This window comes from Homo sapiens, chromosome 10 (assembly GCF_000001405.40).
Source record: "Homo sapiens chromosome 10, GRCh38.p14 Primary Assembly".
Taxonomy (NCBI): domain Eukaryota; kingdom Metazoa; phylum Chordata; class Mammalia; order Primates; family Hominidae; genus Homo; species Homo sapiens.
Genome location: NC_000010.11, coordinates 83,360,987 through 83,433,075, shown reverse-complemented (window position 1 = coordinate 83,433,075; position 72,089 = coordinate 83,360,987).

The following is a 72,089-nucleotide window of genomic DNA, read 5'->3' as shown; positions in this document are numbered from 1 at the left end:
AAAACTCTTGGTGGGCTTCTGTTACATTCCAGCCTTTGTAGAAGGGCACTGGCTCTATCAGCTTTTAATATTTAACTTAACCAGTCAGTCAGTGCTGGAACAGTTGTTACGGAGGCTGGCCTTAGTGAGACCTGTCCTGCCACAATAGTAGCCCCCAAACCCCCTTGCACGACTCGCTCTTGAGTACACCACTCTCTCCTCTCGAGTTCGCCTGCTTTCCCCTCTCTTGAGTGTGTACTTTGCCCTTTGCAATAAATCTCCATGCTTGCACTATTTTCTGACTCATCCTTGAATTCTTTCTCTTGATGGTGTCAGGAGCCTGGTTACTGGTTGGGGTTGAGATCCCACTGGAGTTCAAGTACCTTTCCCAGTCCACTGGTATCACTGGGTTCACTGGACTGTGGCTTCTGGAATATCTTGCTAACTATGCCAAATCTGTAGGGGAGAAGAGAAGGCTTCCCTGTCACCCTCTGAAGGTTTGCTGAAAATGAACTGACAATCAGCAGATTAACAGAAGAAAAAGGCGTACAAATTTATTTACTATCTATAAGCACAGGGGAATAACAGGAGAATCCTTACGCAATAACTTACTGAGGTCCAGATGCTTACATACCAGCCTTCAGAGGGGAAAAGGAAATGTGGCAATTTTTCGAGGTAGTAAATTATTTTCAGGAGAATTGAATGGAGGCAGAAGGCAGATATTGTCTTGTAAACAATGTCTTTGTAACCTGAATGAGCCCTAGATACAGACAATGTCTTGTGACAAAATCCATCCAGATGTGGTTACATTCCTCAGTCTTCTTTCTTCAACAGAAATGAAATTTCATCAGATGACAGCAGAAATCATTGGGAAAAAAAGATAATGAAATTTCAGAGAGGGGATGGAAGGCAATTGTATTCTCTTTGGCAGATCCAGTGTTAAAACAGATTAGGGAATATCAGAGTAAAATTTTATCCTGTGCTGGGTGGGTAGGAGATGGGAAAGACAGGAGAGGTTAGAAAATCCTTGATTCAGAGGCAGCTTCTAAGGCCTTCCTACTTTAGTTCAAAGTGTTCACCATGCTAAAGAGCCATACTTATGGAGTATCACTTGCTGAGCCCCAGCATTCTGTAACAATTGTAACTTTTCTGTTTCAAAGCCATTTTGTTACAAACACTGACATAATTTTATATAAATTTAAAATCACAAGTAATCACATTTTGGTCAACTATAAAGAAAGAATTCTCCAGGAATAATATAAGAATAACTAGACATATTTCTGATGCATTCTAATGTTAAATAGTATTTTCATAAAAACTCAAACCAAAGGCAACATAATGCAGTAGATTAATTTTCACATAGGAATGGGTAGGGCCTATTAGAAACCTAGGACAGTTTATTTACGATAGAGCCATCCTTCATGTACTGTTGAAACTTAGTGCCAAGCCTTAGAATAGAAATAAAGACAGAAAAACCCAAGTATATTAAAGGATTGTATGCGTACAGATAAATATATCTAATTTCTTGTTTTTCCCTTTCCATTTTCCATATATGATCTCTTGGTAGCAAAAAAAAAAAAATAAGACATAGAATGTTGATGATTTAATGAAAATCATTCCCCCTGTTAGTGGAGTTATTCAGGATCTCTCCAAATGCAAGTTCAGTAGCCTTATGTCCATATGAGAGCTATTACATGACTCTAGTTACGAGAACTGTTTGAAATTAGAGTGAATGGCTGAAATTCACCTATGAGGGCTGCCCTTGAGGATGCTACAGCTTTGACAGGTACAGAGACAAGGCCAAACTAAAATAGATATTATTTGTTTATTAATTTCACAATGGGTTGCAACAGAATGGGAGGGGGAAAACAATGATTGAACAGTCTGCAAATGAAGGCAATAGATTAAAAGTTAGGAGTGTGATATCCTTGCTGGGAAGGTATTCTGTTCTAAGAGAGCACTGGAGGTGAGGCAAAATGGGAAGACCTGAGATCAAATAAGGCCTGGGTGATGTGAAAGGAAAATAAATCTCAGTACCCCAGATTCCCTAAGCCAAAGGGAAAAGTCAAGCTGGGAACTGGGTCACCCAAACCTGCATCCAGTTTTGTTCCTAATAAAATAGCTACAAAGATAAAAAAGCTACATACTTCCCTCACAATTTGCTCACAAGGAAATTCCTTGTAGGCCCCCAAGATCTTTCCCCTAAAATTGTTCTGTTAAATTTCACTCTGACAATGTAAATTGACAACTTATCTTCATAGTTATGGGGCAGAGGACAGAACTAAGTCATTCCTCCACTCACCTGAGACAAATGCATATCTAACTGCTTCCTCTACCCTATATTTATTTTATCTTACATAAAAATGCAGATTCCCTGAGCAAGAGACAATTACATAAGTGACTATTCCTCTACTCTCTTTCACATGTAAAATGTGGATTCAGCAAAGACTGAGCAGACTCAAAGAAATGCAACCACTTGCCTCTTTTATCTACTCTCCTTTTTTTTCCCTCTTTCCCTTAATACCCACTTTTTTCCTTTAAATATTAAAGTACCAGAAAACACAGATGTTTTCTGTGGTCTGTGTTCCTGTTATCCTGTGCTCATCCTTAACCTTGGCAAATAAACCTCTAACATGACTGAGACTCGCTGCAGTAATTTTCTTTGATTTACATTGGTCAGATGCTCATTCCATCAACCTTTGTTAGATTCTGAATAGTCACTTTACAAGGGTCATAAGGACATAGGCTGTATTGCTACTGATGGGGTTCAGAAAATGTTTCTCCACATATGACTGTAAGAGACCAGTATATGCACCCCCAATTCACCTCTATGGCACCTCAGACACAGAAGCACCTCTGAAAGTTTATCCATTTATAAGAAAAATTTACATCTATAAAGAGATCTCCTTTTGTAAAAAGTGTTTCCCACTTTGTACCAGGAAGAGAAGACCAACTAAATCACTAGAGACTTTAGTTAAAAGAAGGGGTATATACTTAAATCTGCATAACAGACCTTATCCTTGTTTTACAGTTAAAGGGCCTGTCCCCACGCCCCTCTTTCTTTGATTTTGAGAATGATTATATTTAAGCCTGAAGTCTGAGGACAACTTTTTGAGATCTTTAGCGATCTCAAACTTTTTGTTTGAGTTGTCAAACTTTTTGACAACTTTAGAGGTTTACTGATTTCTCTGAGTTCTCTCTCATGTATACTGTCAGTCCTCTGAGCCCAAGCCTGCATGTATACATCCAGATGGCCTGAGGCAACTGAAGAACCACAAAAGAAGTGAAAATGGCTGGTTCCTGCCTTAACTGATGACATTACCTTGTGAAATTCCTTCTCCTGGACAATGATTCTCAGAAGCTCCCCATTGGAGCACCTTGTGACCCCCGCCCCTGGCTGCCAGAGAACAACCCCCTTTGACTGCAATTTTCCGCTACCTGCCCAAATCCTATAAAACTGTCTCACCCCTATCTCCCTTAGCTGACTCCTTTTTTGGACTCAGCCTGCCTGCACCCAGGTGAGTAAAAGCTTTATTGCTCACACAAAGCCTGTTTGGTGGTCTTTTCACGTGGATGCGTGTGACATATTCAGGAGCTGTACCTGTTATTAAACTTATGTTTGCTTTTCTGCTGTTAATCTGTCTTCTGTTGCAGGAGTCCTGATACCAGTGGAGAATTCAAATGGGATCCTTGGTCCTTGATTCTTCTTGGAAGAAAGAATTCAGCTAAGAGACAAAAGTAGATTTTAAAACAGATGTGAAAGTTTTTTGAACAAAGCAAAGTACACTTGGAAAGGACCAATGGGCAACTTGAAAGATCAGGGGCCCCACCTGATCTTTGACTCAGGGCTCTTACAGATTTACTATTTCCTGTTTTTTCCCTGGTCTCCTCCTCTCATCCTCCCCCTTGAGTGGGCTGCTGGCTAATCACCATATGCACAGTGACTTGCCAGTGTCTGGGAAGGGTCACATATGCTTTCTGGTGGTTGAAGTTACACACATGTTCTCTTAGGACAATTGTTCCTTACCAGTCTAGTGCTTCTAGAGGAGGGTCATATACCAGTCAAACCCCACCATTTTTTCCCTTACTGCACATACCTATACATGTTCATTTTTAAAAATTCTTATTGGGAATTTCTTGCCCACAGGCTCAAAACATTTCTCCCTGTCATCAGCCACAACCACTTATCATTCCTGAGGACACCACTGGACAATTGCCTGACAGTTACCTCATGGTTGCCTGACATTCTTTGGGGCCCTATCCTGCCCTGCTCATATCTTCCTATCTAAGTACTCTAACAGTCACAGCTAAAAATTCATAAAGGGTGGAGAAGAAACTCATTTTTCACCTCTACGGGACTGTCTGCAGAGTTCAGAGCAATTGAAGGTGTTGGTACTGGAAGTGACAGGCCAATTCACTTCCTTGCTCTCTCATCCTTGGCTTCTTATCATTAGGCTGGTGTCAGTAATACCCGCCCAGCCTCCATCATAAGGCAAGGACCTGCTGATGAGAGACAATCTCTACATTTTGTAGGGCAGGTTCACTTTATAAGAGAAGTAGTTATTTAAATAGCTGAAAGGACAATCTGAGCTTCATTTTCCCCACATATCACAACCATATTTGTTTTATCTGCTACCTTTCAAATGGATCAACACTGTTCCAATACCCAAAATACAGCAATACCCAACATACAGCATTTTAATATGCTAAACCAAAGAAGCCTCAAGGTCTCTCTGACCTCCCCCTAAACTATCTCTCCCATAGAGGTTGAGTTCCTTTATCTGCCTAAGATCCAGACCTAGCAAAGAAAACAATTATTTTTTCTTGCCCTCCTTATTTCATTATTTACTGCAGAAAAGAAGACCAAGAATATAACCATATCTGAACAGAGTTCTTTACATGTATAATGACTTTCTCCAAGGGTCATTTAAATTCCAAAGAGAACAATTTACAAGTTAATCTCTGTTCCCTGATCCAATCAGTCTCCCTAGTAATCATTTATTGCTCCTCAATAGAATTCCTCTCCTCCCCCATCTCATATTTTCTTCTACCAGAATCCAAGCCCCATTCTTTCTGTAACCTCAAGGTGGTTACAAGCTTCTGTACCTCATTGGGATGTTGGGTCTTCATTCTAAGGGTTCCTGGGTACACACATTAAATAAATTTGTATGCTTTTTCTCCTATTAATCAATCTGCCTTATGTCAGAGATTTCCAGTGAACCTCCATGGGGCACAACAGCAAACACTTCAGGTTGAAAAGATAAAAACTTCTCTTGAAGAAAAAAGAAAACTGAAGCAAATGGGAAATTCGTTTAGGCTTATAGAACATGAGCAACCTGAAAACTGCATGTGGGTGTTATTTTGGGACAAAAGTTTACAAACATTCTCTTTGTGAACACAGTTGTCAAGAGCATTCCTTTGAGCAGGAATCAAGGTGGAGAGAGAAAAATATTAGTGTCTTGGTCATAGCCCATGCTAGTGATTATTTAGCCTTATATTCTATGTGCTTCATTTTTTTTTTTCTGTTCTCATTCCTTTGTCTTAATCATGCTTTTCTTTTTTCTTGAGATGTAGGAAGCCAGATGATGAGGATGGAGTTTAATTTTCTGGGTCAGTGGAACTGCTGGCTTAGCATGTCTTCTGTGTGTCTTCCTCATTTTCTATCTTCCTGGTATAGGGACTGGAGGAGTTCATCCTACTGGAGGCTGCATTGTTGGAAAGCTCTCAGTGGCTCCATTTGTTACCAGGAGGCTGTTAGAGATCAGCCACTGCCGTAAAAATAACAGACAGAAAGCATTTGTGATGTCCTCTGACAGCTGCTGAGTGGTTGCCTCAGGCAGCGGGGCTGTGGCTGTGCATTTCTCCAAAGTTGGACTGCACAAGCATCTGATTTGAGGTAACTAGGGAGGGGGCAGAATCCTTTCTCAAGTGCAGGCACAATTAAGTTTCCACACACCAACTACCCACGTCTCGCAGGTAAAAATTTCAGTTGTGATAATGAGGATATGTGATGATGCGATTATCCTAATGTGAAAAGTTCAATGCAGAAATGCCAAGTGCCTTGACGATTGGGCTCACCTGTGTTTATGACAGTGTTGATAAACTGAGTCAGGAAGTTCTGTTTATTTATTGTTTTCAGAGAAGCTTATCAGTCCTCTGCTTCACAAATCTCTGAGGAGTAAAGGTGGCTTAAGAACAGAAATGAAAAATTAGAAAACAGTAAAATAGGCCACATGGACTTTGAAATAGGAAGAGCTTTATGTTGGAGGACAAAGCTGTTAGAGGAAATCGCAAATTAATTAATCTGAAGTGTCAAATGCTGAATTTATTCCAACTCCTAGGTGTAGGAATTGAGAAACCTAGTGTAATAAATTGCAGTTAGTCCTTAAATAAAATGAAGGATTATTTGTGATATGGGGGAGAGTGAAATTTAGATTTTATGTAATGAAAAAAAAGATTCTAGTCCTATTCTCATTAGAAAAGCAAGTGGGTTGAATTCTGATTGTGGATGGTAAGGATTTAGTTTCTGCTTTTTCAGCTGCTTGTATACAGATGGATAGCATATTTCATGAGATAGTGGGAGTTACAGCTTTCTCCCAGGTGCAGGTGGTGTGATTTTTTTTTTTCGAAGTTAATTAAATATCTATAGCTGGAAGCATTGATGGTGTTTACATGTTCATGCACCTTATAGTTGACCTGGACCAAATATTGTTTATAATAATAGGTAAAGAAAAGGAGGTTTATCTTCAATAAACATTAAGTTAAATCTAGCCTATTAAAAGTCTTTAATAGATATGTTTCATTAAACCGTGTGAAATCATGAATAAAGTGGAAAGGACTGTGGTAGAATTTTTGAAACTGCCTTTGCAAAATTATGACAGTAAGAGAAATCTGACATAGTTGATTCCATTTTGCTTCTAGCCTCCAAGTTGTCCTTGGTCATTCCCAGGGGTAGGCCAAGCTAACTTTGGGAGAAATTTAGTTTATAGTTTAACTTGAAAGCAAGGATGATATTAGGGTTTTTTGTTTTTTGTTTTGAGATGGAATCTTGCTCTGTCACCCAGGCTGGAGTGCGGTGGTGTGATCGCAGCTCACTGCAAAATCTGCCTTCCTGGTTCAAGTGATTCTCCTGCCTCAACCTCCCGAGTAGCTGGAATCACAGGCATCTTCCACAATGCCTGGCTAATTTTTTTAATTTTTAGTAGAGACAGGGTTTCATCATGTTGGCCAGGCTGGTCTCAAACTCATGACCTCAAGTGATCTGCCTGCCTTGGCCTCCTAAAGTGCTGGAATTATAGGTGTGAGCCACCCTGACCAGCCATGGATGATAATAGTTATTCCCAAAACCACCTTTGTAAAACTAAAGAAAGGCCACAAGGTTAGAATTATGAGAGGGATCAGCCATTGTTCTGGAGGCCACAGGATTTGTAACATCACTCACAATTACTCCTGTAGATAACATCAGTATTATAGAACCTAAGATTGACCTTTTGAGATGTCTTTTCAGACTTTTGCATTTCTGAGACTAGCTAGCTCCACCTGGACTCCTGATTCATGATTCAGCTGGTCCTGTGGCCCCACCCAGAGGCCGACCTGGCACCTGTGGACCATTTTCCATACCCCTATGATGGCATCCCCAGCCAATCAGCAGCAACCATTTTCTAGTCCCCTCTGCCTACCAAACTATTCTTGAAAACTCTAACCTCGAAGCCTTCAGGGAAATTGATTTGTAATAACTCCATCTCCTACATGGCTGGCCTCTCATCAATTAAACTCCTTCTTTACTGCAATGCTGCGGTCTCAGTGAATTGATTTTGTATGTGCAGGGAGCAGGACAAACCTGTCAGGTAATTCCATTTTGAATGCTTCATTGGTTTTTGTTGAGGAACAGAGGGTGACTGGAAATGTGTAAGGGTATTTTGCTGTTTTGTTTGCTTGTTTGTTTTGGTTATTTTTGTTGTTGTTTTTTGAGACAGAGTCTTGCTCTGTTGCCCAGGCTGGTGTGCAATGGTGTGATCTTGGCTCACTGCAACCTCTGCCTCCCAGGTTCAAGCGATTCTCCTGCCTCAGCCTCCTGAGTAGCTAGGATTACAGGCACATGCCACCACACCTAGGTAATTTTTGTATTTTTAGTAGAGACGGGGTTTCACCATGTTGGCCAGGCTGGTCTCGACTTCCAACCTCAAGTGATTTGCGTTCCTTGGCCTCTCAAAGTGCTGGGACTACAGGTGTGAGCCATCAGGAACAGCCTTTTGCTGTTCTTTCTTTGTCTGTTTCGGAATGTTACAATGACTGATTTGTTATTGGCATTTAATGGGCAGCTTTTAGAGAATAAGCCTTCTATATGTTCAGGACAGCCCTACATAATGAATTTTACCACCTCAGTGTCAATAGTGCTCCACTGAGAAATACTGGGCAATTTAAGAAAAGTTCACAAGCCAAAGAAGTTCCTGAAATGCTCTTTTTGATCAGATCATAATAGATTATGGCCCAAAGACCCAAATGGAAAATTATTGGATTGAAAAGGTAAAACAGCTTTTTCATGTAGGGCTTTAAGAGCCCATGTTGAGGGAAAGGAAGAACATCTAATGAATATCCACTGGACATATGTTGGGTGCCTTCTTCACATTGGATAGTTTTACCTTTTCAACAATTTTGTGAGCAAGGGGAGTTTACCCATTTTTACAGACAAGAAAACTGAATCCAGAAAAGAGAATAACTTGCCCAAAAGCACAGAACTAGTAAGTAGCACATCCCAAGGTGATGAGAAAACATGGCCTAAGGGCAGAGTTCTAGGCACTTTCCACCCCTTTTCACCCAGGGAAGCTCACTTAACATACTACATGTCTAAGTCAGTTTCATTTAAAGAAGTAAAAAGGGAACGCCAAAGCTAAAAGCTTACTGGACCATGTTGTCTTGACTATGTGAACTAGCTTTGAAGTAGGGTTGTTTTTCCAATGGGAAAGTTATCAAAGCATTTTGACAATTTATACCCCCATGAGGGGAATCTTGTTACCATGAAATTATTCTTTGTGATTCTGTTTTCACAATAAGCCAAGGTCTTTTTAATTCTCCTTTTTTGTTAGTTTGTTAATGTTGGTCAACACCAAACACTAAGAGAACACTGTAGTTTTTATTCCAATCCTATAAACATAGTTACTGAAGAATTAGAAATGATTAGCCTCACAGCCATCAGAAAATGCACTTTTAAACAGTGAGAACTGATTCTGAAAGCCAGAAACTCTTATGAACAGCCCTTTACTATAATTGGCTTTTGTGCAACAAATGGAATATGTTCCTCAGGGGTTTGTAGAGAAATGAAATAAATTGAATATAAACTAGATTACCATTCCTTGAAGTACTATTAAGCACTTTGTGTAGTCTAGTATTTCAGAGATATTTTCCAACATCATGGCCTTTCCCATGCCTCATTCGTGTGTTGTTTTTCTTATTAAAATAAGGTAAACAGATCATCGAAGAACATCAGAGAGCCCTAACTTAAGTATTCACATTACTGATTCAACTTTACACTAAATGTAACATTACATTTGCTTCTTTAGCTGATGGATGTAAGCCATTAGTTTATATTAATGTAACTTTCAGAATGACTCTTTAATCTTACAGTTTTAAGGCATTCTAATCCATTTTTACCATATACATCATCAATAATGTTTGCATGGGTATTACTCTTTCTTATGAACAATTTATATGTACAATCTGATGATTCATAGTACCATTATTAATGACCAGGCATTCAATTGTCTTATTAACAAAAACAAAATATCACAGATGTACCAAAAAAAGAAAAAGTAGAGGATCAGGGAAGGAGACAGAAGATATAAAGGAAGGGGATATAGAAAGAGCATGTCACTCAAGTGATTTTGTAATTTTTTGTGTTATTTCAAGTGAAGTGTGTACTTTGTTATACCAATAAATATGTCCTCTGACTTGAACTTGACAGTGGTGGTCAGAGAAATTTATCTCAACACTTACCCCATTTACTCCTCAACGCCCACTCATGACAGGCATCCTTCCTGACAGGTACACCTTTACACTTCTCCCTCATAACCAGGAAAGCACTTAAGTGAGATTATACAGCACACTTTATTTTTCAACTTGGTCTGCTTTCTTGTGAAAATTTCTCTTCATATCAGTATAGGTAATTCATTTTCATCCTTTTACATTACTGTATGATATCCCTCAGGCTGTACCTGATTTTATAGAGATATTCTCTTTCCAATAAAAATTTGAGTGATTTCAGTTCTTCACAATTAAAATAATTCCACAATAGGTATCCTAGTAAATATATCTTTGTGTACATGTCAAAATTAATGAAGGATCTAATTTTTGGAAATAAGTCCCATGCCGCACTCCAGACCTTCTCTTTCAAAATCTACATCTTAACAAGAAATCCCAGTGACTCAGATTAAAGTTTAAGTAGCAATTGTCATAAAAAATTATATGTATAATTAAATACCAATATTTACTTTCAACATGAATATTATCAATCACTTTTTAATTTTGTTCAGGCTGATATTGTCTTATTTTAATGTTCACTTACTTGATTGCAAATAGGTTGAGCATCTTTCTTCATATTTGTTAGCAATTTGTTTTACTCCTTGAATAGAAGATTCATTTACTTTTCTTTTTATTTCTATTTGTTTTGTCTTTACATTTTTCTTTATGGTATAGAAATTCTGGATCGTGTCTAACAGGTTATACATATTTTTTTCCAGCTGACTGCTTAATTTTATTAATTTTGTTGAAATATCTTTTTTTCTGAAAAATTTTGAAATTAAAATTTCAAGCACAATTAATTTATCAGACTTTTTTTATGGTTTCTGGATTTTGTTTCTCAATTCAGATGGCCCATTGTGTCACAGTAATTATAAGTTTGGGTTTATTATACAACTATTTTTAATATTTCTGAAAGTTAGTTTTTTTAATTTTGTGAATTATCCCACTATATTTTTTCCAAATGTTTATCCAGTTGTTCCCAAGCATTTATTGAAAAATCTGTTCACTTATCTACGGAAAAATCCTCCTCTGTCTTGTACTGAATCCTCTTATATGGGTCTATTTCTGTATTCTGCTTCTGTTCCACTGATCAATTGCCCTTTTTATATTTTTATAATCATGTAGTAAGTTTTGATATATAATATGGAAAATCTCTATATATGTTTAATTTTTGTTTCATGGCAAAATTAAAACATTATTTACTTTCAGATAGACTTTTTAATTAGTCTAGTTTTATCAAATAATATTTTTGAAAGATTGGAATGATAATGAATATAACAATAAATTTAGAGGGATGAATTATATTCTTTTTTAATCTACATAAATATATAATAGCATTGGTTTTATTAAATCCATGCACATATCAATTTTAGTTACTATAAATGTAAAATGATAAACATAAAAATGTAAATGAATAAATAAAATCACTATGCTCTTCTTATTTAAATGTAAACTTTGTTAATATCTGCTTTTTTCTTAGAATATTGTTTTTTAAAGATGTCTATAATTTTATTTATAAATTTATGTATGATATGTTTTGGAAGCAGAGGAAAGTGTAGATAAAATTAAATATTATGTCATGCAGTACACCTCCCAGTGACTTCCAATTTTAACACTTAAAAAATATATATACACACACATATATATACATATATATATAATTACATATATACACACAAAAAACATATATATACATTCATAACCTCTAGAAATACATAAAATGAACTTCTAAAATACATAACATGAGGATAATTCATCCAATGCACAATTGCAAAGGATATGCTTATTGAAGTTCTAAAGGAAGAAACACATATTCCTAATAAAAATTTGAAAATTTATTTTATGTACTCTTGTTCAGATAATAACAAATAAAAACCAAATGGAGCTGCCAGCATTCTTTATGTTTTTTTTCTTTAGGCAGGAGCAAAGCTTATTTACTTTCATATATTTATACAATCATTATGTTGAAATGAAATATATATAAAAATAGTGCAGACCATAAGTATACAGCTTTTAATAATTATAAAGTGGACACACATGTAACTAGCCCCTAATTCAAAAAGTAGCACTCTAGAAGTCTTCTTGATAGCTGTCTTTCAGTCACAACCTTCCCTAAATTCTTTGCCAGTATTTATATTACCTTATTTGCCTTTTTTTCTCCTAGTATAGAAATTTTAAAAATAAATCATGGATATAATCCCTTTGTACTTTAAATGTGTACATCCACTTTGTAACTTGCCTTTTCATTCCCTTAATGATGTTTTTGCCAAAGTAACATTTTTGAATTTTTAAAGTAATTTTTAAGTAATAAAGTTCTTCTATTTTTTCTTAAAAGTATTATTAGATTACCTTTTATGCTTAGTTCTACAATCCAACTACAGTTTATTTGTACTTGTGGTGTAAAGTAGGGATAAAGAATTTTTTTTCTTTCTCATAAGAATGGCCAATTAACCAAACACCAGGTTTTGAAAACTGCAGCCTTGCCTCATTACAGCTAAGTTTCAGGTAACAATAGCTGAATTCTATTCTGCTCCATTGGCCTATTTGTCTTTTCTTGTCCATTTTCATGCTGTCTTTGTCACTATAGGTTTATAAGTATCTTGATATTAGTAGTAATGTACATTCTCTGAACTTCTTCTTTCAATTTGATTATTTAAACTATTTTAGAACCTTACAGATTTAAAAATCAATTGTCAATTTTGACTTTAAAAATCTGCTAAGATTTTATTCTAATTATGTTGGATTTATAAATAAAGTTGAGGAGAATTGAGACCTTTACAGTATTCGACTTTCCTACTATAAAAATGGTATATTTCTGAAGATGGCATGAGCAACATGGCAGAACAGAAGCCTCCTGACATCTACACATGGATCAGTTATCTCCAAGAGAAAGCCAGAGTGTAGTTGAAAGACTCCTACAAACTAAATGACTGAGAACATATCCACATCAAAACGGGTGGGAAAGACTGGGATTCATTCATGTACTAATGCCACACTGAGCACAGAGCCTTTCAATCAGGGAAGAATTCCCAGCTCTTTCAGCCAGAGAGAGAAGACTAGAAAAAATAACTAATCCTTTGGTGCAAAGACATAGATGCACATCCATAAGAAAAAAATAGTAAACAGGCAACCATGATCTCCCCAAACAAAACAAGAAACCAATAACTGACCCGAACAAGACAATATGTGAGTGCTCTAATCAACAATTCAAAATAGTAATTTTAAGGAAACTCAATGATCTTCAAGATAACACAGAAAAGCAATTCAGAAATTTATCATGGAAGTTTAGCAAAGAGATGGAGATAATAAACAAAATCAAACAGACATCTTAGAACTCAGAAATACATTTGCTGAAGTGAAAAATTCATTAGTGCCTCTCAAGAAGAGTATGAATCAACCAGAGAAAAGAATCACTGACCTCAAGGACAGTCTAATTGAAAATACACAGAGGAGCAAAAAAAGAAATCAAAAGCAAGAAAATTGTTTATGAGATACCAAAAATTACCTCAAAAGACCAAATCTAAGAATTACTCATGTTCAAGAGGGAGTTGAGCAAGGGCAGGGAACAGAGAGTTATTCAAATGAATAATAACGGATAATGTCTCAAAAACTGGGAAAGATATAAATGTCCAGTACAGGAAGATCAGAGAACACATGACAAATTTTATCCAAATAGGACAACATCGAGACATATAATAATCAAACCTTGTAGGTCAAAGATAAAGAGAGAATCATAAAAGCAGCAAGATAAAATAAGCAAATATCATAAGACTTCTCAATGGAAAGCACACAGGAGGGAGTAGAATAACATTTTCAAAATACTTAAAGGAAAAACAAAACAAAACCCCCAAATACCTGTCATTCAAGAATACTGTATCCAGGAAAGTTACTCTTCTAATATGAAGGAGAGATAAAGTATTTCCCAGAAAAACAAAGGCTGATACCACCAGATTGGTGTAACTAGAAATGCTAAAGGGAGTTCTTCAATCTGAAAGAAGAAAACACTCATGTGCAAAACCAAAAAAAATTGAAGGTATAAAATCCACTGGTAAATTAAGTATATGGACAAACCCAGAGTACCCTAATACTATAATTGTGATGTGCAATTCACTCATAGACTTAGTATAAAACACAAAACACAAATCTATCAAAAACAGTAACAGCTACAACAACCTGTTAAGAGATAGGTAACATAAAATATGGAAAGGAAATACTTAAAAGTCAAAATGTTGGAGGGATGGAGTTAAAGTACAGAAGTTTTCTTCTTTTGTTTGTTTCTATTCTTTTCTTTGTGACCTAAGAGAAGTTTTCATCTCTTTAAAATAACATTATATATTAATATGTTTCTTGTAAGCTTCATAGTAACCACAATACCAAAACCTGTAATAGGCTCACTGGCAACAAACAGCAATTAATTAAAACATACTACCAGATAAAATCACTTACCAACAAAGGAAGACAGTAAGAAAGGAATAAAGAAAAAGAGGAGTTGCAAAACAAACAGAAACCAGCAACGAAATGGCAGCAGTAGACCCTTACTTATTAATAACAAAACTGAATGTAAATAGCCTTCAATTAAAAGGAATAGAATACCTGAATGGATAATGAAACAAGAACTAACTATATGCTGCCTGTAAGAAATCTATGTCACTCATATAGACTGAAAGTGAAGGGGTGAAAAATGATATTCCTTGCAATTATAAACCCAAAATGATGAGGAGTAGCTATATTTATATTAGATAAAATAAACTACAAATCAAACACTTAAAGGAGTCAAAGGTCACTATGTAATGTTAAAGGAGTCAATTCGAAAGAGGATTAATAATGATAAATTTCTATGTTTTAATATCTAATAGCAGAGCTCCAAATTACATAAAGTAAACATTAATAGATTTAAAGAGAGAGAGAGCACATTATAATAATAGTAGGGGACTTTAACACCCACTCCTAGTAATTGAATCATCCAGACAGAAAATCAACAGAGAAACATAGCAGTTAAACTACACATTAGATGTAAGAGGCCTAATTGATAGTTATAGAATATTTTTCCAAACGGCTTCAGAGTACATGTTCTCTTCATCAACACATGGAACATTCTCCAGAACAAACCATATCTTAGGCCAAAATCATGTCTGACCAAATTTAAAAATTAAAATCATATCAAGTGCCTTTTCTGAACATAATAAAATAAAACTAGAAATTAATAACTGGAACCTCAGAAAAACCCATAAACACATGGAAATTAAACAATATGTTCCCAAACAACCAATGAGTCAATGAAAAAATTAAAAAGAAAATTAAAAATGGAAATACAACATACCAAAATCTGTGGGATATAGCAAAAGCAGCACTAAGAGGGACATTTATAGTAATAAACAATTATAACAAAAAAGAAGATTTCAAATAAACTAGGTAATGATACACCTGAAGAAAGTAGAAAAGCAAGAAGAAACCAAACCTAAGATTATTACAAGGAAAGATATAGTAGAGATCACAGCTGACATAAATGAAATTGAAACTAAAAATAGTACAAAAGAACAGTGAAATGAAAAGTCAGTTTTTTGGAAAAGATAAACAAAATTGACTAACCTTTGACTAGATTAAGGAAAAAAGAGAGAGGGCCCAAGTAGATAACATCAGAAATATAAAAGGAGACATAACTGAGGCCACAGAAATACAAAGAACAATTAGAGACTATTATAAACAACTTTGCATCAACAAATTGGAAATTCTAGAAGAAATTAATAAATTTGTAGACACACACAACTTACCAAGACTGAACCATGAAAAAATAGAAAACTTCAATATACTGATAGCGAAGTTAGAGATCAAAGAAAAGATGAGGACCTGACTGTTTCACTCCTGAATTCTAACAAACATGTAAGAAGAATGAATACCAATTTTACTCAAACTATTCAGATAAATTGCAGAGAAGAAGATACTTTCAAACTCACTTTATGAAGCCAGCACTATCCTGATACTAAAGCCAGATGAGGACACCACAAAAAAATGAAAACTACAGGCCAGTATTACAGATGAACATACACACAAAAATCCTCAAGAAAATACAAGCATATCAAATTCAATAACACACTAAAAATATTATGTACCATGATTAAGTGGGATTCATTTCCCAGGGATGCAAGAATAATTTGACATATAAAAGCCAATAAATGTGACATATTACATTAACAGAACCAAGAACAAAAACTATAAGATTATTTCAGGAGATGCTGAAAAAGAATTTGATAAAATTTAATATCCCTTTATGATAAAAATCCTATAAAACAGGGTGTAGAATAAAGACATCTCAAAATAAGGCAGGTTATATATGACAAACCCATAGCTAATACCATACTGAATGGGAAAAAATTGAACACCATTTTTTCTAAGACCTGGAAGAAGACAAGAATGTCCACTTCCACCTCTTGTATTCAATATAGTACTGGGAGTCTTGGCCAGAGCAATAAAGCAAGGGGAAAGAATAAAGGGCATCCATATTGGACAGGAAGAAATCAAGGATCAGATGGCATGATGTTGTACTTAGACAATCCTAAACACTCTACCAAAAAGCTGTTAGAAATAATGACAAATTTATTAACGTTCTATAATACTAAATCAACATACAAAAATTAGTAGCATTTATATATGCCAACAGTGAACCATCTGAAAAAGAAATCAAGAAAACAATCCCATTTGCAATTGTTACAGACAATATAAAATATCCAGGAATCAATTTAATGAAAGAAGTTAAAGACCTATACAAGAAAAACTATAAAACATGGATAAAAATAATTGAAGAGGATGTAAAAAATAAAAAGGTACTCCATCCTCATGAATTGGAATAATCGATACTGTGAAAATAGCAATACAACTCAAAAAGATTCTACAGAGACAATGCAATTCTCCTCAAAATACTAATTACATGCTTAGCAGAAATAGAAAAAAAAGTTAACATTTATATGGGACCACAAAAGACCCTGAATAATCTATGCAATCCTGAGCAAAAAGGACAAACTTGAGGCATCACACTACCTGACTTCAAAATTTATTACAAAGCTATAGTAACCAAATTAACCTGGTACTGTCATAAAAACAGATTCATAGAATAATAGAACAGAATAGAGAATCCAGATATAAATCCATAAATTTACAGCCAACTAATCTTTGATAAAGGTGCCAGGAACATGCAATAGGGGAAAGAATGGTCTTCAATAAATGGTGCTAGTAAAACTGGATAACTGTATGTAAAAGAATAAAACTAACCCCTCCTCTCTTTTTCACCATACACAAATATTAAATCCAAATGGATTAAAGATTTAAACCTAAGATCGGAACGATGAAACTACTAGAAGGAAAAAAAATGAGGAAATGCTCTAGGACATTGGATTGGGCAGAGATTTTTTGTTTAAGACCTCCAAAGCAAAAATAAATAAATAGGATTACATCAAGCTAAAAAACTGCATAGCAAAGGAAATAACCGAAAACGTGAAGAGACAACCCACAACATGGGAGGAAATATTTATAAATTGCCCATCTGACAAGGGATTAATAACCAGAATATAAAAGGAGCTCAAACAACACAATAGCAAATTTAATGATGTTATATATTGACCTTTCAACTTTCTGTTTCTATGAGATCTAAATTCTATTTAGATTCCACATATCAGTGATATTAAACAATATTTGTCTTTCTGTGCCGGGGTTATTTCACTTAGTATAATGTCAATTTCATAGAAACAGAAAGTGGGAAGTTTCTTGGTACAGAAAGGGATGGGGAAAGTGTAGATGCTAATCAAAGGGTTCAAATTTTCAGTTAGAATGGAAGAATAAGTTTAAGTAAGTTATTGTATTGCATGGTGACCACAGTTAATAATAGTGTATTTTATATTTCAAATTTACTAAAAGCAGATTTTTAATGTTCTCACCAGAAAAAAAATAAGTTGATGAGGTGATGAATAAATTAATTATCTTGATTTAATGTTTCTAAAATGTTAGGTCAAAACATTACACTGTGCCCCATAAATACATGCAATTATTATATGTCACTTGAAAAGATTTTTAAGAGGGGATACTTCTCCATTTATTTAGTTCTTAAACTATTGTCAATGATTTTTATATATTTTCATAGTGATATCTGACACAACTTGGTTAGATTTAATTCTAGATATTTATTTTCTTCTAAAATGCTTTTTAAAAATATAAACTTTTGAATTTTATTTCTAGTATAGAGAACACACTTCATATTTTTGTATTGATATAGAATTCATTTATTAATTCTATTAGTTTTTCTAAATATTTAAAGATTTATGATAAAATTATGCCATTTGCTAGAAAAAATAGACTTATTTTTTTCTTTCATGTTCTAATGCCTCTAATTTATTTATCTCACTGGCTGCACCACTCACGATCTCCAGTAGAGTGTTAAACAGATAGAGTTGAGCAAATAACCTTTTCTAATTTCTAATACCAAGGAAACTTCTAATAATGGAAAATTTAAAAAACTTTTTAAATTTTAAAGCTGCAATATTCACTGCAGGTGATGATATAGATAAAAAAGAACAATCTGATACAGATGGGAGTGAAAACTGGTTTAGATATAAATATTGTAGCGCATCTCAAAATTTACAAGTGTAATTTCAGACTTAATGTACACATATAGGCACTGCATAAATACTGATAATAAGCATGAATGGCAAGAGTTATTAAAAGAAGCATGTTCATATACTAAATAACATATAATTATTTAAATGAATGAAGTAGATTCGTAACTACTACATGGATGATCTTAATATATATTGACATTTATTTTTAAAAGAGAGAATTTGAAAATTGTTTCTGTCAAAAATGAGTAACACAAATTTTTTTGAATTTACTCTCTCTCTTTCTCACCCCCACCCTATTATATACAGAGTGAAAAGTTGGGGGTTACCCCCTTGGAAACTGGAAAAGTAAGAAATCACTTTTATTGTGTATACTCTAGCATAATTTAAGTGCTTTCCCAATAAACTTGAAGTAAACTTTGAAATATGGTAAGAAACTTTAAAAATCTGCACATCTGGACAGATAGGTTAAAATGTATTTACCTTCTAATTGTTAAATGTAGTTCTTCTGAGGTAAATCCTAAATACACCAGGAGGTGAAGATAATAGTTTTTCCTTAATTCATATCCATTTATCTAAATTTAGTGAAAAATTTTCCAGATTTTGACATGAGTAGTCTTAGCATTTCTCAGTTTGCTTTGATCCTTCATAATCTTTATTAACTTATTCAATGTTTTAAAGGCAAGTTGGAAAACATAATCCTTGTTTCTTTAGCCAGAAACAATTTCATACAGATTTCCTTAATACTGCATATATTGTCCAAGTATTTGTTTCAAATTTTGAAGAAGACTTTCAAATGTAAATGAAAGTTCAATCGTGTCTTACCACCAATATAATAATTAAGGCATAATGATATAATATTAAGGCATAATGATAAACTATAAATGATTAGCAAAGTACCTGCAACCAAGAGCCAATCCCCAGGCTTGTGTTTTGAAGCCTGTATTGGAGAATGTGTAGGCAGTGGGTGTATATTAACTTCACAACTTTACTTGTGTTGATTATAGCTTACAAACATTAGTATCTACCTGGAAAAGTATGGCTGAGCATATATATATATATATATATATATATATACACACACACACACACACACATATGCACAGCCATATATATATATATGCAACTTTCTTCTGTTGCTAATTTTGTAGCCACCAAAGTTTTGACAGGGTGGCTCTATACAAGAAACTCAGGTACCATTCTCTCTCTATGATTGTTATTGCTTATATTCATCTTTTACATGCAGATCAATCTGCTTATTGATCTTAGAATTTCTATGTAACATTTTCTCAATTTTAGTTGGTAAATAATATACTCATATTTCTAAATTTGATCCTTAGGCTTGGAAACCTAGCATCTTCATTTTCATTGTGTAACTTTCTACTTGCTTGCATAGCAGGCTGATAATTTGTGGGAAAATGTCAGGAAAGCTCTCTTCCTAATTCACATTAAAGTACCCATAAATATTTCCAAGAATAGAAACATCTACAGAAGGAAGTTTAGTGGATAAAAATTACTGAGATTATGCCTGATTTTGGACTTTACAGAGTTAAAAGTGAAGATAAGATACTGTGAACCACTGTGCATTCACACTAGGGGCTTTGATATAGTGCAGTAAATAGGCAGACTTTCCAAATTATATTTAATATAAAATTATTTAACAAATCATGAATATAGCATAAACAGTCTACATATCTGTCTAGAAGTAACTCTTTATTATATCCATACATATTTCTTTGGGGAAAGGACCAAAGGCCACAGAACAACAGCTATTAGGTTCAATTATCTGAAGCTGCCTAAGCCAGAAACTCAACCTTCAAGCAGTTGGAGAGCAGAGGGTAATCTGTCCTCCTGAAATGAAGCCATGAAGGCTTTTCATGGTGCAGAAGATATCCCCCTGTGATTGTTTTTTCCTCAGAAGTGTTACATCCACATCTTGTTGTGATTAGTTGTATAGAAACTGAAGAATTCTGTTATGTTTATCATATTGTGATATGTTGGCCCTTCTACCCCCACCTGACTGTACATAATATGCCAATTAAACAACTCATAAATGTTGACAGTGATAACATGGTGTTAATAGTGTTCTATGGCTATAACAGGGCCTTAATTCAAATGCCCACATTTTATATTTCCACATGGATGGGGATAAAGTGTAAACATTGTAGTAAAAGTATTAAAAAGTAGGAGGAGGATGTAGTTAGATGCAAAATATGTCAATGTCAAATCCTATCCTTGCCCTTTGTCAGGTCTTTCACTTTGGTATCAATTTGACCCACATTTTAAAATCTGTGAAATGAAGATAATATTCTTCTTTCCCAAAGGATTATATTTGTTAAAAATGTGTTTATCTTCGCTGGCGTTCACATAGTAGCTGTTAAACGAATGCTATTTTGTATCCTAAGTTGATTCCAAGTTACAAACAAAAATGGTATTACTGGATCTTATTTCTGCACTATCATTAATCATTTTGAAGCAAACCTAGAGTTAATAATTAATGAGTCTATGGAGGTAGAATAGAGAAATCCTAAAATTCCTCCAAATTCAACATTATAGTTCAAAGGAACGCCACATCACCTGAGGTTCTCAACCTATGTTGTTTCTGAAATTTATAAATGTTGGCTTATGTTTTGTTCTCAATAGAGATAGAATTAGCATACCAAGACATTCACTATAAAGTATACAATTCAGTGGTTTTTAGTATATTCACAAAATTATGAAACTATCCCAACTATCTAAATCTAAACATTTTCATTAACCCAGAAATAATCCCCATACCCATTAGCAGCCATTTCCAGCACCTGGCAACTACTAACCTACTTTTTGTCTCTATCGATTTGCTTATTCTGGACATTTCAGATAACTGGAATATGATATGTGGTTTTCAGAGATTAGATTTTCTCTTAGCATGTTTTCAAGATTAATCTATGTTATAGCATGTATCAATATATAATTCCTTTTTATGGCTGAAAAATATTCCATTGCATGGGCATACCCCATTTGTTTATCTAGTCTTCAGTTGGTGGACATTTGAGTTGCTTTCAAGTTTTGACTGTTAAGAGTAATACTGCTATTAACATTCATATACAAATTTTTGAATAGATGTATATATTCAACTCTCTTGAATATATATTTAAGGCTGAATTTGCTGATTCTTATGGTAACTCTATCTTTAACTTTTTGAAAAACTGGCAAAGTAGTTTTCATAATGCCATTTTATTTTAGGTTTCCACTATCAGCGAGGGTTTCAGTTTCTCCACTTCTTTCCCAATACATGATGCTATCTTTTTTTATAACTATTATAATTGTGTATAGTTGTATTTCAGGCAGTTTTGAGTTGTATTTTCCTAGTAACTAATAATGTTGAGCATCTGTCCATGTGATTATTGGCCTTTTGTACATCTTCTTTGGAAAAAATCTCTATTCAAGCTCTTTGCCCACTTTTAATTGGATTTATCTTGTTATTGAGTTGTAAGAGTCCTTATATATTCTAGACTCTAGACTTCTATTGGATATATGATCAGCAAATATTTTCTCTTATTCTATGGTTTGTATTTTTAATTTCTTGATAGTGTATTTTGATGTACAAAAGTTTTTAATTTTCGTGAATTTCAATTTAATTATTTTTTCCTTTGGTTACTCCTGGTTTAAGAAGTCACTGCATAATTCAAGTTCATAAATATTTACCCTTATGATGTCATCCGAGTTTTATAGTTTAGTTCTTACATATTGATCCTTGATCCATTTTGAGTTATTTTTGAATATAGTATGAGGTAGGTCTCCATCTTTATTCTTTTGCATGTGGATTTCCAGTTGTTTTGGCACCATTTGTTGAGAAGACTATTTTTCCTGTTTAATGATCTTGGAAGCCTTGTTAAAAATTCATTGGTATAGTTACATAGATTTAATTTTGAACTCTCTTTCATTTTATTTGATTTATATTTCTATCTTTATTCCATTATCACACTGACTTGATTACTGTAGCTTTGTAATACGTTTTGAACTTGGAAAGTGTGAGTTCTCCAACTTTCTTCTAGTTCAAGATTGTTTTGGCTATCCTATGTTTCTTGTATTTTCATAAAACTCTTTAAAAAGATTGTTAATTTTTTTTAAAAAGGCAATTAAAAATTTGAAAGGTACAACAGTGAACTGTAGATCAATCTTGAGAATATTATCAATTTGAATAATGTTTTCTAATTCATGAATATGGGATATCTTTCATTTATTTGGGTTTTCTTTTTTAAAGCAATATTTTGTTGTTTTCATTGTACAAGTCTTGAACTTCCTTGGTTAAGTTTATTTTTAAGTATTTTATTATTTTTGATGCTATTGTAAATAGAATTGTTTGTCTTTAATTTCATTTTCAGATGATTCATTGCTGTTGTCTAGAAATACAACTGATGATTTTTGTTTGTTGATTCAATGTACTGCAACTTTGCTATACTCTCTTATTAGCTCCAATAGTTGTTATTGTGTATTCTTTATGGGTTTCTATATGTGAGATTATGTCATCTGTGACTAGAGTTAATTTTACTTCCTTCTTTCAAATTTAGACAACTATTTTTTATCGCTTAATTGCCTTGGATAGCATGTTTAGTAAAATGTTCAATAGAAGCGGTGAGAGTGAACATCTTTGTATTGTTCCTAAACTTAGGGGGAAATATTTCAGTCTTGAATTACTAAGTATGATGTTACTGGTGGGTTTTTCATAAATGCCCTTTGTTAGGCTAAGGAAATACCTTTCTATTCCAAGTTTGTTTTGTTGTTGTTGTTTTGAAATCATTAGATAATATTGGGTTGTGTCAAATGTTTCTTCTCCCTTTAGGATGATCATTTGTTTTTCCTCTATTTTCTATTATTTATTATATTGATTTGATAGGTTGAATCAATCTTAACATACCTAGAATAAATCCCACTTGTGTGTAGGGTATAATCGTTTTTTATGTGTTGTTAGATTTGCTTTATTTTTTAGTATTTTTTGAGGATTTTCAGATCTATAAGGGATAAATGCAGTTTTTTTCTTCTTGTCATGTCACTGTCTGGTTTTGAAATAAAAGGAACACTGACTTCAGAAAACGAGTTGGGAAGTGTTCTCTCCTCTTCTGCATTTTGTAAGAGCTTGTGAAGAATTGATGTTAATTTTCTTTAAATATTTGGGAGAATCCATGGAGGAGGTCATTTTGGATTAGGCTTTTCATTGTGAAAAGTGTTTTCTTTGTTTTTCGGGATTTTTACATTACTATTTCAATTTCTTTACTTGTATGAGTCTATTTTCATTTTACATTTCTTCTTGCATTAGTTTTCATAGATATATGTATTAGGAATTTGTCTATTTCTTCTGAATTTTTTAATGTTATCTAATGGTGTTCTAAAGGACTCTGGAGGACTGTACTTAGCATTCTCTATAAGGCAAGCAATGAATTCTGTCAGTTTTTTAAAAATATAGAAAGGTCTTAATTTCTCATTTATTTTTAAATAACAATTTTGCTGAATATAGTATTATTTGTTTTATTCCTGTCTTTTCTTCTCCCCCCCTTTATTCCCTCTTTCCTATCCCTACTGCTTTCTGGCTTCCATAATTTCTGATAAAAAATCCAGCTGTTATTCCTATTGTAGATTCCTCACACGTGATCAGTTGCTTATCTCTTAAAAATGTTGTTTTCAAGATTCTCTCTTTGTCTTTGTTATTTGACAGGTTAATTATGACATGTTTAGATATGTACCTTTTTGAGTTTATCCTACCTGGAATTTATTGAGATTCTTCCATGTGTAGATTAATTTTTTAAATCAAATATGAGGAGGTTTTGGCTATTATTTCTCTTTAAATACTCTCTTCAGACTCTACTGTTTTTGAAACTCCTATTATGTGATGTTTGTATAGTTTTGGAATCCTAGAGGACTCTGAGCTCTGTTTCCTTCCTTCCTTCCTTCCTTCCTTCCTTCCTTCCTTCCTTCCTTCCTTCCTTCCTTCCTTCCTCTTTCTTTTTCTTTCCTCCATTGTTCATGCTGGAGAGCACTGCCATAATCATAGCTCACTGTAACCTTGAACTTCTGAGCTCAAGTGATCCTCCTGCCTCAGCTTCCTGAGCCCCTAGGACTACAGGTGCATGCCACCACACCAGGATAATTAAAATAATTTGTAGAAATATGGTCTTACTCTGTTGCTCAGGCTGCTCTCAAATTCCTGAATTTCCTATAGTTATTTGAACGTATTAAAATAACCCATTAGATCTTTGCCTAGTAAGTGCAATGTCAGAGTCTCCTTAAGTGACAGTACCCGCTGATTGTTTTTTTGTTTAATTTATAGATCATACTTCCTTGCTTCTCCATGTGTCTTATTTTGTTGTTGTTGTTGAATAACAAAGCAAATGGAAATTTTCAACCATATAATTGCAAGTCTAGAAATCAAATATTCCCTTCCCAGTTTTGTCATGTTTGCTACTACAGTTTGTTTTTAATTTAGCACCTTTTTAAAACTAATTCTTCAAAAGTCTATATTTGTCATGTATAGGCACTGAAGTCTGTGTTTGGTCAGCTTAGTGGTCAACTAATAAATAGAAAGATATTTCCTTAAAACTCTGAAACTAATAAGTCCTGTGTTTGCTGAAACTTTGTGTGCAAAATGGGGCATGCCATCAACACTCAGCCTCACAATTAGAAATTTTGCCTTCTATTTTTCTAAGGTAAATAAACACCTAGGAGCAGGAGTTATGGATCGTATGGTATGTTTAACTTTCTAAGAAAACTCCAAACTGTTTTCTGTACTGGCTGTACCATTTTTCATTCGCAGCAGCAATAAATGAGATTTCCAGGCACTTGGCATCATCACTAGTTGTTGGTATTGCCTGTGTTTATAATTATTAAAATAATATCATGTAATTACATAATGTTATTATGATTATCATCATTGGTGTTATTGTTCCTTAAATAACTATTCTCATATGTGTGTAATGACATATTAGTGTGGATCAAATTTACAGTTCCCTAATGATTATTTATGTCCAGCATCTTTTCACAGGCTATGTGCCATCCCATCCATGTATCTTTTTTTTTTTTTTGGAGACAGAGTCTCACTCTGTCACCCAGGCTGGAGTACAGTGGTGTGATCTTGGCTCACTGCAACCTCTGCCTCCTGGGTTCAACTGATTCTTGTGTCTTAGCCTCCCAGGTAGCTGGGATTACAGGCATGCACCACCACACCAGGCTAATTTTTGTACTTTTAGTAAAGATGGGGTTTCACCATGTTGGCTAGGCTGCTCTTGAACTCCCAACCTCAGCTGACCCACCCGCCTCGGCCTCCCACAGTGCTGGGATTACAGGCATGAGTCACCATGCCTGGCCACTGTGTATCTTCTTTTGTAAAATATTTATTCAGATATTTGCCCATATTGTAATGTGCTTCTTTTCTTGTGATTGGATTTTGACAATTCTTTAAATATTCAATCTATAAGTCCTCAATGGGACGTGTCATTTGCCAACATTTTCTCCCATAGAAAATGTTTTATTTATTTTTTATCCTCTTACTAGTGTCTTTGACAGAGCAAAAGATTTAATTTTATTTCAATGTTTCTTTTTATTGAACGTGCTTTTGATGTCAACTTTACTTGTGGGAGGCAGAATGCGATGGCCAAAGATGTCCATGTCTTAATCCCTGAAACTTGTGTATGTTACTTTGAATGGCAAAAGGGACCTGACAGATGGGAGATTGTCATAGGCTACCTGGGGAGAGTCCAATCTAATTACAAGGGTATTTAAAATCAAATAACCTTTCCATGCTGTGATGCCCAGAAGGATCTTTTAGTATGGAAGAATGGTCATAGAGATGCAATGTTTCTGATTTTGAAAATGGAGGAAAGGGCCGTGAGTCAAAGAATGCAGGTAGCCTCTAGAAGCTAGAAGAGGCAAGGAAACTGACTCTTCCCTAAAGCCTCCACAAGGAAATGCAGCACTGCCAGTGCCTTCATTTTAGCTCAGTGAAACCTGCATTGGAAAGTTACAGAACTTGGAACTTCTGAGTTACAGATCAGTAAGATAATAAATTCGTGCTATACAAAACCACTAGCTTTGTGGTAATTTGTTATAGCAGCAAGAAAAAATAAATATACTTCATAAATTTTATCAACTTTTCCCACAGCATAATAATGTACATTTTACCAGGAGATATCATAGAAATGTGATCTTTGGATTAAGACAGAAAAAATACTGCATCTGTTGTTTATTATCTATTACTTTGGGAAAAAATATTAATGTCATGAGTTTTAATTCCATAGTTTGAAAAGCTGGGAATGATAATCTCCAATATTTTAGATTTTTAGATTAAGTTTTGAAAATGTATGCCAAATGCCTTCAATACTATCTGCCACAAAGTGGATAAGAAAAAACAACATCTATTACCTTTGCATATACTTTCCCATTTTAGTCACTATTTTAAAACATAATTAAACATGTATTGAGTACCTGTACTATCGAATTTTCTAAAGTCATTAATAACCGAAGCTGTAAGCCCAAACCTTTCATTTTACAGCTAAGGAAACCAGTACAAGGATGAGAAGTATTTTGAACATCTCATAGATTTTAAGCAGCAGATTCAAGATCAGAAACCCATCTTTTGTGTGGGTATTTTCATCTCATCTGTACAGAACATTCTTCTGTCTATTGCTTCTACTTATAAAGATTGGTGAGAATATTGGCATCCACTTCATATGCATTATTGGTGCAACAGTAACTAACATTTATTACATAATATTCTATGAAGTGCTCCAACTTTCTCAAGTATCAATTAAATAATTCTGGGAACAGTTTCATCATATTAAAAACTATTGTTATTCCTATTTTACAAATGAGGAAACAAAGAAATAGAGAACTTGAGTAATTTGTACCTTATCCCATAAACACTAAGTAGTGAAGCTGGGATTTGCACCGAGGAAGTCTTACTGCAAAACCTTAATCATTATTCTATAATCCATCTAGTAGCTAATGTAAGTAATTAGTAAGTGATGCTAACCCTTATTGCACCCCTCCTCTGTACCAGGCACTATGCTAGGCCCTTTCTGTGCATTACTACATTTAATTTCATCAACCCATGGAAAGTCTGAAATCTGCACAATTATTGTCTTTCATCAGAAGAAGAAACTGTGACTCAGAAAGGCTAAGTATCTTTTCCAAATTTATATAGCAATAGTTGTATGCTATTCAGCCATAAAGAAGAATGAGATCCTGTCATTTGCAACAACATGCATGGAACTGGAGATCATTAGGTTAAGTGAAATAAGCCAGAACAGAGACAAACATATTTTCTCACTTATTTGTGGGATCTAAAATTCAAAGCAATTGAACTCATGAACATGGAGAGTAGAAGGATGGTTACCAGAGGCTGGGAAGGGTACTGGGGGGCAAGGAGGATGTGGGTTGGTTAATGGGTACAAAAAATGAGAAGAATGCATAAGACCTACTATTTGATACCACAACAGGGTGACTGTAGTCAACAATAATTGTATATTTTAAAGTAATTAAAAGAGTATAATTGGGTTGTTTGTAACACAAAGGATAAATGCTTGAGGGGATAGATACCTGTTTTCCATGATGTGATTATTAGGCATTGTATGCCTGTATCAAAACATTTCATGTACCTCATAAATAAATACACCTATTATATACCCAGAAAAAATAAAAATATAGAAAAGCCAAGCATCCAGCTTAGCTCTGCTTTACTCAAAATCCATGATATTCTGTTCTGTTACTTCTCAGCAAGTGGTAAGGTATTTGGATTAGCAGTAGTGATTTCATCTGAATTATATATAACATATATGTATAAGTTATATACGTATATAACGTAAAAGTTATATACGTATATAACGTCTATGTATAAGTTATATACATATATATAACATATATGTATAATATGTATAACTGATATGGTTTGGCTCTGTATCCCCACCCAAATCCTCATTTCAAATTGTAATCCCCATAATCCTCACGTGTCAAGGGTAGGACCAGGTGGAGGGAAAACTGGATCTTGGGTGGTTTCCCCCATGCTATTCTTGTGATCGTGAGTGAGTTCTCAGGAGATCTCATGGTTTTATAAAGTGTCTGGCATTTCCCCTGCTTGCACTCACGCTGTCCCGCCACCCTGTGAAGGAGATGCCTGCTTTTCCTTTGCCTTCCGCCATGACTGTAATTTTCCTGAGGCTTCCCCAGCAATGAAGAATGGTGAACAAATTAAACCTCTTTCCTTTATAAATTACCAATTCTCAGGTAATTCTCCATAGCAGTGTGAGAACAGACTAACACAATAACATATATCTATGTAATTATAATTATCTATTTAAAGTTAGAAAACAACTTCTTCTTAAAGTGAATTTTCAACAATGTCTTTCTCATTTTTTCCATTTTTTTTGTTTGTTTGTTTGCTTTGTTTTGTTTTGTTTTTCCAGAACAGACAGTATGCCTTGAGAGAGGATTGCAGGACAGTAAGGATGTAAGGATGAGATAGTATCTCTCTGTTTTAAAAAATATAATATATTCATAATTAAACATTGGAATCTAGAACTTGGCTTTTAATGTTTAGCAGATATTTCAAAATCAGGTCTGTTTGTATATAATCATAAAAAGCAGACTCCTTGACTCTCATTTTAGGCTCTTTCATCCTGTTTATTGTGCATTTACCATCCTTAGACACTTGCAAGGCAGAAACTCAAGACAGAGTACTGTTTGGACAAATTGAAGTGACCTGCAAAGCTGTCACTAGAAGATGTGAAATTGTAGACACCATGACCTTTGCTGCTGAATATATAAATGTTAGCAAAAATTTTATCTTAATAGCTTGAGAGGGCAGAGCCAAAAAGATTGGCTGGAAGTCATGATGGCAGTGTAAAGAGAAGCTAATTTTTTAAAATACCTGTTCTTAAATTGGGTTTAGACTACTTCCAGTGGTAGACTTTATATGAGAGAGACTTCCTAGTATTCAAAATTCTTGAAATTACTGAATATCTGTTTTAAAAATTAGCGTGTTTAAACATTAAAAATATGTAAGAGCACTGCTGAAAGCAATCAGAGATGACACAAGTGCAAAAATATTTCATACTTCTGGATAGGACACATCAATATTGTTTAAATGGCCATACTGCCCAAAACAAATTATTTCAATACTATTCCTATTAAACTACCAGCAACATTTTTAACAGAATTAGAAAAAGCTATTCTAAATTTCAAATGCAACTAAAAAAGAGCCTGAATAGACAATTGTAAGCAAAAAGAACAAAGCTGGAGGCATCACATTACCTGACTTCAAACTATACTAAAAGGCTACAGTAACCAAAACATCATGGTACCAGTCCAAAAACAGACACATAAATCAATGGAACAGAATAGAGATCCCAGGAATAAAGCCACACACCTAAAACCATCTGATATTTGACAAAGTTGACAAAAACAAGCAATGGGGAAAAGACTCCCTATTCAATAAATCATGCTGGGATAACTAGCTAGCCATATGCAGAAGATTGAAATTGAACCTCATCTTTACACCATACACAAAAATCAACTCAAGATGGATTAAAGACTTAAATGTAAAACCTAAGACTATAAAAATTCTGGTAAAAAACATAAAATACCATTCTGGACATGGGCCCTGGCAACAAGTTCATAAAGAAAATGCCAAAAGCAATTGCAACAAAAACAAAAATTGACAAATGACACCTAATTAAACTAAAGAATGCAAGTTAGTTCAGCCACTGTGGGAAGTGTTTGGCGATTGTTCAGAGAACTTAAAACAGAATTACTATTTGATCCAGAAATTCCATTACTGGGTATATAACCAAAGGAATATAAATCATTCTACCACAAAGACACCTGCCTATGTATGTTTATCGCAGCACTATTCATAATGGCAAAGACATGGAATCAACCTAGATGCCCATCACTGGTAGACTGGATAAAGAAAATGTGGTACATATACACCACGGAATGCTATACAGCCATAAAAAGAATAATATCATATCCTTGATATGATATTATCAAGGATATGATAATATCCAAGGAACATGGATGGAGCTGGAGGCCATTATCCTCCATGAACTAACACAGAAACAGAAAACCAAAAGCCACATGTTCTTGCTTATAAGTGGAAGCTAAACATCGAGTACACTGTGACACAAAGAAAGGAACAATAGACACCAGGGGACACTTGACGTTGGAGAGAGGGAGGAGGTTCAGGATCAAAAGTCTATCTATCAAGTACTATGCTTATTGCCTGGGTAATGAAAGAATATGTACATCAAACCTCTGCAACATGAAATTTACCTATATAATAAACCTGCACATCTACCCCTAAATCTAAAATTAGTTAAAAAATAAAGTGAAAACATTTTCTAGCTTTATTGAGATATAATTGACAAATATAATAAAATTTGTATATATTTTAAAAATAAAATATAAAAAAGAAAAAACATGATTAAAAGTTCCTTGTGTTATTTCCCTGAGATACTCTATATTTGCATATATATACACATACATATACACATATAATTATAATTTTTGATCTTATAAAACCTTTGTGATCTTATAAAACCTTTTCTCTAGCAGGAAAAAATATGTGAGGGAAAATTTAATTTGAGGAAAAAAATACATAACTTAAAAAATTCTAATAACACCAAGCTTTTTTTTTCCTTATTTTTCTTTTTAAACAACTCACTGCTATTTCCATCCAATTATTGAAGCCATCTATATCCCCTTTTTAAGCAAGTAACATGTCCCATTTTTGCTGCTTATTCTATTTCCTGCCTTACCTCCAATGTTGTAAGGGAGGAGAGGCAGTAAAAGCAGGTAGAGGGAAGATTTTGACTGAGGGCAGCAGGTTGTTAAATAGTTTTATAGGTTACATAGTGATAGGAAAGGGGGTATTTATATGTAATAAGCATTTATAAACAAAATCAATATTCCATTACAAGATATATAGAAAATAAGGAATCTCTTTGAACTTGCTACAAAACCATAAATTCCCTAGTTATAATTATAGTAAGAAATATACAGAGTCTATGGGATTGCAGAAACAAACCACTTTTAAGGAAAGAGTTGAAAGAAGATATGAACAAATGTAAAGATATTTTCTGAAGAGGAATATTTTGAACTGGATCTCTCTTATTCTCTCTCTCCCTCTCTTTTTCTCTCTCTCTCCCTCTCTCAAATAAGGGTCTTGCTCTGTTGTCCAGGCTGGACTTGAACTCCTGGCTGAACTGCTGGCCTCAAGCAATCCTCCTGTGCAGGCCTTCGAAACCACTGGGATTACAGGCATAAGGCACTGCACCCAGCCCATTTTTTTTTTTTTCAATGGATCTCTCAACAACTGGAGCTTGGGCTGCTGAGGGTGCTTCTAAAAAAATTGACCTGCTCTGCCCTGTCTCCCTGGGAACACTGAGGGATAAGCTGGGGTTGCCATGAAACTATTTGTTATACTTGCTGAGCAGAAAGGCAGGTACTCACCAGAAGGGTAAGGAAGTAAAGTGGAAAGTGATCAGGAAGGGAAAACTGGCAGAACTGCCACTTCGCCAGAGGGGTATCAGTCACAACTCTACACACTTATGGGGGATGTTGGGGACCTGGAAACTACATCCTTTTCTTGATTCTATTGTACTTTCTTCCCCTTTGTGCAATTGACTGCATATATTTGCTTATCCTATTACCACTAAAAGAGTTACATCACATCTTGGCTTTGAACAAGTTGATCGAGTTGATACTTTCTTTAATGATATCATCAGTGTATTTGGTATACAAATTCCAAAATTAAATTACAGAATAGTGCAATCCTAATCAATACCTTAATTAACTTATTTGGAAACCTAAAGATATATAAATACATATATATATACACACACTGTATTTGAGGAAAAGAAATAAATCAGAGGGGTGACTTCTAGTGCAAAATAACGTTTAGCTAGCTGACCATAGATATACATTCTGCTCCAATATTTATGAAGCATTTGAGAAAGATAAAAATAAAACAGCCCCAGGAGTAAGACCCAACTGCTTGTCTAAATCTGGGAAAAGTATTGACTCTACAGCTATGAAACCAAGATAAGGATTGCAATCAATCCCTTCAACAAGCCATGTGTAACAAAATGGCAGGTTGAAAATTTTGTAAAAATGGTTTTATCCCTCCTTTCTGCCTCCACAGACTGAAGGCTTGTACTAACCAGAAAATGGTAGAACTACCCCTACTTGCATGAGTGAGTGCTTTAGAAGCTGTTAAAGTCTCGCTATCTACTCTCATCTTCAACTGAACAGTTTTTATATTACAAATGGAATGCACAGTAGTGACATTAACTGAGATACAGAGTATTGGAGAAGGGCAATTTCAGGGGTTGGAGGGAGAAGAAAAGACGGAGACAGAGCAAATTTAGTTTGGGATGTATTAATTTTTGAGAAGCTTATGTGAAATCTAAAGGTGATATACAGTAAGATTTGTATGCTTGTTTCTAGATTACAGGAAAGAACAGGTATGAATTCCATAATTTATTTTGTATTTCTGCTTATATCAATCCACTACATTTTCACCTATCCATTATTCTACTAAAACTCATCTCATAAGGGTTATCAATTATTCCCTATTGATGAAGTCCAATGACTGCTTCTCAATTTTTATCTTAATTACTGTCTCTTTTGTTTGTAAATTTTAAGGTCTCCCTGCTATATAAAACCCAACACTCTTTTGACCTACAAAATTAAATTACCTATTTCTAGTAAAGTTCACTCTGTGTGAATATAATGTATGCATATATATATGTGTGTCTATATGTATGTGCATAGACATGTGTATGTATACATGTGTTATAAAATATTTCCTTTCAACCTCTGTAGTAGCTGCTGTTTCTGCCACTGAAATTTGAAATTTTCCAAATTCTCCCCATATTTTTATCTTCTACTCTGCATGATTTTTTTTACAATAATTTTATTCAACTTCATGATTTTACCTATGTGTTATAATCTGATAATTTCCCAATCTGTAACACAAGGCTTATTTCAAGTTAATATATATTTTCCAAGTGTCAGTGACATTTTCCTTTATATTTATATTTCTGGGGAAGCAAAAGCTCTTTGATTTATCCTGTTTGGGGGACCTGAAATAACTTTGGTTGCATACATAATGAGTCCCTGTTTTAATTTTTCAGACCCGAGTAATGACATACAGGAACATTTTCTGCCCTTTTATGCTCACTTAGATATTATTACTGGCAATGTGACATGAGATATCCTGAAAATTCTCCCTTTACAAACACATTGAAAAGTTGTATCTACAATAATAAAATTTTAAATACATACTTGAATTTTTAACAAAATTAACAACTCCAGCAATCAAAAGCAGGCAAGGAGAACACAGAAATTCAGAGCAGTCGAGGAGCAGGCAATGCAGCTGGAAGTGCGGGACTTGGGAGAGGGTTGCAGATCTCAGTAACAATGCTGTGATTCCCACAGTCTCCTGTAGATAGGGAAGAACTCTTTATAAAGTAGTTAATTGGAACTGAATTTAACTAAGGCATAACTTACACATTTTGAAGAATGTGGATGTTCTGTTTTGGATATCATAAGTGCTTGAGATTTGGGATGGACAGGATAGAGAGGAAGGAGAAGCTGTACTATTTGCAATGTTCTCCTTCCAGTTTTCTACTTGAGATCAGCACTTCCTTCAGCCTTTCTCTATTCTGTAGTGAAAGTTAACATTTCAGGCACTGTTTTAAGAACTACACATGCATTAGATCATTGGCTTTTATAATAATGACTGAGAAAGACACTATTATTATTTCCAATACCAGGTGACAAGTATGAGGTACAAAATAGTAAAGTCCCCAGCCCAGGGCCATGTACATAAGAAGTAAAGCCAGCATTCAAACTGAGGCAATATAACTTCAATTTTTTAAAAATTTATTATTTTGAGACATTTTGAACATATAGAGGAGTTGAAAGAGTAATATAATGAACATCCATATATCCACCACTTATCAACTACTATTAACATTTTTCTATATTTGATTTTTCAATATAATGTAGTACTTGTGTGTTTCGTTGTCTGGTTTTCAGGGAGGTGTTGTGTGTATTTCTGCTGAATAATTTGAAAATCAGTTTCAAGTATAATGACTCTAAATACTAGGGTATTCTCCCACACACAATTATAACACTAGTATTAGACCCAAGGAAATACAGGCTTACTAACATCCAGCTCATCTCCAAATTTTCCCAGTTGCTTTTGAAAATATATTTTAATAGTTGTTTTTTGAATTAAAATTCAATTAAGTTTCACATATTCCATTAGAGTTAGATATCTCCTTAATCTCTTTGGAAGACCAATTCCACTCCTTTTTTTTTTTTTTTTTTTTGCTTACAATATTGACTTTGGGAAGCATTCAGGACAGCTGTCATGTTAAATTTCCTACCTTCTGGATTTTTTCAAATTTTCTCATGGTGTTGCGTAAATGGTTCTATAAACACTGGATTTTATCTACTGTGTTATTTTTCCTTTCCTTTGGGGTCTAGTAATTAAGTCATTTGCCTCTTTCTCACTCTTTCACTGGGTTAGACTAATACCAAGTTTAGGTTAGATAATTGGTGGAATATTACATTAACAAATATAAAGTAACAGCTGAATATAAGCTATCACAATCACAATAATGTCAGGGGTAAAATAATGCTTTGCGGTAGGAAATAGGAAGACAGAGAGAGAGAGAGAGTGAGAGAGAGACCTCTTTATGTTGCCCAGGCTGGCCTCAAACTCCTGGGCTCAGGCAATCCTCTCACCTAGCCTCCCAAGTAGCTGGGACTACAGGCACAAGCCACCATGCCCAGCTATTTTTTATTCTTAAATAAGGTGGATAATATCTTAATACCTAGGATTGTCAATGGCAACTACCACAGTTACTGATGCCAGGACCTGACTTTATTGAGTATGCTGGAACATTTAGAGTACAAATCAGTCTATTGGCTTGGCCTCGTCTTTCCAAGTGATCATACTGGAAGGAGACAGTTCTGCCGATATGTATAGTGTGTGAAATAACATCTGAGTGGCTGTATGTCTGAGTGTGATTATGTCTAGGCATGTGTGTGCATGTATGCGTGTGCACTCACTCATTCCTCACAAAAACCTTATATTGTAGATATTATTACCTCATTTTAGGAATAAGAGTCATTATATAGGTATTCGAAGCCATTATTTACAAGAGGTTTGCTTGGATTTTAAAGCCTGTGAGATTTCCATATCCAAAATTATAAAACAGTTTTTTACCTCTTATGCCAACTCTGATTAACTACTAGTGTATAAGTATAGTCTAGTCTTGAGGAGGACTCTGAGGACTTGCTTCATTCAGTGAGAAAGAATTCCATAAAAATAGTCGATATCTGCCAGGAACCCCAGAAAGGATGAATGTCAGTACTCATGTGAAATATTTGAGAATGCTACCTGACTCATAATGAGCAAATTCCCTCAAATTCTAGCAGGCTTTTCTGGAAACACTCTATCTTTCCCCTTCCAAGACAGTTGTGATCCTCTAAGAGCTTATTAATACAAGGTATCAAGATATTGACTCTGCCAGACAACATGCATGTTGAAGTGTGGTGACATACGAAAGAAGGTTGGAGACTAAGTGAACTTCATAACAGTTTCCTAAAGTAGATGAGGTTACTCTTTACACCTGACTAGAAATAATTGCTATGTAAATGGTCCCATAATGTTTCCTCTAACAAAGATTCTACACAAGAGAGCATTTAACGTGAAACAGCTTCATGGGCCATTTAGATGAAATCCCCATTTTTGTGGCTGGGAAGTGCTGAATCGATGCTTTCTATTTAATTCTCCTAGAAAGCTCCGGACCCATGGAAAGTATGGAACGAAAAGTAACATCCTAGGATGCCTTCTCCAGGCTTCATTTACCCCACTGTACTGAAGGCATTCTAAGACTTCAGAGTCATTGCTTTGGAAATAAATGGTAATCTGAAATGGAGGCAGATGATTTGATTTTGTTATTAAGTTTAAGGTAATTAGAGACATAATTTGTTTCCCTCTAATATGGCTATTAAGTACAAAGTCATCAACAAAGCCCAAGATGCTAGTAGGAAAGAAGAGAGAAAATGCTGATAATTCACTGTCTACTCTTTTTTAAATCCTGCTGCTGTCTGCCATTTCCTACCCCAAGGCATTATTTTAACCCTGACATTATTGTGATAGCTTATATTCAGGTATCACTTTACATTTGTTAATGTGGTACTCTACCAATTATCTAACCTAAACTTGTGAGGTAGGGAAGCCCTAACCTAGTAAAGTAAAGAAGCTCTTCTCATACTCATTTTACATTTGAAGAAGTTGACATTTAGTGAGGTCAAATGATTGGGCCATTATCACCTAAATTTGAAGAGGCAGAGCAATATTAATAGTAAAAAAAAAACCCAGCTCTCTCTGTTTTTTTTCTCTTACATTATGTTGCATCTAGAAGTCAACATGAAAAATATCACCTAGATAAATAGATGCTATTGGGAAATACAATGGAATGTATTATTCCACATATCCTGCATTAATACTCAATATATTATTGTATTAATGTGTTATTACACAGCTCCAAAACTTTCCCCTTTTGTCTCAATCTTGTTTATATATCCCCACTCATCCCCACAACTACACAAACAATCTGTCTTTCATTTCTGCAGGTTTTAAGGACCCAGGACTTTTCCTTTTTATTAATTATTCCATCATCTACTAGAGTCATCGGTGTCCTGGTCACCCTTCCCATCACCAAAATGACCAAAAAAAAAAAAAATTGAGCACTATTTATTTTAAGGATTTTCTTCCAGCTAAAAGAGAAAATTTTTAAATTATTTGAAGGAATTACCTAAGGAACATGTTAAGATTACAGGTTCCTAGAATCTGTCCATAGAGAATGAAACTGTTAGTACTTCATTGGGAGCCCAGGAATTTGTATCTTTAACAAGTACTGCAGAGAAATTTAATTAAAGTTATTTTCAGACCTAAGAAATATTGCAACTAAAAAGGTAATAGAAACAGCACAGTGGGAAAGTTACAAATGCCCTTAATCCTAAGAATTTTGTAGCTAGTGTCCTCTCTCTTTGTTTTTGTCTCTTCTATGATAAGATTCTTCCTCTCAATTATGTTCCTAAGGGACTTCTCTAACCTCCACATTCTGACAACAACTTAGGGCAGGCCATAAAGATGTGTCTAGTCATTACTGTATTGGACAAAACAGCTCTAGAGTCTATGGACATGCCTGTCCACATACTATTAGGCTTTTATCTTTTACTAGATGGTGAGATATAATAGCTCAAATGGGTACCTCAGTGTAAATCAGAAGTTCCTTTTTTCTTCTGTTACTAATATGTGAGCTTCAGTTCAGTATTGTCATCTGTAATATGATATAATAAAGCTTATTTGCTAAAGATTGTCAGAGGATCATTTAAGATAAGGCATTTTCTTTTTAAGATAGACTTTATTTTTAGAACTGTTTCAGGTTGACAGAAAAATTGAGCAGAAAGTACAGAGAATTCTCATATATGTCCTCCCCCATCTCATCTGCTGCCCCCACTGCCAGTTTCCCCTATTATTTATATATTCCATGACTGTGGTACATTTGTTACAATTGATGAAACAATAATAATACATTATTATTATTCACTAAAGTTCATGCTTTACATTAGGGTTTACTTTCTGTGTTGTACATTACTGCGGGATTTGACAAATAAATGTCATGTATCCACTAGGAAAAACATCATGCAGAATAGTGTCACTGTTCTAAAAACCCCTGTGCCAAAATACACTAGGGAGCAAGATGGCAGAATAGAAGGCTCCACCAATCATCCCCTCCCACGACACTAATTTATAACTATCTACACAAAAAAGCACCTTTATAAGAACCAAAAATCAAGTGAGCACTCATGGTACCTGGTTTTAACTCAATTTCCCTGAAAGAGGCACTGAAGAGGTAGGATAAACTGTCTTGAGTTGGCAGTGCTACTGCTCCTCCATCCCCTGACAGCAGCAGCATGGCGTGGAGTGTGTTTCTGTGTGCTGGGAAGAGAGAGGGCGCAGTGATTGTGAGGTATTGAACTCAGTGCTGCCCTGTTATAGTAGAAAAGAAAATGGAACCAAACTCAGCTGATGCTCACCCATGGAGGGAGCCTTCAAACCAACCCTAGCCAGAGGGGAAACACTGATGATAGCAGTGGTGGGAACTTGAATTCATGCATGCCTCGCCACCTTGTGCTAAAGTGCTCTGGGGCCCTTCATATACTTGAATGGCAGTCTAAGCCACAATGACTGTACCTCCTGAGACACCAATGGGGTGGCTAAGGGAGTGCTAGAATCACCCCTCTCCTAGCCCCAGGCTGTATAGCTCTCAGCTCCAAAAAGAATCCATTCCTTCCAGTTGAGGAAAGCAGAGGGAAGATAGGGGAGAACTTTTTCTTACTTCTCAGATACCAGCTCAGCTACAGCAGGATAGGGCACTGGGCAGAGTAGCAAGGCCCCCCTACGAGGTCTAAGCTCCTAGATGACATTTCAAGACATAACCTGGTCCAAAAGGGAACCCAATGCCTTGAAGGGAAGAACCCAATCATGGCAGGATTCATCACCTCTAACCAAAGAGTCCTTGGGCCCTAAATAGCCAGCAGCAATACACAGATACTACAGGGCCTTGGGTGAAATTCTGAGACTTGCTGGCTTCAGGTGACACTCAGTACATTACCAGCTGTAGCGACTAGGGGGCAAGACTCCTTCTGCTTCAGAAGAGTAGAGAGAAAAGTAAAGGGAGTTTGTCTTGCACCTTAGGTGCCAGCTTGGCTGCAAGAGCGTGGAAAACTAAGTAGGCTCTTGAGGTTCCCAGTTCCAGGATTTAGCTCCTGGATGACATTTATGAACCTTCCCTGGGATATAGCGGAGCCCATTGCACTGAGGGAGAGTTCTAAGCCAGACAGCATTCACCACAAGTGGACTGAAGAGCTCTTGGGCCTTAAAAGAACATTGGCAGTAGTCTGCCAATAATCCCCATACCTGTGTGGTGGTGATGGACATAGGATGAGGCTCTTCTGCCTTTGGAAAGGAGAAGGAAGAGTGGGAAAGATTGTGTCTTATGGTATGAGTGCCACTTCCCACAGTACAGTAGAACATGAGGTAGACTTCTAAGGTTTTTGACTCTAGTCCCTGGGTTCTGGAAATCACTTCTGGACCTATGTGGGGCCTTGGGGGAACTCACCACCCTGAAGAGAAAGACAAAGACCTGGTTGGCTTTGCCACCTTCTGATTGTAGAGCCCCAGGGACTTGAGAAAACATAGGCAGTAGCCAGGGAGTGGTTATAGTAGGCATTGGGTGAAACGCTAGGTTCAGGTGTGACCAAGTACAGTCCTAGTTGTGGTGGCCACAGAGATGCTTGTGTCACTCTACCCCTAGCCCCAGCAGGTCTGTTCCCTTACTTTCTCCAAAAGAGGGTCTCTTTCCATTTGTTTGGGAGAAAATAAGGGAAGAGAGCAAAAGTCTCTGCCTGGTAATCCAGGGAATTCATTGAGATCTTGTCTAAGACCATCAAGGTGGTAACTCTATGAGTCTGCAAGGACCAGAGTGTTAATTGGCTTAGGGTTCTCCCTAAAATAGAAACAGCTTGTATCACAACACCCAAGTCTTTTCAAATATCCGGAAAGCCTTCCCAGGAAGGATGAGAACAAACGAGCCCAGACTATAAAGACTACAATAACTACCTCTCTAATGCTGATATATAGACAAACATTTACAAGTCTCAATACATTCCAGGAAAACATGACCTCAGCAGATGAACCAAATAAAGCATCAGGAACCAATCCTGGGGAAACAGAAATATGTAACCCTTCAGATAGGGAATTCAAAATAGTGTTTTTTGTTTTTGTTGTTGTTGTTGTTTTGTTTTTTTTTCTTGAGCAAAATCAAAGACATTCAAGAAAACACAAAGAAGAAATTCAGAATTCTAACAGGAAAATTTAACGAAGAGATTGATATAATTAAAAGAGTCTAGCAAAAATTTTGGAGCTGAAAAATGCAATTGGCATACTGAACAATGCGTTCAGACTCCTTTAATAGCAGAATTAATCAAGCAGAAGAAAGAATTAGTGAGCTTAAACAGAGGCTATTTGAAAATACAGTCAGAGAAGACAAAATAATAAAAATAAAAACAAACAATAAGCACACCTACAGGATGTAGAAAATAGCCACAACAGAGCAAATGTATGAGCAATTGGCCTTAAATAGGAGGTAGAGAAAGAGAGGTAGAAAGCTTATTCAGCAGGATAATAACAGAAAACTTCACAAACCTAGAGAAAAATATTAATATCCAAGTATAAAAAGGTTATAGAACAACAAGCAGATTTAGCCTAAATAAGACTACCTCAAAGCATTTATTTAATAATCAAACTCCCAAAGATCAAGGATAATGAAAGGACCCTAAAAGCAGCAAGAGAAAAGAAACAAATAACCTATAATGGAGCTCTAATATGTCTACCAACAGAGTGTTCAATGGAAACTTTATAGGCCAGGAGAGAGTGGTATGACATATTTAAAGTGTTGAAGAAAAAAACTTTTTACCCTAGAATGGTATACGCAGTGAAAATATCCAATGAACAGGAAGGAGAAATAAAGACTTTCCCAGACAAACAAAATGATTCATCAACACCAGAATTGTCCTACAAGAAATGCTGAAGAGAGTACTTCCACCAGAAAAAAATAAACAGGATGTTAATATGCAATAAGAAGTAATCTGGGCTGGGTGCTGTGGCTCACCCCTGTAATCCCAGCACTTTAGGAGGCTCAAGAAGGCAGATCACGAGGTCAGGCATTTGAGACCAGCATGGCCAACATCGCGAAACCCCACCTCTACTAAAAAAATACAAAAATTATCCAGGCACCTGTAATCCCAGCTACTCGGGAGCCTGAGGCAGGAGGATCACTGGAATCCGGGAAGCAGAGGTTGCAGTGAGCCAAGATGGCACCACTGCATTCCAGCCTGGGTGACAGAGCAAGACTCCATCTCAAAAAAAAAAAAGAAAAAGAAAAAGAAAAAAAAAGAAATCATCTGAAGAAACAAAACTAGCAGGTAACAGTAAGTACACAGAAAAACACAGAATATTATAACACTGTAACTGTAACTGTGATGCATAAACTACTCTTCTTTTAAGTAAAAAGACTAAATTATGAAACAATAAAAAGTATCCTTTTTTTTGTAACAGTACCGTGCTGTTTTGGTTATTGTATCCCTGTAGCATAGTTTGAAGCCAGGTAACATGATGCTTCCAGCTTTGATTTTTGCTTAGGATAGGCTTGGCTATTCGGGCTCTCTTTTAGCTCCATATGAATTTTGAAATAGTTTCTTTCTGGTTCTGTGAAGAATGTCCTTGGTAGTTTGATAGGAATAGCGTTGAATCTGTAAGTTGCTGTGGGCAGTATGGCCATTTTAATGATACTGATTCATCCTATCCATGAGCATGAGATATTTTTCCATTTGTTTGTGTCATCTCTAATTTCTTTGTGCAGTATTTAGTAATTATTATTGTAGAGATTTGCCTCCACAGTTACCTTTATTCCTAGGTATTTTATTCTTTTTGTGGCAAGTTTGAATGAGAGTTCGTGATTTGCCTCTCAGCTTGGTTGTTGTTGCTGTATAGGAATGCTAGTGATTTTTGTGCTTTGATGTTATATCCTGAAATTTTGCTGAAGTTGTTTATCAGTTGAAGGAGCTTTGGGCCAAAACTATGGGGTTCTCTAGATATAGAATCATGTCACCTACAAATAGAGATAGTTTGACTTCTCTTTTCATTTGGATGACCCTTACTTTTTTCTCTTGCCTAATTTCTCTGGCTAGGACTTCCAATACTATATTGGATAGGACTGGGTGAGAGAGGGTATCTTTTTCTTGTGCTGGTTTTCAAGGGGAATCCTTCCATATTTTGCCCCTTTAGTATAATGTTGGCTGCGGGTTTGTCATAGATGGCTGGTATTATTCAGAGATATGTTCATTCAATGCCTAGTATGTTGAGAGTTTTTAAAATGAAGCAGTGTTGAATTTTATCAAAAGCCTTTTCTGCATCTATTGAGATAATCATGTGGTTTTTGTCCTTAGTTTTGCTTATATAATGAATTGATTTATTGATTTGCAGAGGTTGAACCAACCTTGCACCCCAAGGATGAAGCCTTGATCATGGTGGATTAGCTTTTGGATGTGCTGCTGAAATCAGTTTGCGAGTATTTTGTTGAGGATTTTTGCACAGATGTTCATCAAAGATATGGCCTGAAGTTTTCTTTTTCTGTTGTGTCTCTGACAGGTTTTGGTATCAGGATGATGCTGGCCTCATAGAATTAGTTAGGGAGGAGTCCCTTTTCCTCAATTTTTTGGAATAGTTTCAGTAGGAATAGTACCAGCTCTTCTTTGTACATCTCACAGAATTCGGCTGTGAATCCATCAGGTCCTAGGCTCCTTTTTGTTGGTAGGCTATTTATTACTGATTCAATTTTGGAGCTCATTATTGTTCTGTTCAGGTAATCAATTTCTTTCAGGTTCAGTCTTGGGAGGGTGTATGTGTCCAGAAATTTATCCATCTCTTCTAGGTTTTCTAGTTTGTGTGCATAGAGTTGTTAATATAGTATTTATGATGGTTAGCTTTACTTCTGTGGGGTCAGTGGTAAAATTTCCTTCATCATTTCTAATTGTGTTTATGTGGATCTTCTCTCTTTTTTTCTCCATTAGTCTGGCTAGTGGCCTATCTATCTTATTAATTTTTTCAACAAACCAACTCTTGGATTTATTGATCTTTTGATTTTTTTGTGTGTCTCCATTTCCTTCAGTTCAGCTCTGACTTTATTTCTTATCTTCTGCTAGCTTTGGGATCAATTCATCCTTCCTTCCGTAATTCTTTCAATTGCAATGTTAGATTGTTAACTTGAGATCTTTCTAATTTTTTAATGTAGGCATTTAGTGCTTTGGATTTCAATAAAACAGAATAGAGAGCTCAGAAATAAGGTTGCACACCTACAACCACCTGATTTTTGACAAAGCTGACAAAAACAAGAAATGGGGAAAAGACTCCATATTTAATAAATATTGCTGAAATAACTCGCTAGCCATATGCAGAAGACTGAAGCTGGACCCCTTTCTTTCACTATAAACAAAAATCAATTCAAGATGAATAAAAGACTTAAATATAAAACCCAAAACTATAAAAACTCTAGAGGACAACTAGGTAATACCATCCTGGACATAGGAGCAGACAAAGATTTAATGACAAAGACCAAAAGCAATTGCAACAAAAGCAAAAATTCTCAAGTGGGATCTAATGAAACTTAAGAGCTTCTGCACACAGCAAAATATACTATCAACAGAGTAAACAGACAACCTATAGAATTGGAGAAAAATTCTGCAAACTATGCATCTGACAAAAGTGTAATATTCAGCATTATATAAGTAATTAAAATAAATTTACAAGAGAAAAACAAACAACTCCATTAAAAAGTGTGCAAAGGACATGAACAGATACTTTGCAAAAGAAGACATATATGAGGCCAAAAAGCATATTTAAAAAAGCTCAATATCACTGATCAATAGAGAAATGCAAATCAAAACCACAATGAAACACCATCTCACAGCAGTCAGAATGGTTATTATTAAAAGACAAAAAAGATGTGGCAAGGTTGTGGAGGAAAAGAATGCTTATACACTGTTGGTGGAAGTGTAAATTATTCAACTGTTGTTGAAAGCAGTATGGTGATTCCTCAAAGAGCTAAAAGTGCAATTACCATTAGACCCAGTAATCCCATTACTAGGTATATTGCCAGAGGAACATAAATTATTCTACCATAAAAACATAAGCATGTGAATGTTCATTGCAGCACTATTCACAATAGCAAAGACATGGAATCACCCTAAATGCCCATCAGTAACCAATTGAATAAAGAAAATGTGGTATGTATACACCATGGAATACTATGAAGCCATAAAAAAGGATGAGATTATGTCTTTTGAGGGAACATGGATGGAGTTAGAGGCTCTTATCCTTAGCCAACTAAGGCAGGAACAGAAAACTAAATACTGCGTGTTCTCACTTATAAGTGAAAGCTAAATGATGAGTATTTATAAATACAAAAAAGGAAGCAAAAAACGTTGGAGTCCACTTGAGGGTGGAGGGTGGGAGGAGGGAGAGAAAAAGAAAAGGTAACTATTGGGTGCTGGGCTTAATTTCTTGGTGATGAAATAATCTGTACAACAAACCCCTGTGACATGAGTTTGCTTATGTAACAAACCTTCACATGTATCCCCAAAACTAAAATAAAAGTTACAAAATGACTACAACCACTTTACAAGACATAGACAGTACAATAAGATATAAGTAGAAACAGGCTGGTTCCAGTTGCTCAGACCTGTAATCCTAGCACTTTGGGAGGCCACAGTGGGTAGAGTTCAAGACCAGCCTGGGCAACATGGTTATCTTCATATCCACAAAAAATACAAAACAATTAGCTGGGTGTGGTGGTGCATACCTGTAGTCCCAGCTACTTGGGAGGCTGAGGCAGGAGGATCACCTGGGCTCAGGAGTTTGAGGCTGCAGTGAGCTGAGATCACACCACTGCACTCCAGGCTGGGTAACAAAGTGAAATCCTGTCTAAAAAAAAAAAAAAAGATATAAATATATAAAATAGAAACAACAAAATGTTAAAAGGTAGGGGTGGTGGTGAAGTTAAAGCATAGAGTTTTTATTAGTTTTCATTTGGTTTATTTGTTTGTTTATAGAAACAGTGTTAAGTTTTTATCAGCTTAAAACAATGGGTTATAAGATAGTATTTGCAAGCCTCCTGCTAACCTGAAACCAAAAAATATACAATGAATAAACTAAAAATTATTAGCAAGAAACTAATACCACCAGAGAAAACTACCTTCACTAAAAAGAAGACAGGAAGAAAAAAAGGAAGAGAAGACCACAAAACAACCCAACAACAGATAACAAAGTGGCAAGAGTATGTCCTTACTTATCAATAATAACATTAAATATAAATGGAGTAAAATCTCCAATCAAAATACATAGACTGGCTGAATGGATTTAAAAAAAAAGACTGAATTATCTGTTGCCTTGAAGGAACAAACTGAAGAGATGGAAATAGATATTCCATATCAATTTAAATCAAAAATGACCAGGAGCAGCTATATTTATATTAGACAAAGCAGATTTTAAGACAAAAACTATACAAAGAGACAAAGTAGGTCACTATATAATGATACAAGTATTGATTCAGCAAATAACAATTTTATAGCTATAACTGCCTATATCAAAAAAGAAAAACTTCTAATAAATAACTTGAGGATGCATCTTAAATAATTAGAAATGCAAGAGCAAACTACACTCAAAATAAGAGAAAAAAATAAAGATCATCTCAAATAAATGATTTTTAAATGAAGAAAACAATACAAAGATCAATGAAATGAAAAGTTGTTTTTTTAAAGTTAAACAAAAATGACAAACCTTTAGCCAGACTAAGAAAAAAAAGAGACATTCAAATAAATAAAATCAGATGAAAAAAAGACATTACAATACTGAAGAAATTCAAATGATCATTAGTGGCTACTATGAGCAACTATATGCCAATAAACTGGAAAATCTAGAAGAAATGGATACATTCTGAGACACATACAATCTCCCAAGACTGAACCATGAAAAAATACAAAATCTGAACAGACCATAACAATTAACAAGATTGAAGCCATAACAAAAAGGCTCCCAGCAAAGGAAAGCCCTGAGCTCAATGGCTTTACTGCTAAATTCTACCAAACATTTACAGAAGAACCAATAGCAATCGTCCTCAAACTATACAAAAAAATAGAGGAGAAAATACTTTGAAACTCATTCTATGAGGCCGGTATTGCCCTGAGACCAAAACCAGACAAAGACACATCAAAAAAAGAAACTATAAGCCAATCTCTCTTATGAATACTGATCAAAAATCTCAACAAAATGATTCCAAAGTGAATTCAACAATAAGTTAAAAATATTTTTTGTCATGACCACGTGGGCTTTATCCCTGGGATGCAAGGATGATTCATGATATGCAAATCAATCAATGTGATATATCAAAATAATGAACGATAAACCATATAATCATTTTGATTGATGCTGAAAAAGCATTTGATATAATTCAACACAGTTTCATAATAAAAACTTTCAAAAACATGAGTATGAAAGGAACATACCCCAACATAATTAAATCCGTATGCTAGCCCACAGCTAGTATCATACTGAATGGGGAAAAGCAGAAAGCCTTTCCTCTAAGATCTGGAACACAGCAAGAATGACCATTAACCAATGGTATTCAACATAGTACTGAAAGTCCTAGCTAGAGCAATCAAACAAGAGAAAGAAATAAAAGGCATCCAAATTGAAAAGGAAAAAGTCAAATTATTCTTGTTTGCCAATGGTATGGTCTTATATGTAGAAAAACCTGAGGATTCCACAAGAAAACTATTGGAACTAATAAACTAATACAGTAACGTTGCAGGATACAAAATCAACATACAAAAATCAGCAGTATTTCTATATGTCAACAGTGCACAAAATGAATAATAAATTTAAAAAATAATCACATTTACAATAGCCACGCATAAACTTAATTACCTAGGAAGTAACTTAACCAAAGAGGTAAAAGATCTTTACAATGAAAACTATAGAACACTGATGAAAGATATTGAAGAGGACAACAAAAAATGGAAAGATATTTCATGTTCATGGATTAGAAGATTTAATAATGTTAAAATGTCCATACTAACCAAAACAATATGCAGATTTAATGCAATCCCTGTCAAAATACTCATAACATTCTTCACAGAAATAGGAAAAACCATCCTAACATTTATATGGAACCACAAAATACCCAGAATAGACAAAGCTACCCTAAGCAAAAGAACAAAACTAGAGGAATCACATTACCTGACATCAAATTATGCTACAGAGCTATAGTAATCAAAATAGCATGGTACTGGCATAAAAGTAGACACATTGGCCAATGTAACAGAATGGAGAACCCATAAAGAAATCCACATGCCAAAAATAAATTTATTTTTGATAAAGGTGCCAAGAATATACATTGGAGAAAAGACAGTCTCTTCAATAAATGGTACTGGGAAACTGCATACTCATCTACAGAGGAATGAAACTAGATATCTGTCTCTCACCACATACAAAAATAAAATCAAAATAAATTAAAGACTTAAATTTGAGACCTCAAACTATAAAACTACTGCAAGAAAACATTGGAGAAACTCTCCAGAACAGTAGTCTAAGCAAAGATTTCTTAAGTAATACCCCACAAGCACAGGCGATCAAAACAAAAACGGACAAATGGAATCACTTCAAGTTAAAATGCTTTTGCACAGCAAAGGAAACAATCAGAAAAGTGAAAAGACAACCTACAAAGTGGGAGAAAATATTTGCAAACTACCCATCTGACAAGGGATTAATAACCAGAATATATAAGGAGCTCAAAAAACTATAGCAAAAAAATCTCATAATCCAATTAAATAACCTGAAAAGTATTTGAGTAGACATTTCTCAAAAGGAGATACACAAATGGGAAATAGGTATATAAAAAGCTGGTCAACATTACTGATCATCAGAGAAATGCAACTAAAAACTACAATGAGGTATCATCTCACCACAGTTTAAATGGCTCTGAGTCAAAAGGCAGGCAATAGGCCAGGTTCGGTGGCTCACGCCTGTAATCCCAGCACTTTGGGAGGCCAACACAGGCAGATCATGAGGTCAGGAAATCCAGACCATCCTGGCTAACACAGTGAAACCCTGTCTCTACTAAAAATACAAAAAATTAGCCGGGAGTGGTGGCGGGCGCCTGTAGTCCCAGCTGCTTGGGAGGCTGAGGCAGGAAAATGGCGTGAACCCAGGAAGCAGAGCTTGCAGTGAGCAGAGATCGCGCCACTGCACTCCAGCCTGGGCGACAGAGCAACACTCCATCTCAAAAAAAAAAGAAAAAAAAAAAAAAAAAAAAAAAAAAAAAGAAAGAAAGAAAGAAAGAAAATAAAAAAAGGAAGGCAATAACAAATGCTGGCAAGGATGTGGAGAAAAGGGAACCCTCGAACACTGTTGATGAGAATGTAAATTAGTATAACCATTATGGAGAACAGTTTGGAGGTTCCTGAAAAAACTTAAAATAGAGCTACCATATGATCTGGCAATCCCACAGCTGGGTATATATCCAAAAGAAAGGAAATAATATATTGAAGGATATCGGCATCCCATGTTTGTTGCAGTACTGTTCACAACAGCCAAGATTTGGAAGAAACCTAAGTGTCTATCAACAGATGAATGGATAAAGAAAATGTGGTACTCATACAAAATGGAGTACTATTCAGCCACAAACAAGAATGAGATCATATTATTTGGCATAATGTGGATGGAACTGGAGGTCATTATGTTAAGTAAGATCAGCCAGACACAGAAAACAAACATCACATGTTCTCACTTATTTGTGTTATCCCAAAATCAAAACAATTGAACTCATAGACATACAGAATAGAAGGATGGTTACCAGAGACTTAGAAGGGTAGCTGGGGGTTTAGGGGTATGTGAGGATGGTTAACGGGTACAAAAAATAGTAAGAAAGAATGAATAATACCTAGTATTTGATAGCACAGCAGGATGACTATAGTCAATAATTCAAGTGTATATTTTAAAATAACTAAAGAAGTATAATTGGATCATTTGTAACACAAAGGATAAAAGCTTGAGGAAAGAAATAGTACATTTTCAATGATGCGATTATTATGCATTGCATGCCTTATCAAAATATCTCATGTACCCCACAAATATATACTCTCACTTTGTACCCACAAAATTAAATATTAAAATAAAAAAACCTATGTTCGTGACCATTCATTCATCTTTTCTCTCCCTTGAACTCCTGACAATTACTGATCTTTTAACTGTCTCTATAGTTTTTGCCTTTTCATGACATTTTCCAGAATGTCATTTAATTGCAATTATATAGTATGCAGCCTTTTCAGACTGGCTTCTCTCATTTAGCAAAGCACAAGTTGCATAGGTTCCTCTATTTTTTTATGGCTTGATATAATAACTCATTTGTTTTTATTGACTATCAGTATTTAATTTTATAGATGTATCTCATTTTGCTTGTGAATTTATTTAGTTATTTATTTTGAGACAGGGTCTCACTCTGTCACCCAGGCTGGAGTTCAGTGGCACAATCATGGCTTACTGCAGTCCCAACATTTTCTGGTTTGGGTGATCCTCCTACCTCAGTCTCCCAAGTAGTTGGGACTACAGGCATGTGCCACCACACCCAGATAATTTTTTATTTTTTGTAGAGATAGGGTTTCATCGTGTTGCCCAGTCTGGCCTTGAAGTCCTGGGCTCAAGCAATCTGCCTGCCTCAGCCTCCCAAAGTGCTGGAATTACAAGCATGAACCACCGTGCCCAGCCTGCTTCTGAATTTAATTAGCAAAGGATAACTTCACTGTTTCCAGTTTTGGCAATTGTGAATAAAACTGTTACAAATATTCACGTACAGGTTTTTGTGTGAACATGTTTTCAACTCATACAGGAAAATACCTAGGATTGTGATTCCTGGATCATTTAATAAGCCTATGTTTAGCTCTGTGAAAGCTGCCAAATTGTTTTCCAGAATGACTGTAACATTATACATTCCCACAAGCAATAAATGAGGGTTCCTGTTGTTTTGCACCATTGTCATCATTTTGCGTTGTCAGTGTTTTGAATTTTAGCCATTCTAAAATTAGTAGTTAATAGTTGTTTAGTGGTATATCATTGCTGTGTTAATTTGAATTTCCCTAATAATATATTTCATGAAGCATCATTTCATGTGCTTCTTTTTCATCTGTTTCTCTTCTTCGGTGAGGTCTCTGTTAAGATATTTTCTCCATTTTGTAAGTAGTATTTTTTTTTCTTACGTCGAGTTTAAATGTCAGTCTCTTATCAGATAATTGTTTTGTAAATATTTTCTCCCACTCTCTGGCTTGTTTTTATTTCCCTTAAGCATGTCTTTCATAGAGCAGAAGTTTAATTTTAATGAGGTCCAAATTATCAATTATTCATGGATCATGTTTTTGGTGTTACATATAAAATCTCATCGTCAAATTCAAGGTCACTTAGATATTCTCCTGTGTGATTTAGAATTTTATATTTTGTGAATTACACTAAAGTCTATGATCCATTTGAGCTTAATGTTTGTGAAAATATAAAGTTTGTGTGTAGATTCATTTTATCACATGTGGATCTCCAGTTGTTATAGCACTATTTGCTAAAAAAAACCTATCCTTTCTCTGTTTAATTGCCTTTGTTCTATAGTTAACTGAAGATCAGTTGACTATATTTGTGTGAACTTATTTCCGTGTACAGTATTCTATTCCCTTTATATATTTGTCTATTCTTTCACCCATACCATAAGACTTTGATTACTATAGCTTTATAGTATGTCTTGCAGTTAAAAAACGTCAGTCTTCCAACTTTGTTAGATTCTGATTGTTGATAGTCACAAAATAATTTGCTGGGACTTTGATTGAGATTGTTTTGTATCTACAGATCAAGTTGGGAAGAATTGGCATCTTAATAATGTTGAGTCTTCCTATTCATGAACATGGAATATCTCAACATCTATTTAGATCTTTCTTGATTTTTTTTTTTTTACTCAGAGTTTTGTGGTTTCCCCATCAATCTTATATTTTCTTAGACTTATAACTATTTCATTTTTCATGCTAACATAACCGGTGGTGTATTTTAAATTTCAAAACCCAATTGCTAACTCTTGATATATAGGAAAGTAATTTACTCGTGTATATGGACTTTTACCCTGCAAAGTTACTGTGGCCACTTGTTAGACGAATTTTGTTTTTATTTTTGAGTTTTCTATAGATAATCATGTCATCTGCGAAAAAAATTTTATTTCCTGTTTCACAATTGTATATCTTTAATTTTCTTTTGTCATTTATTACTTAGGACTTCAAGTGTAATGTTTAATAGAATTGGTGAAAAAGAACATCTTTGCCTTTTTTCTGATCTTAGGAGTAAAGCATCTAATATCTCACTACTAAGTATGTCAGCTTAGGTTTTTGATACATGTTCTTTATCAGGTTGAGGAAGTCTCCCTCTATTCTAATTTCCTGAGAATTATCACTTGAATGGATGTTGGATTTTCTCAATGCGTTTTCTGCATTTAGTAATTTATTAATGATTTTTACCTTTAGTTTGTTGATATGATGGATTACATTAATTGATTTTCAAATGTTGATTAATACATTTTTAAATGTACTTTCATATACTCAATGTAACATTTGAAGTCAAGGCATTGTTATGTGCATTTCCGTGGGCCAAAAAAAAAAATAATCAGATACAAACAGAAATGGGAAGGATATTTAGGAAGGAGAGAAATCTGGAGGAAAGCAGGCTTCTGCTCTTGGTGAATGCCCTGCTTTGGGACTGTTTCTTCCCTTATGTTGAATAAAGGTAGGCTTGTTTTTAATAGGCCAGTATAATTGTCTTTAGTCATTCAACACTCCCTTGAGAAATCCTACAGAATCATCTTTATAGTCCAAACTAATGGTGTGGGTCATTCAAAATCAGGGATGGTTTTTCCTAAGAAAAGAAAATTTGGTAATTGTATTGAATTTATGATGCCACACATATGCTTTACATTTTGCTAAAAACTGTGAGATATAAATGGATTAAAAAAAAACTAAGATCGCTATTTTCATGGAGCTGGCAGCCTATTTGGAAAGACAAAATTAAATAACCAGGAGGAGACGAGCTTTATACCTTGAAATGCTGAATCACATATTACATAAAATAAACATTTTAGGGGATCAGGAAACTGAAACCAGAGTAGAATGAAAAAGAGCAGAAATACTCTATGAGAAATGGGGATTTGACATAGGCTTAAAGAAATAGTAGATTTGGCATATGGCAAGAGAATCCCAAAATACTTGGAAAAAAATACAAAAAAAATACCCACATACAGGTGGGTATGACTCTTCTACACTTCTCCTAAAGCATTTTTCTTATGATTTCATAAATATCTTCATTTCATTGTGATTCACGCCTTGTATCACTTTCCCCTTTTGGATATCTCACTTACCAAGTTTCTAATCACTCCTTTTTTTTTTTTTGTCTTTGAACATGTTATCACCTGGCTCATGAACTTCCTCTCAGTCCTCACCTTCATCCTCATTCAGAGTGAATTCAACATAATGGTGCACATTTAATCCTTTTCTCATTTCCTGTGAGACTACTCGCCAGTGGCACTGGCAGCTGCAGCATTTACCCTGAGATAACTTTGCCAAGAAATATCTTACTTTATTACTATTTTTGCATTACTCTAGTATATTGACTTTGGAAACAAAAGACATCATTCTATTTATAAACATTCTGTCTTTAGTAGTGGTATTTCCATTTACAAAATACAGTAATTCTTGATTGCTGAAAATGTCAAATCCTAGAAAATATAGCATTATCACACGTGATGTTAATATTGTTCTCCAAATTTGTTGGCCGAAGATTCATTTGATGAATCCAATTTTTCTGAAATAGATGATTCTGATGATTCAGATGATTCTGACATTAGTTCTGTTCAGAAATAACTCCAAGAACAGTTTTTTATATTTTCATACTGAAAATTGGCCAGATTTTCTTCAGCCTCAAAAAGTGTGCTAATGTAAAATTAAATGAGCATTAGCAGTGAACTGCACTTTTTTTTTTTCTAACTGGGAAAAGGGTATCCAAAAGTATAGAATTTTGCTGTGGAACCATCAATAATGTCTTCCTCTTCCAACCCATGTCAGTCACAAACTCTATGGTCACAATCTCCTAAGCTATAAACAAATAACATCTTCTGTCTGTCCACAGACTTTCACCTTCCCACTCTGTTGCTGAAGTGTCCCTGGTGCAACTGCTCTTTAAGTTCATAACCACCTCTCCATTCACTGTTTCACTTTATGCAGGGCCTCTCTTAGATTAACCCATGGAGCTTGGGTTCCATGGCCCATTGTCACTGTTATGTTCCTGAAAGTCCTGAGTCCTTTGTAATCACCCACCTTCCCTCTACTTATGTCAGAACAGCTTTGCTTTGATTAAAAAAATTACAAAACCAAAGAGATTCTTAGTCACCAAAAATTTAAAATTATACCATCTTTTAGTATGTCCAGAAAATTGCTAGGGAAAGTCAGACTAAACTCTATTTGTAGAGGGTTTGAGGCAGGCTTGCCCTTATATACTTTCGGGTCTTAGAGACTAAAGTACAGACAGAAATCCACAGACCCCAGGTCTAAATATCTATGTTATAAATTCAGCTAACATACTAAATAAAATGTGGTATATCCTCTGCCTTAACAAATATATTTCTTCATAATGACCTGGAAGGCCAGGTTTCAATTTAGTATTTTTAGACTCCTTAGAATTCTGTGAGAACTGGCAAAATAGAGAAAACAAACAACAATAAACCAGCTGATGGCTTGCCCTGTTCTATTCTCAACAGCAGCTTCCTTCTACATGATAAGGGTCACCGGAGTCAGCATATCCATCTACCATGTTTATAACAATGCTCCCTGGTGTCTCCAGGGCCTGAAGGTACACAAGATCAGAGCTCAGTCTGATCAAAGGAGGGTGGACATGGAGAAGGGTCACAAACAGCCCCATGAGGCAGGCTTAGACTATTTTGGCAGGGAGTTCTCAAATGCCAGGTATCCAAAAGGTGGTTTAGATCCAAAAGTCAAGTTGGAATTTCAGTGTGCAGTTTTCCTTTACCACATGGCTAAAGAGTGTGCCTGCCCAGCAAAGGACCAGAGTGAGGATATCTAATGCATTCAGGTGAAGGTAGAGGCCCTCTTGCCAGGGTCTAAGGACAACAGTGACTTTAGAAACCTCCAAGGAAACAGCTCATCAAGTAGACATAATGAGCTAAGCCAGTGAGAAAGCTGTTGTTGTTGAAAGATCACAAACTGTTGTTTTATTTTTTCAAACTTATTTTAAATTCAGGTGTACATGTGCAGTATGTACAGGTTTGTTACATAGGTAAACACGTGCCATGGTAGTTTGCTGTACAGATCATCCCATCACCCAGCTATTAAGCCCAGCATCCACTGGCCGTTCTTCCTGATCCACTCCCTCCTCCCACACTCCAACAGGCCCCAGTGTGTGTTGTTCCCCACCATGTGTCCATATGTTGTCATCATTTAGCTCCCATTTATAAGTGAGAATATGTGGTATTTGGTTTTCTGTTCCTGTGTTAGTTTGCTAAGGATAATGGCCTCCAGCTCCATCTATGTCCCTGCAAAGAACATGATCTTGTTCCTTTTTATAGCTGCATAGTATTCCACAGTGTCTCTGTACCACATTTTCTTTATCCAGTCTGTCACTGATGGGCATTTAGGTTGGTTCCATGGCCTTTGCTATTGTTAATAGTGCTGCAATGAACATACATATGCATGTGTCTTTATAATAGAACTATTTATAATCCTTTGGGTATATACTCAGTAATGGCATTTCTGCCTCTAGGTCTTTAAGGAATCACCACACTGTCTTCCACAATGGTTGAACTAATTTACACTCTCACCAACAGTGAAAAAGCATAACTTTTTCTCCACAACCTCACCAGCATCTGTTGTTTTTTGACTTTGTTAATAGCCATTATGACTGGTGTGGGATGGTACCTCATGGTGGCTTTGATTTGAATTTCTTTAATGGTAAGTGATGCTGAGGTTTTTTTAAATGTTTGTTTGGCTGCATATATGTCTTCTTTTGAGAAGTGTCTGTTCATTTCCTTTGCCCACTTTTTAATGGGGTTGTTTTATTCATGTAAATTTGCTTAAATTCCTTATAGATGTAGGATTTTAGATCTTTTTCAGATGCATAGATTGCATAAATATTCTCCCATTCTGTAGGTTGTCTGTTTACTCTGTTGATACTTTATTTTGCTATGCAGAAGCTCTTCAGTTTAATCAGATCCCATTTGTCAATTTTTGCTTTTGTTGCATTTGCTTTTGGTGCCTTCATCATAAAATCTTTGCCTCTGTCTATGTCCTGAATGGTATTGTCTAGGTTTTCTTTCAGGGTTTTTATAGTTTTGACTTTTAAATTAAAGTCTTTAATCCATCTTGAGTTGATTTTTGTATATGGTGTAAGGAAGGGGTCCAGTTTCAATGTTCTGCATATGGCTAGCCACTCCTCTCAGCACCATTTCTTAAATAGGGAATCCTTTCCCCATTGCTTGTTTTTGTCAGTTTTGTTGTACATCAGATAGTTGTAAGTGTGCAGTCTTATTCCTGGGTTCTCTCTTCTGTTCCATTCATTTAGTTGTCTGTTCCTTTACCGTACTATGCTGCTTTGGTTACTGTAGCCTTGTAGTATAGTGTGAAGTCAGGTAGCATGATGCCTCTAGCTTTGTTCTTTTTGCTTAGGGTTACCTTGGCTATCCGGGCTCTTTTTTGGTTCCATATGAATTTTAAAATAGTTTTTTCTAATGGTGCGAAGAATGCCAATGGTAGTTAATGGGAATAGCATTGAATCTATAAATTGCTTTGGGCAATATGGCCATTTTCACGATATTAACTCTTCCTATCCATGAGCATGGAATGTTTTTCCATTTGTTTGTGTCATCTCTGATAGCTGCACTCCTAGGTATTTTATTCTGTCTGTGGCAATCATAAATTGGAGTTCATTCATGATTTGGCTCTTGGCTTACCTGTTGTAAGTGTGTAGGTATGCTAGCTTTTTTTTGCACAATGACTTTGTATTCTGAGACATTGCTGAAGTTGCTTATCAGCTGAAGAAGCTTTTGGGCTGAGTTGGTGGGGTTTTCTAGATATAAGATCATGTCATCTGCAAACAAGGATAGTTTGACTTTCTCTCTTCCTGTTTGAATACCTTTATTTCTTTCTCTTGCCTGATTGCCCTTGCCAGAACTTGCAATACTATGTTGAATAGGATTGGTGAGAGAGGACAACCTCGTCTTTTGCCGGTCAAGGAGAATGCTTCTAGCTTTTGCCCATTCAGTATGATATTGGCTGTGGGTTTGTCTTGCATGGCTGTTACTATTTGGAGATATTTTCCTTCAGTATCTAGTTTATTGAGAGTTTTTAACATCCAGGGATGTTGAATTTTATCAAAGGCTTTTTCTGCGTCTATTGAGATAATCATGTGCTTTTTTCTTTTGTTCTGTTTATTTGAGGAAACACCTTTATGGATTTGCATATGTTGAGCCAAACTTGCATCCTGGGGATGAAGCCTACTTGATAGTGGTAGGTAAGCTTTTTGATGTACTTCTGGGATTGGTTTACCAGTATTTTGTTGAAGATTTTTTACGTCCATGTTCACCAAGGATATTGGGCTGAAGTTTTCTTTTTTTGTTGTATCTCTACCAGGTTTTGGTATCAGGATGATGCTGGCCTCATAGAATGTGTTAAGAAGAAGGCCCTCCTTTTCAATTTTTTGGAAGAGTTTCAGCAGGAATGGTACCAGCCCCTCTTTGTACCTCTGGTAGAATTCAGATCACAGATTGTTAATGCATGTGTTACAGGAATACAGTGTGAAGCCTGATACATCCAGTTCTCATCTATTCCAGAGAAAGGAAAAGATTTTACACCCAATCTGAAATTTTCAGAAGCCTCTGCAAGATAGGGACAGAAGAAGCCATGTTTTGGGACCTTACTTACACAGTACTAACTCAAGATGAGAGGGCAAGTAATCATCAGATCTCTCTAGTTTCTTCTATCACAGGGTCCTTGCAGTTTTGGTAAATGGGGGCTCTACTATATCCATGGAAATAGATGGAGAAAGACAATGGCAGTGAGGCCCATTGAGAGACCACAGTGAGTAGCAGACCAATCAGAGTCCCAGAGGGCAGTAACGGCAACTACATCAAAAGAAACTTAGAAGCACTTGGGAAACATTCCAGGGACCTCCCTGTACTATTGTGGGGCAGTGCTAGTTCTTGCAGGGATTTGGACTTTCAGGAAGCAGGTTATACAATAGAGCAGAAGCCAGGGGACATTTACAATTACTTCTTAGTTGTTTTCAGTCATGAAAGTGGCTCTAGGATCTAATGGTTTATTACCAGAGTTATATAAGGCTGTACACGTTTGGGATAGGGAGAGTAAACAGATGAAGTTAATTGGGTAGAGTATTACCATAGACAATAGTAGTGCTAGCTAAGTTTGCTCAGGAAAAAGGAGTCTCAGACTTTTCGTAATGTCTACCATGTTCCTGGCATTTTACATTTGAAGTTTAATTCTGAAAAAATCCAGTGAAATAGGTGTTATGTTTATAAGATTCTGAGGCTCATTTAGGTCAGAAATTGTTCAAAGATACATGGTAGACAGAGATATGGTCCCATAGCAATGCTAGTCTCTTCTGCTTTGCTGCTTTCTGTAATTACCAAAAATCTCTTGCTTAAGAAGAGTCTCCTGGCATCTTGGCAGTGAAGGTTATCTCATAAAGAAATGCTTGTACTCAATGTAAATAGCATCACTTTTATGACCTTGGCTGTCTCTCCTGTTTCATAGTTCTAGGTATTAAATTATATTTTATTATGTGTATATCTAAAATAATATTGCTGTTCTGGGTAGAATATTAGAAGTTACCACAAAGGAGACTTGTGTATTAAATTGGTATGCCAAATCTATAAGAGACAATCATTTCCTTGTGAATATTTAATAAGTAATATTTGCGGGTAAAATAGAATCCAAGGGGAATATATATATATGTATATGAAATTTTCAGAACACCATTTACATCCACTTTTGATGTCCTCTCTACTTTTCTCTATTGAACCACTTTTTCGTTTGTGCTACCCTTTCTCCAAATTTCATATTCAGAATTTGTTGCTTTTCAGACCTCCACAGGATAAAATACGAAGCTGGCTCTCTCGGCCATTGCTGGTGGACAAAAATCTGGGTGATGATGGAAAATAATCATTTCAATTGCTTCAAATAATTTACATGCTTTAGAGCGGTATGTATAAAAAACTCTGGCAGCTGATTGAATTGTGGATTTTTGATGCCAATTTTATGAGGCTATGCAAACCCAATGCTAGTTTAGCAAAGGTTACCACCAACAGAGTGACTGCAATATGCCCATAGGTGAGGAGTAACAAGGATTATACAGAGCAACTTGGTCATGAAATCTTTATTTATGATCACATTCAGAAAGCCATGAACCTTTCCCACTTGCTATCATATTTTAATTCACTGCCACGCTTGTGAGCACACATATAAATCAGTGTGCATCTTTAAAAGATAAGTCTCACACCAAATTCAGAGTGAACTAGTGCATCCTAGTTTGCAGAATCTATGTGACTTGACTACAAAGAGCATTTTTGATTAATCAGAACTAAGATTTTAATAAAGAAACAGCAGGTAGGCTAACCACAAAATTAAAACTCCCAACTGTCTCAGAGTAATAAAGTCATAAATATAAAAGTGCTCAAAATACCTCATTTGCATCTTTGAATAATGTCCTTGTTTAACAAGGATGGGACACTGGGTTGACCAGCAGAGGGCAGGTTCCTGTAGATGTTGGCACTTCCTGGTTTAGTCTTGTTGCTGTTTCTTCCTCAATCTTTCACTGTGTAATGGAGCAAGGCCTGTGTGGTAATTAATTGCCATCTGTGGTGTGTTTTTATCAGTGATTTTTACACCCGATTGCTCAATTGCAATATCATATCAGCTGCATTTCAACACAACCTGGAGAACACAAATGTGCCTTTGGTTTCCTAATCGTGTTTGGTCAATTTAAGAATTCTTTTTTATTTTTTGTCCCCAGAAATGATGTCAGTTTATCTCTTTGACAGTAGTACAGCCTCCCTGTTAATAGTCAAAATTCTGTGGCTTTTTGAACAAGGTAGATCAAGGTTTGAAATCAGGCTCTGCTGTCTAGTGGCTGTGTGACCTTATACTGATTTTTAAAATTACTTGGTTACTTAAAGTGCATCTATTTTCTTAGAGTAAAATATAAATAATATTATATCTCCAGGCCATATTGAGGTTTAATGGTCTTAATAATTCATGAAATATGTACTTGAAGATTTTCAGCTTACACATGTGTTCAGAACATAGCCCCCCAATAAATTTACTTCAGGAATTTCTGAGCACCATAACCATGAGCTACACTAACTACCTGTATGCAAACAATTGAATCAAGAATACCATCTGCTGTCTTAGTGGTTGTAAACATGGCACAGAAATAATAGCAAGTACATTTCATAGTTCATAAAATGTTTTTAAGTGCATTATTTTTCTTCAACTTTTTAGCTAGGCAGGGCAGATATTAGGGTCCTCATTTTACTATGAGGAAACCGAGCCTCAGGAGATTATGCAAGTTGTCCAATACTGCATGGAGGGTTGATGATAGATGTGGTGCTTGACTATGTTCACTCGGATGCCCAGTCCAGGGCATTTTCAACCCACAATCTGGTACCCCTCAAGAGTCAAAGCACCTTCCTTTCTCAGTCTCAGCCTCTACATCTGCAACAAAGAGAACTAGGCCCAATTACCTCCTAGTTCCTTTCCAGCTCTGACATTCCAAGACGTCCTAGGATGATTTTCATGAAAGGAATGGTTCTGACATCAGTAGAGAATTACCACTATAATCATAATATTTGTATCATCCTTATGGAATGAGGCTTTATGGCTTAGAAATATTGATACAGCTTCTTGGAGGAAACAGAGGGGGTGAGGAAAAGGATAGTAAGGCCCTACTGGTCCCAAGGCAAGTTAATTATTAGATATTTAAAAATTTAATTGTTTCATTTTCCTTTTCTAACACCTATTAAACATCACCTAGCCTCATTCTAAATACCACCCCATAAAACAGTACACCATAATACAATTCTATCAAACTTCTTTCAAAACCAGTAAACTACAACACATCAAATAAATGTCCCGTCTCTCACTGACATTCAAACTCCACACCTTAAAACCAAGCCAAACAACTCCAAACAACAGAAGTAATCATAGTAACAACAATAATAAAAATAAATATGTATATACTTTCTCTGTACCAAAACTGTGTTTAGTGCTTTAAAGGCATAAATTCACATATGTTTTTTGACCTTTTGAGGTAGATACTATCCATGCTATTCAGCCAAGTAACTTGTTAAAGGCCTCCTCTTTATCTCATTTGCAGCATTTTTTGTCCATGCTATCATCATTTATTTGCTATTTAATAGTTTTTTACAGGTCTTTTTCTACTCTTAGTTGCGAATATATCACTCTACAAAGCATTTGAACTGATCTTTTAAAACACAAATATAACCACGACATTCTCATGTTTAAATCGTTTATGAGATTTTCATTGCACTTAGAATGAAGGTTAACCTCCTTTCCATGCCTAAAAGGCATATCTGGTCATGATCTACCTTTGTAATTTCATATAATCTCATGCCCCTTCCTTTTTCTGTTATCATCCTCCAACCACTTTAAATTCTCTCAGTGACTTGGCTAAACCAGGAATCTTAGTCCACGGCTTTTCCCATGAGGTTCTCTGACTGGAATGCTTTCTTTCCTACTCTTTTGTTATTCCAATGCACATCTCAGAATGTCATTTCTTCAGAAAGCCTTTACTGGACTACCTAATTTCAGGTAGGATACACTTAACTCTTGGCTCCATGCCCTGCTCTTGAATTATACTTAATATAGTTGGTAGTGAGAGTTATGTGCATATTTACTATTGTGTGTGTTTTCATGGAGGAAGGGTCCATGTCTGTTTATCATTACAGGGCTTTTTGCAGAAAGCAGAAATGAATTAAATAGCAAAGCCAAAGACTGAACTTTTTCATTCTTATTAAACATCCTTATTCTTTTCACCCCAATTTCTTCAACCAAAAATGACAAGACATTTAAACAAATGATTTCTTAGATAAAAATAAAATTGAAAGAACATATAAAGCCATAATTTAAACAAAAAGAAATAAAAACTGCTCAAGGATAATAAAAGAATAAGTAGGGGTTATATGGATGATCTCCATTTTTATGATGTAAGAATTTCACTCTCATTTTATCTTTAAAAACAATACTAGTTTACATGATGTTAACTTTCAGGTATTCTGGATCTAACTAAAAAAGAAATGATAAGAAAATTACTGGGGAAAGGGAGCTAATATCCATCCAAGAATTAGGAAGGTACTCAGGGATGAAATTGAAAAACTACTGGGCCCAACATTTAATAGGAAAGGCCATATGATGTAAGTCATAAAGTCATAATTATATGGATGAGGTGAATAGTGTCTGGTTTACCAAACCCCGGAATAACAGATCTGGTAGACACCATCCCCAACCCAGAGCTTTGAAACTTGAAAGAATTACACATTACACTTAAGGAAAATAAAGTAACAAAGTTAAAAATAAAGATACATTTTAGAGATTTTATATAAACTCCTGGATAATAGTAAGATGGTATATTAAGGGGAATGAGGCCATTAGGGATCTATCATTTAGCTTTTTAACCAGATGCCTTGGGCGAAGACAGGTTTGTCAGGAAACCATCTGTTCATGTCATACATTCAGTACATATTTGATACAACATTTTAATTTATTACCTACCAGTGCATAGTATTTTAGTCCACATTTTGGTGTCAACTACTTTTTTCTTATTTTACTGAAATTGCAGAGCCATCTTTCATTTAAGTAGCGCCAATCTACCATTTATTAAATGATTGCAGGATTAAATGGTCCTCTGGGGTGTATTACCTCCCCCCTAACTTTACCTTTTAGTCTATCTGAGCTGTCATCCCAGGAAAATGATTTCCTACTCCCAGCCCTAGTGAGAAACCACTAGACCTGTTCTTCCAAAGGCTTTGTTCTTACCTTACATCATTTATTCATTTGTTTATCAATAAATATTTATGAAACACCTACTACAAACATCCTAGGTGCTAGAGAAATAAAATGGAAAATATAGGAACATGATTTCTCATCTTGCAGTGCATGCAGGAAAAAGAAAAAAAATGGGTGATTACAGTACAACCTGTAAAGTGCTACAAGAGAGATGTGCAAGAAATGAGAAAATTGAGAATGGAAAGTCTTATAGAGAAAATGACATTTGAGTTGAATCTTAACAGGATAAGTTAATAGGGCAACCCTTGGGAAGTGGAAGGCAACACTTACAGAAAAGGAGAGAGGCATGTTAGAACATAATATGCTTAAAAAATGAAATTTATTTATGTGAAGAAATACCTGGAGAAAGACGTAGGTATCAAGAAGAAGTAATGTTTAGAATTTAAAACTCTGTTCTGGAGTGATTTGGGAACACTGAGAGAAATGGTATTGGATTTTGAGAGAGATAAGGAAGCTAGGCAAACTTCCTGATCTCAAACCTATTCAGCTACATGGATTATAGTGACATACTCTGAGATGGGAAGAACAGGGGGTGAAACAGTTGTGTGTGTGTGTTTGTGTATGTATTAGAGAGGGAGAAGGGAGATGGTGTAAGATAATGGGTTCATCTTTGGACATGTTAATTTTGAGGTACCTTTGGGCTGTTCAGGCAGAGATGTACAAGAGGTAACGTGATCACACTCATGAAGATGAAGACCAGGCTTTTGTTGGAGATAATGACAACGACAAAATCATGCAATGGGGGAAGAACAGAAGGTGAAACAGTTGTGTGTGTGTGTTTGTGTATGTATTAGAGAGGGAGAAGGGAGATGGTGTAAGATAATGGGTTCATCTTTGGACATGTTAATTTTGAGGTACCTTTGGGCTGTTCAGGCAGAGATGTACAAGAGGTAACGTGATCACACTCATGAAAATGAAGACCAGGCTTTTGTTGGAGATAATGACAACGACAAAATCATGCAATGGGAGTGAAAGCCATGCCATGGGTACGAATGTGCAGAAAGAACATAAGGAATGGCAGAAAAAAATGGTGTCATTTAATTAGAAGTTACAAAATGATATGACTTCCTTAGAGGGAGGCTATTTAATTCTGCTACAATGGTTTCAGTTTAGCAAATGGGAAAATGTGAGCACATATCAGTCCTTCCTTCAATGAATGACTACTTACTGTTTGCCAGGCACCCAAAAAAAGAACAGGGCAGATTTATACAAAAGTTATGCAAGTTATTTTTTAAGCAAAATTAAGTCTAACTGAGATCCAAAGTGTGTTGAATTCTAATTGCCATCTCCTAAAAGCCAGAAAAAATAATCTTCTAGTTCCATGTTGCAATATTAGGAAGGGATATATAAGCAAGTATGACATTACATCCTTGGAAAAGCTGCATGAGTATGGAGTAGTTCTTTGCTTCTAATAATGAGAAGGGCAAGGTAGAAGTGGGAGAACTCTGTAAGACTGCTCAGAGGATATAAGTTTTGCCTTTTATATCTAGAAAGCTTGAAATATGCATTAATATCTGTCTCTGTAGCATAACTAGTGAAAGTAATTGAACCAGAAGCATAGCAGCTGCCAAACAATGGTCTAAAAGTAGCTGCAATATTGCATTCTACCAAAGGCAGGTGCCTGTATTTGGGAGTATCCTTCCTTGGGACCATAGAAGGATATGACTCCAGGAAATTGGTCATTTCTTCCTTCTCTGGCTATAGCTTCTTATTAGATAGAGATATAAATAGCTAAAGAAATAGATGATAGGTAGACAGGTAGCTAAGCAGAGACACAGACATATACTTAACGTGAAGGAGCCAAGGATGGAGGAGGCTTGGCATAAGGCTGCTGCCCTTTACCCCCTTGCCCTAATCCCAAACATCTTCTGGGGCTTTTAATATCTGATTTTTTTTTATACCTAAGCATATTCAAACGATTAGATTTTTCACTGATTATTCTAAAAAGTAACCCAAGTAGAGATAAGCTTGGATGAGTCAGAAGAATCTGAATGAATGTAAAAGTAAGAAGTTATCTGGTTCAAGAATCATTAGAAACAATTGTCTTTTCATCAAAATAGACCCATGGAGGCCTGGTGTGGTAGCTCATGCCTATAATCCCAGCACTTTGGAAGGCCAAGGCAGGTGGATCACCTGAGGTCAGGAGTTAGAGACCAACCTGGCTAACATGGTGAAACCCTGTCTCTACTAAAAATACAAACTTAGCTGGGCTTGGTGGTGCATGCCTGTAATCTCAGCTACTCAGGAGGCTGAGGCAGGAGAATTGCTTGAAACCAGCAGGCGGAGGTTGCAGCGAGCCAGGATAGCACCATTGCACTCCAGCCTGGGCAACAAGAGCAAAACTCCATCTCAAATAAATAAATAAATAAAATAGACTCATGGAGCCCCTCAGTTTTTGAAAGCTTGAATATAGCATGGAAGTAGATTGGGGAGTTAACCAAAGACTTTAAATTCTGATTACTTGAAAAATAATTAAAATTGATTTTTAATAAATATTTTATTGTGCTGGGATTTTAGTCATATTTCAGGACCTCCTCATAACCATTTTTTGAATTAAATTGTGCCTGTGACAGAGTTCTGTGTGCTTATTTCCCTAATAAATATCAAAGCCTTCTCATGCTTTTTATTTCTTATTAACTCTATTAAAGTTAAGCTATAAAGTACATGTTATCAGCTGGCCATTAAGGGACTAAAATTTTTTAAATAGAGAGAGAAATTGACAATATGCCTTTATATGCACATAGCTTAGCTTGTTGAAGAAAATAGGCAAATACATTTACTGTCTGTTTCAGTGGCAGAAAAAAAATAATTTAGCATTATTGTCCACTATATTTTAGCAAATATCATGGAAAAGTAACACTCTGAGAATCAGAAGAGCTATGTTCTCACACAGACCTTTTTATAGCTATCACTGTCATATTAATAAACTATGCCCTCATTGCATCTCCATTTTCTCATTTCAGAAGTGAAATAATTAGACTTTCTCTTTAATATTTTGTGAGTCTACGAAATAGTGTGGATTCAAAGTACCAAGCAAACCTTGGCAGGAGAGAGGGGTGTTATCCCAGGCTCAGGCGGATCCATGCCCACTTGCTACAAAAGATGATGAAACATGCTGGGGTCAGTAACTTTTCTGTGCCTGGTTGCAGGGATATTCGTATGGATCTCAGAAGCCAAAAGCTGGAAACTTTTCCCAGTTCAAGTAAGGCTTCCAGGTGAGCAGATTCTCTTCTGTAGACCGCCTTTAGTTATCTACTCTGAAACTAGCGGAAGCAAAGACTTCAATCAGATACACCTGGTGACCTGGTGCCACTGCTCATTACACAATTAAGTCTCTAAACAGCATTCCAGTCACAGTGAAATCCGGATTGCCATTGTTGGTGCATCCGCTGGCTATCTGTGTGTTGAATAAATATTGTACTTCTTATGACTCAAGCTTGCTGAGATGCTCCTAATTCTTTTATAGCATGAGGGTTCCCAACCAGGAACAATGTCCTGGGAAAGGGTGGCAAGCGCCAATGCACACCGTTTCACACACCTGTTTTTGTTTTCATAAATTTTCAATTACTTTTCCTTCTAGCTTAAACAAAGTAGGACATTATCTTTCCCCTCCAGGTGTTACATAGGCCATTCTAATGTGAATCAGCTAAAATACCAGAATAGGTCAAGTCTTTCGCTTTTAACCTCGCTAGTGAGCCTAGTTTAACAGGAGCCTTTAAGGCTTGCTGAGTAACACTGTCTTCTAGCCTCTGAGCAAGAAACCAGGAGAGTTAATAATGATCACAGTTGAGAATTCATTAAGCTGCTCTAATAGAAGTCTGGGGATGGGGGCAGGGTGGTTAGGCCCCTAAATTTGACCTGATTGGGCCTGGAGTCTGGCATGGAAAGACAACACTTTGTGAAACATCTAAGAGCTACGTGCTTAAACATTTTATTTATCCTAATACCATCTCTCTAAGATATAAATTATTATCACCACTTTACAGATGGCTCAGAAAGGTTAAGTAATTTGCCCAAGGTCACACATCTAAAAGTAGAAGAGTTATGATTAGAATGCAGATCTGTCTGTTTCCTTTCTTGTTTCTTAGTCTGTTGGGGAAGAAAGTGGAGGCTTAGGGAAGTGTAAAGCAACATGAAGAATAATTTGGGGAATCAAATTCCCCTGGTAGCAAGAAGCTGACTACAGCCTGATGTCACAGGGTGTGAGGCAGGAGCAGTGAGTGAGCCTGAATGAATTACAAGTAAGGAGGGTAGGCTGGGAGGGAAACACCCGGAGTTCCGGCTTTGCAGATAATTATCTGGGGCCTCAAGGATCTTTACAGAGAAGGCTCAACTTATAATTTACTAGCAATCAAGACCCTCCAAGGACCCTGTTCATGTTAGGGTTCCAACTTTACTACTCATTGCCAATCCTAACATTCCCCACATTATAGGCAAAGAGCATGAAGAAGTGTGCCTCTTTGCTGAACTTGCCATACCAGAGGGTTCTCCCTAGGCTCTGCAGATTTGCCCCTTCTCATGCACCTATTCCTTCATCAAAGCCCAGATCAAGTGTCTATAACTTCTGAGTCCCTCAGTTGAAAGTGAATCTCTGGCTGAACTCTCTTAACACATTTATCAAGTAATAACCACACGGTAGTTTGCATACAATCCTTGTATTCCCTGTTAGAGTCTCCGGTTCCTAAAGGTTAGAGCAAGAAATATGGTAGATAAAGTACATATTTTTGGTTTGAAAATCTTTCCTTCCCCCTACCCCAATGTCCTGCACAAAGTCAATGCTCAGAAAATATGGGTGAAATGAAAGAGCTAACTCCCATCACTGTGTTTCCTTTTCTTTTCTTTGGTAGAAACCACTGATTGCCCATTGAGCAAGTCTTTCTTTATTAAGCACCAACTCTGTAGATAGTTCTGTGTTGGACCAGGTAATCTAAAGCTTTTTCTGTCATGCTAAGATACCATGTTACCCTCCTTTGAGGGAAAACATGAATAGGTATGGAGAAGGGAAGTAACATAATTAGACTTGTTTTTCAGAAAGATATTTCTTGATGCAATGTTAAGCATTGAATGGCAGGAGTCAAGCAGACAGGAGCCAGAACAGAGGATGTTGGCGCCATGTAGGCAGGAGATGACAGTGGTTTAAATCCATCTTTACAACGGAGAACAGGACTCATGGCATAATATAACTGTGGGACTTCATAGCCCCTTTACAGCCCAGTGGCAGAAAAAGATTAATTTAGGATTAATTTAGCATTATTGTCTACTATATTTTAGCAAATATCATAAAATGATTACATTATCTGTAATCATTTACAGATAATGTTTAGTATCAGTCCCTCCTTTCCACTCCATGGAGTTTTACTTTTGTTCTTTGTAGATTTGTCAAACATAATAGAAAACATATTACTAAGAGAGAAAAAAAAACACATATTACTTTATGGAATAGATTATTTATAGCATTAAGCAGAAATGAATTGAATTCCTGAATGTGATGGTTTCAAAACACAGTCATGAAATAGCCATGCACCGTACCTATTTTGCTAATGCTGCTTACCATAGATGCCTATCCATCAGACTATAGCTAGAAAAGGGAATATAGAACCGGACCAGGTTATATGTATATATATAATCTAAATATATAGATTCATCATCCCTGACTCTGAAACTTACCCATCTTTGTTTGGGTGAACTTTATAGTCTACACAAATGAATAAGTTTCACCAAGATGACCTCTGACTACTCACTCATGGGCAACTCTGAGCATGAAAAATAGGAGTGTTTTCTTCAGTATTGTTCATGCTTATTGAAATAGGAGACTGGATCTGACCAGTATCAGTTTAACCAGCGAGGAAGAATACTCCCTCCATACCTGCCTCTAGATGTCTAGGACCAGACAACCCCATTCCAAGATGGTGACAATGCCCCAGAAAGCTGAAGGAGGATTTGCCCACTAGGGGAACAGATGGGAACTGAACAATGATGAAATATTTTTAAGCTATCAACCTTCTGGATGATCTACAGGCAGTGTGGTATCTGTAAAGATTACTGGGAGTCCTCATATCCGCAAAGGAACAACCAACTTCTGTCCTAAATCGAGGCAGTATATATTCCACCTTTCAACTGGATAATATGGGAAGGAAGACTCTCAGAGACAAACAATGAGAGTTTCTAGTGCATCCTTCGTAGGATATGGTGTATATATACAAGGAATCCTTTATATACAGACACACACGACATGCAGATTTTACCCCCTACAGTTCTAACATGCATGCATATAGGTCTTTACTTTTTTTTTTAACTTACATTTATCTTGAGGAATGTTTCCTATCAGCATACAAAGAACTTCCTCATTTTCTGGCATTAGAGCTGCATATTATTTCACATGTAGCCATTAAACAAGACACCTGGTGATATATGTTTAGATTTTGGCTAATTAGAGTTTAACAAATTATTGTAAATATGCTGTGATATATATACAATTTTTTGTATTTGTGGGAGTGTCCATTTCTGATAAAATCTCCAGCATAGTGGTTATTAGATGCTGTGTTCTCCAACAATCTGAACATTTTTAATAGAAAGTGGTATCTTAGTGACCTTTTAAAATTCAAAAATTCATATTTATCTTGTTATTAGAGACTAAACAGTATTTTGCATGTCAAAGGCAATTGGCATTACTTTTACCATTCATCTCCTTTATTGATTTTATTAACTTGTTGTTCTTTATACATAAGAGCAATTAGAACTTTGTGAGTTTTATTGCAAATATTTTGCACATTTTTAAAAATACGGTTTTGGCTTCATATATTGTATTTCTTTCCCTAAAGACATTTTTAACATGTTTGTTTTCATGTTATTAATCTTTTATGGCTTCTAGATTTGGGACCATACTTTCTAATTTTTTTACCGTATTTTCACCACACTATATTAAAATTTCGTTTTTCTTTCCAGATAGACAAAAACTATAATTTTTTGTGCCATACTTTGAATATCCTTCCCATTCAAAGATATTTTGTAAGTCCCCATTGTTCTACTGTTTTATTTTCCACTCCTGTTATGTTTTTTCCATTTAAATATTTTATCTAACTGCAATTTATTTTCCTCATAACATATGAGATATAAATTCAATTTCATTATTTTTCCAGGTAGCTACCTAGTTTTACCAATACAATTAATTAAATATATTTTTCTCAGTGATTTGAAATTCAATCTATATCACACACTACATTCCCAGGGAATTTTTAGGCATTTCTATCCTTTTTCTTTCATTGTTTGTCTATTCATGTGCCAGTGCCACAATGTTTTGTTGGCTTTACAGTACGTATCAGTATCTGCTTGAGTTTGTTCTTACTAATTGCATGAGATCTCAGAATTTTCAGGATTATACTTGATTTTTTATTTTTCAATGTGGACTTCAATGTTTGCTTTTATGGTTACACAATGGTGAAAGCAAAATATATAAATAATATTTGAGGTCTATAATTTTTTTTATTATTATACTTTGAGTTCTAGGGTACATGTGCAAAACATACAGGTTTGTTACATATGTATACATGTGCCATGTTGGTGTGTTGCACCCATTAACTCGTCATTTACATTAGGTATATCTCCTAATGCTATCCCTCCCCGCTGCTCCACTGCCCCGCTGCCCCGCTGCCCCCACCCCATGAGAGGCCCCAGTGTGTGGTGTTCCCTACCCTGTATTCAAGTGTTCTCATTGTTCAATTCCCACCGATGAGTGAGAATATGCGGTGTTTGGTTTTCTGTCCTTGCGATAGTTTGCTCAGAATGATGGTTTCTAGCTTCATCCATGTCCCTACAAAGGACATGAACTCAACCTTTTTTATGGCTGCATAGTATTCCATGGTGTATATGTGCCACATTTTCTTCATCCAGTCTATCATTGATGGACATTTGGGTTGGTTCCAAGTCTTTGCTATTGTGAATACTGCCGCAATAAATATACATGGGCATGTGTCTTTACAGCAGCATGATTTATAATCCTTAGGGTATATACCCAGTAATGGGATTGCCGGGTCAAATGGTATTTCTAGTTCTGGATCCTTGAGGAATTGCCACACTGTCTTCCACAATGGTTGAACTAGTTTACAGTCCCACCAACAGTGTAAAAGTGTTCCTATTTCTCCACATCCTCTCCAGCACCTGTTGTTTCCTGACTTTTTAAGGATGATCTTTGAAATCAATGAGAACAAAAACACAACATACCAGAATCTCTGGGACACATTTAAAGCAGTGTGTAGAGGGAAATTTACAGCACTAAATGCCCACAAGAGAAAGCAGGAAAGATCTAAAATTGACACCCTAACATCACAATTAAAAGAACTAGAGAAGCAAGAGCAAACACATTCAAAAGCTAGCAGAAGGCAAGAAATAACTAAGATCACAGCAGACCTGAAGGAGATAGAGACACAAAAAACGCTTCAAAAAATCAATGAATCCAGGAGCTGGTTTTTGGAAAAGACCAACAAAATTGATAGACAGCTGGCAAGGCTAATAAAGAAGAAAAGAGAGAAGAATCAAATAGATGCAATAAAAAATGATAAAGTGCATATCACCACCCATCTCACAGAGATACAAACTACCATCAGAGAATATTATAAACACCTCTATGCAAATAAACTAGAAAATCTAGAAGAAATGGATAAATTCCTGGACACATACACCCTCCCAAGACTAAACCAGGAAGAAGTTGAATCTCTGAATAGACCAATAACAGGTTCTGAAATTGAGGCAATAATTAACAGCCCACCAATCAAAAAGAGTCCAGGACCAGATGGATTCACAGCTGAATTCTACCAGAGGTACAAAGAGGAGCTGGTACCATTCCTTCTGAAACTATTCCAATCAATAGAAAAAGAGGGAATCCTCCCTAACTCATTTTATGAGGCCAGCATCATCCTGGTACCAAAGCCTGGCAGAGACACAACAAAAAAAGAGAATTTTAGACCAATATCCCTGAGGAACATCGATGCAAAAATCCTCAATAAAATACTGGCAAACTGAATCCAGCAGCACATCAAAAAGCTTATCCACCATGATTAACTGGGCTTCATCTCTGGGATGCAAGGATGGTTCAATGTATGAAAATCAATAAACATAATCCATCACATAAACAGAACCAAAGAAAAAAACCACATGATTATCTCAATAGATGCAGAAAAGACCTTTGACAAAATTCAACAGCACTTCATGCTAAAAACTCTCAATAAACTACGAATTGATGGGATGTATCTCAAAATAATAAGAGCTATTTAGGACAAACCCACAGCCAATATCATACTGAATGGGCAAAAACTGGAAGCATTCCCTTTGAAAACTGGCACAAGACAGGGATGCCCTCTCTCACCACTCCAATTCAACATAGTGTTGGAAGTTCTGGCCAGAGCAATCAGGCAGGAGAAAGAAATAAAGGGTATTCAATTAGGAAAAGAGGAAGTCAAATTGTCCCTGTTTACAGATGACATGATTGTATATTTAGAAAACTCCATCGTCTCAGCCCAAAATCTCCTTAAGCTGATAAGCAACTTCAGCAAATTCTCAGGATACAAAATCAATGTGCAA